Source organism: Molossus molossus, unplaced genomic scaffold (genome assembly GCF_014108415.1).
Source record: "Molossus molossus isolate mMolMol1 unplaced genomic scaffold, mMolMol1.p scaffold_m16_p_10, whole genome shotgun sequence".
NCBI lineage: Eukaryota > Metazoa > Chordata > Mammalia > Chiroptera > Molossidae > Molossus > Molossus molossus.
In genome coordinates, this window is record NW_023425345.1 from 52,361,338 (window position 1) to 52,432,903 (window position 71,566).

General features: G+C 38.5%; 1 protein-coding gene and 1 pseudogene across 1 annotated transcript; one reads left to right on the forward strand and one right to left on the reverse strand.

Moving 5' to 3' along the window:
• Window positions 1–21,621: 21,621 nt before the first annotated feature.
• LOC118623713 lies at window positions 21,622–33,752 on the reverse strand (annotated as a pseudogene).
• An 11,923-nt stretch (window positions 33,753–45,675) lies between these two features.
• Window positions 45,676–54,948, forward strand: LOC118624475 (thyroid transcription factor 1-associated protein 26-like). The gene is made up of 4 exons (XM_036252797.1): window positions 45,676–45,874; window positions 48,297–48,612; window positions 51,022–51,121; window positions 53,922–54,948. The coding sequence occupies exons 1-4, from the start codon at window positions 45,721–45,723 to the stop codon at window positions 54,081–54,083; spliced, it is 732 nt and encodes a 243-aa protein (XP_036108690.1). The 5' UTR covers window positions 45,676–45,720; the 3' UTR covers window positions 54,084–54,948.
• Window positions 54,949–71,566: the final 16,618 nt, after the last annotated feature.

A 71,566-nucleotide genomic window follows, 5' to 3' on the forward strand; every position in this document is an offset into this window, starting at 1 on the left:
AGAGAGAATCAGGAGAGAACACTGAAAACAGAGAAAATCAGGAGAGAAAAGGAAAGAAGTTGAAAAGAATAAGAGCATCGAGAAAATGCAGAAACAGAGCGTATTAGGAGAGAGGAAGTGAAGAACGCACACAATGGAGATAATTAGGAGAGAGAGGAGACAACGCAAAAAACGGAGAATCAGGAGAGTAAAGAGAACACGGAAAATGGAGAGTATCAGCAGAGAGAGAAGACAACTCATAAAACCAAGAGTATTGAGAGATACAGAAGAGAACACAGAAAACTGAAAGAATCAGGAGAGAGAGAGGAGAGAATGCAGAAAAAGGAGAGAAACTAGAGGGGGAAAAGTCTATGCAGAAAACAAAGAGATTCAGGCATTTGGAAGCGAACACAGAAATGGAGAGAATCATGAGAGTGAAAAAAGAATACAGAAAACAGATAGATTCAAGTGAGAAAAGAGAACGATGAAAATGGAGAGATTCTGGAGAGAGATAAGGGGAAGCAGAAAAAAGGAAAACCTGAAAAAAGAAGAGAAAACACAGAAAACAAAGTGAATTATGAGAGAGAGAAGACAACACAGAAAATCATGAGAGAGAGAAGAGAACCCAGAATACAAAGAGAATCAGGAGAGTGTGGAGAACAAAAACAAAAACAAAAACAGAATTAGAAATGAAAATGTAGGAAACAGAGAGAATCAGAAAAGAGTGAATAGAACTCAGAAAATGGTGAGCATCAGGAGAGACTGAAGAGAACTCAGAAAATGAAGAAAATCAGGAGAGAGTAAATAGAATTAAAAAAAATAACAAAATAAAAAGGAGACAATCAGGAGAAAGTGAAGGGAACTCAGAAAACAGAGAACCAGGAGAGAGTCAAGAGAACTCAGGAAATGAAGAGAATCAGAAAGATGGCATTGGGCCATACAGGATGGAGGGTGAGTGTGTGAGAGAGTGAACGAGTGTGAGAGATTGTGTGTGAATGTGAGTGTGGACGACCAACCTTGAGTAGTGCACTGATGCAGGGCCGAAGATTCTTGTCCTGTGGATGGGGAGCCACAGGCTACTGTGGTAAGCATCCCATTAGCCAGCTTCTTGTGCAGACAAGAGGCCCCACCATTTTGGAAGATCTCTTGTGTTTCCTGGCAAGAGGAAGCAAAGAGGGTCTAGGGTCGATCGACACGAGTCCACCAGAGCACCTTGCACCATCTCTCCAATGGACCAGTGCACAGTAGAGGTGCTATTGAGGTTCGTGCTGCAGTAGCCAAAACCAGCCTGGAGCTGAGGACCGTCCCCCACAGCAGAAGCCTGACTGAAGCCCAGCACCTTTCCCTATAGTAACAGTGACTGGGCAGTTGAGCCCTACCACCAACAGGCAGTAGCAGCTCAGATAGGCAGCAGAGACACATCCCCAGTGGCATCAACACAGGCTGATTAGGAGCAGTGCCCCAGCCCAAGCACCAGGCCTCGGGCAGCCAAGACCTGCCCCTGACAACTGAAGCAGCGGATTTGGAGTTGAGTGCCAACCTCTGGCAGCAGCAAAGTCCCAGGAGCAGAGCATCCTCAGCCCTTAACATCAGCAAACAATTGGGACAAGAGAGCACCCCCTGGCAGCAGCAGCAGCGCAAACTGGGAGCAGACACTCACCCCCAGAAGTTACTGATCAGGAACTGAGTCCCACCAGGCAGCACAGTACCCCAGAAGCACCCCAGCAGGACCCATAGACCCCAGCAGTGGACCAGCAGGATCTCACATGCCCTAACAGCATACCAGTGGATCCCACGCTCCCCAGGCCACAGCAGCACAGATTGGCAGCTGAGACCCATCCCCAGTGGCATCAGCAGAGGCTGACCAGGAGCAGTGCCCCAGCCCAAGCAGCAGCAAGACTTGGGGAGCTGAGACCTGCAAACAAACCGATACCAGCTGCCAGTTATCAATCATCCAAGACCTACAGCAGGCAAAGGCACCATACACTAAAACAGTCTGGGAGGCATAGCAGCCTTATTTGATGCACACCGACCTACCTACACACTCCAACCCCCTCACTAGTCCTAAAACTATCAGATTGCTAAAATGATGAGACAAAGGAACAACACCCAAAGGACAAAAAAAAAAAAAAAGAGGAATCACCAGAAAAGGAACTACAGGAAATAGAAGAAAGCAATTTGTCAGATATAAAAAATTCAAAGCAATGATTTTAAGGAAGCTCAAACAATTTGGTAAGAACTACAAGCAACTTAATAAGAATTATGAAGAGCTCATTGGGAACTACTTCAGCTTAAAAAAAGAGATAGAAGCAATGCATAAAATTAAAGAGAAAATACAAAATGACAAAACTGTTATGAAAAATACCTAAGAAGGGTTCAATAGATTAGAAGAAGCTGAAGACCAAATCAGCGACTTAGAAAACAAGGTTAAAACAACAACAACACCCAAATAGAGGAAAAAATGAAAAAAATAATTAAAAAGCAGGAAGAGAGTTTAAGGGAGCTGTGGGACCATACAAAATGTAACAACAAGAATTCCAAAATGGCGATGGAGTGAATAAAAGCTACACAGACCATCTCCCAGGACCAAACTGGAATTACAACAAAAATAAAGACAAATCATCAGGAAAAAGCAACAGAAAAGCAGCTTGGAGGACCATATAAACAGAGACACTGACTCAATCCTGGTAGGATTGCAGAGGCATGAGAGGGGGGCTGGGAGCCCACAGACAGCAGCGGCCTTAGCTGTGAGCAGCGCCCTCAGGTTAAACTCCCAAGCGGCTCCACAGTGCAGAGCCAGGACAGACACTAAAATAGCCACAGCCACTCACCTTGGGCTCTGGGGTGGAGGGTGGAATGGACTGGAACTGTGTGGGAACACTCAGGATTTGGAGGGTACTCAGAGCTTTTGCTGAGTTGCGGCCATGCAAGACGGTGGTCATCTTACTCCTTCCCATGTCTCTGGGGAGAGGCAGAGGCCCCTCACTTGGAGATTTAACCCCACCTGGTGGGCCATTTAAATGCAAATTGAGGCCCGTTAACAACCAGCATCTGCCCCACCCTCGAGAAATATCCTTATGCTGAACACCTGAGAAAGTTTTTCATTCAACTGAGGAAGCCAAGGCTCTTCAAATAATCTCTATTGATAGCCTCCAGGCAAAAAGCTAGAAGATAACTGTACCATTCCTGAGTTAGCAACTCTAACCAGGAAAGTAAGAGTTGACAGTGGTGTTTAACGTTGGTCCTCCCTGGCTCATCCAAACCCAGGAGAGAGAGAGAGCCACAAACAGCAGAACACCAACACCCACAGGGAAAATTTGGCAGGCTCCAAAGCCCACTGTGATAGCCAAAATGGTGAAAAACAGAAACAAAAGCCAAATGAAAGAACACGAGACCTCTACCAAAGATGAGATAAATGAGGTGCAGTTAAGCAAGTTAACAGAACTAGAATTCAGAGCCATGATCTTGAGGAAGCTCAACAGCATGTGTAAGGACATGAGCACCATGAGTAAAGACATAGAAATGTTGAAAATTAACCAGTTGAAAATTAAAAACTACCAAGAAGAAATGAAGAATGACATATCAGAAATAAAGAACACATTGGAAGGTCTAAACAGTAGAGTAGAGGAAGCAAAGGACCGGATCCATGAATTAGAAGACAGGGTAGAAAAAAATCAACCAATCAGAAAAACAAAAGGAAAAAACAATTAAAAAACAGAAAGACAGCTTAAAAGAACTGTGGGACAACTGGAAACGTAATAATATTCACATCATAGGAGTCCCCGAAGAAGAAGAAAATGAGCAAGGGTTAGAGAATATATTCAAAGAAATAGTGACAGAAAACTTCCCTAATTTGGTGAAGGAAGAAGGCATTCAAGTTCAAGAAGCACAGAGAGCCCCAAGTAAGAAGAGCCCAAACAGGCCCACACCAAGACACATAGTAATCAAAATGCCAAAAATTAAAGACAAAGAGAGAATCCTAAAAGCAGCAAGAGATAAGCAACAGGTTTCCTACAAAGGAACCCCCATAAGGCTCTCAGCTGACTTCTCAACAGAAACACTACAGGCCAGGAGGGAATGGCATGAGTAGTCAAGGTCATGAAAAACAAGGATCTGAATTCAAGACTACTCTACCCAGCAAGGCTATCATTCAAAATAGGTCAAATAAAGAGCTTCCCAGACAAAAAAAAAAAAAAAAAAAAAAAAAAAAAAAAAAAAAAAAAAAAAAAAAAGGCTAAGGAAATACATTAGCACCAAACCAGCACTGCAAGAAATGTTAAAAGGACCGCTGTAATTAGCAGGAGAAATAGGAAGAAAAATATAACCACACTAAACAAAAATGGCAATAAATAAGTACATATCAATAATCACCTTAAATGTAAATGGATTGAATGCTCTGATAAAAAGACAGAGTAGCTGATTGGATAAGAAAGCATGACTCATCTATATGTTGTTTACAAGAGACCCACCTCACAACAAAAGACTCACATAGGTTGAAAGTGAAGGGATGGAAAAAAATTTTCCAAGCAAATGGAAAGAAAAAAAAAAAGCTGGGGTAGCAATACTCATATCTGATAAAATAGATTTCAAAATGAAGACCATAGCCCTGGCCGGTTTGGCTCAGCGATTGGAGCATCGGCCTGCGGTCCTGAGAGACCCGGGTTCGTTCCCGCTAAGGGCATGTACTCGGTTGCAGTCTGTCCCCGGCCCTGGTTGGTTGTGCGGGTGGCAGCCACTCGATGTGTCCCTTTCACATCGATGTTTCTCTCTCTCTCTGTTCCTCTCTCCCCCCCCCCCCACTCTACCTGAACAAAAAATGGAAAAATGTCCTCAGGTGAGGAAAAAAAAAAAAAAAAAAAAAAAAAAAAAAAAAAAAAGAAGACAAAATGAAGGCCATAACGAGAGATAAAGGCCACTACATAATACTGAAAGGATCTATCCAACAGGAAGATATAACCTTAATAAACATATATGCAACCAATATAGGAGCACCAAAATATATTTAAAATCTTCTAGAAGACTTCAATGGAGAAATTGATAGCAATACAATCATAGCATGGGACTTCAATACCCCACTGACAGCACTGGATAGATCCTCTAGACAAAAAATTTGAAGGAAACAGAGACTCTAAATGAAGCACTAGACCTAATGGATGTAATAGATATCTACAGAGAATTACACCCCAAAACTACAGAATTCATATTCTACTCAAGTGCACATGGGACATTCTCAAAGGTAGACCACGTGTTAGGACACAAACTAAGTCTCTACAAGTTCAAGAAGATTGAAATCATATCAAGCATCTTCTCAGATCACAATGGCATGAAACTAGAAATCAATTGCAACAAGAACATGTAAAGACATTGGAACACATGGAGGCTAAATAGCAAGTTATTAAACAACAAATGGGTTACCGAGGAGATCAAGGAAGAAATTAAAAACTTCCTGGAAAGCAATGAAAATGAACACAAAACAACACAAAATCTGTGGGATGCAGAAAAAGGAGTTCTGAGAGGGAAGTTCATAGCACTACATGTCTACCTCAAGAAACAAGAAAAATCTCTAATAGACTATTCAACCTCACAATGTAAAGAATTAGAAAGCAAACAAAAAGAAAACCCTAGAGCAAGTTGAAGGAAGGAAACGGTAAACATCAGAGCAGAAATAAATGACATAGAGTCCAAAAAAACAATACAAAGGATCAATGAAACAAAGAGCTGGTATTTTGAAAAGATAAACAAGATTGATGGACCCTTAGCTAGACTCATCTAGAAACAAAAAAAGAGAACCCAAATACACAAAATCAGAAATGAAAAGGAGAAGTAACAACTGACACCACAGAAATACAAAAGATCGTTAACAACTACTATGAACAATTATATGGCAACAAATTCAACAATCTAAGCAAAATGGACAAATTTCTAGAAACACATAGTCTCCCAAAACTGGACTAGGAAGAGATAGAAAACTTGAACAGACCAATAACAACTAAGAAAATTGAAGATGTAATCAAGACTCTCTCAGCAAACAACAGCCCAGGCCCGGATAGCTTCACTGGGGAGTTTTACCGGACATTCAAAAAAGAACTAACACCCATTCTCCTCAAACTATTTCAAAAAATTCAAGAAGAAGGAAGACTTCCAAACTCATTTTATGAGGCCAGCATAATTCTAATTCCAAAACCAGAAAAAGACATTACAAAGAAAGAAAACTTCAGGCCAATATCCCTGATAAACATAGACGCCAAAATCCTGAACAAAATACTAGCAAATCGTATCCAGCAAAACATCAAAAAAATTATTCACTATGACCAAGTGGGATTCATCCCAGGGAAGCAAGGCTGTTACAATATTCTCAAATCAATAAATGTGATACACCACATAAATATATCAATAAATATATCAAAAAACCACATGATCATATCAATAGATGCCGAAAAAGCCTTTGACAAAATCTAGCATCCATTTCTGATAAAAACGCTCAGCAATATGGGAATAGAGGAATCATATCTCAACATAATAAAGGCCATATATGAAAGACCTATAGCCAACATCATACTCAATGGGCAAAAACTAAATGCATTTCCCTTAAGAACAGGAACAAAACAAGGATGCCCACTTTGACCACATTTATTTAACATAGTACTGGAAGTCTTAGCCACAGCAATTAGACAGGAAGAAAAAAATAAAAGGGATCCAAATTGGAAAGGAGGAAATGAAACTGTCATTATTTGCAGATGACATGATACTATACGTAGAAAACCCCAAAGACTCCATCAAAAATTTACTAGACTTAAATAAATTTGGCAAAGTAGGAGGATACAAAATTAACGTCAAGAAATCAATGGCATTCTCATCCAGCAATGATGAACCCACGGAAAGAGAAACTAAGAAAACAATCCCATTTACCATTGCGGCAAAAAAATTAAGATACCTAGAAATAAACTTAACCAAAGAAATAAAGGACCTACTTTCAGAAAACTACAGGACATTGAAAAAAGAAATAGAGGAAGGTATAAAAAAGTGGAAGCACATACCTTGTTCATGGATTGGAAGAATTAACATCATTAAAATGTCCATACTACCCAAAGCAATCTATAGATTCAATGCAATCCCCATCAAAATATCAATGACATACTTCACAGAACTAGAACAAATACTTCAAAAGTTCATATGGAACCAAAAAAAGAACAAACAAACAAACAAAAAAACCTCAAATAGCCACAGCAATCTTGAAAAAGAAGAACAAAGCAGGAGGGATCACATTACCAGATTTCAGGTTATACTACAAAGCCACTGTAATCAAAACAGCCTGATACTGGCACAAGAACAGGCATATCGACCAGTGGAACATAACAGAGAACCCAGAAATGGACTCAAGGCAATATGCTCAATTAATATTTGACAAAGGTGGCAAGAACATACAGTGGAGTAAAGACAGCCTCTTTAATAAATGGTGTTGGGAAAACTGGACAGCTACATGCAAAAAAATGAAACTAGACCATCAACTTACACCACACACAAGAATAAACTCAAAATGAATAAAAGTCTTAAATGTGACTCATGAATCCATAAAAATCCTAGAAGAAAATGTAGGCAACAAAATTTCAGACATCATACACAGCAGAATTTTCACTGATACATCACTGAAGGCAACAGAAACAAAGGAAAAAATGAACACATGAGACTACATCAAACTAAAAAGCTTCTGCACAGCAAAAGATACAATCATCAAAATGGAAAGCAACCCACTGTATGGGAGAGCATAACTGCCAATCATATTTCCGATAAGGGGTTAATTTCCAATATATATAGAGTGCTCATACAGCTCAAAAGGAAGACAAAGAACCCAGTTAAAAAATGGGCAGAGGAACTAAATAGACACCTCTCGAAACAGGACATACAAATGGTTAAGACACATATGAAGATATGCTCAACATCACTAATCATCAGAGATGCAAATTAAAACAACACTGAGGTATCACCTCACACTTGTCAGGATGGCTGCCATCAACAAATCATCAAACAACAGTGTCGGCGAGGGTGTGGAGAAAAGGGGACTCTAGTACACTGCTGGTGGGAATGCAGACTGGGGCAGCCACTATGGAAAACACTACGGTGTTACCTCAAAAAATTAAAAATAGAACTTCCATTTGACCCAGTGATCCCACTTCTAGGAATATACCCTAAGAAGCCTGAAACACCAATCAGAAGGAATATATGTACCCCCGTGTTTGTAGCAGCACTATTTACAATAGCTAAGATCCGGAAACAGCCCAAGTGTCCATCAGTAGACGAATGGATAAAAAAGCAGTGGTACATATACACAATGGAGTACTATGCAGCTGTAAGAAAGAAAGATCTCTTATCCTTTGAGACTACATGGAAGGACCTGGAAAGTATCATCCTAAGCGAAACAAGCCAAACAGAGAAAGACAAGTATCATATGATCTCACTTATTTGTGGAATATAGTGAACATAACAGTCTGTGGAATGGGGTAGTCCCAGAGATGTGGAAGTGGGGTACAGACTGACAATGCCCAGAAGAAGGTGTGGTGGGGGAGAGATAAATCACAGAACTTATATGCATGTGTGCATGAACAATGGACATGGACAACAAAGTTGGGGACAGGGTGGGGAGGGAGGAAGAGGGGGGAATCAGTGGGGGAAAAAGGAGAAACATCTGTTACAAAAATAAATAAATTAAAAAAACAAAAAAATGAAAAATAAAGAACTACATTGAGCCCTGGCTGGTTTGGCTCAGCGGTTAGAGTGTTGGCCTGCGGTCTGGAGAGACCCGGGTTCGGTTCCTGCTAAGGGCATGTACCTCGGTTGCAGTTTGTCCCCGGCCCTGGTTGGGTCATGTGGGTGGCGACCACTCGATGTGTCCCTTTCACATCGACCTCTCTCTCTCTCCCTCCCACTCTATCTGAACAAAATATCGAAAAATGTCCTTGGGTGAGGATAAAAAAAAAAAAAAGAACTACATTGAAACAAACAAAAAAAGGAAATACATGTTCTGGTTAATCAGGATCTAGCTGAACTGCAGTAGGTGCATTCCTCAGAAAAAATCACATCTCCCACTGTGCTGAAGATGGAAGACAAGTACATGCTTCTATGAAAAGAGAAATCATGCTTTTTCCCCTCTATATCCCCCAAACTTCCAGTATTAAAAGACTTAAGAGACAGAAAGATTGAATCATACATATTACATGATGCAAAAAATACTGTCAAGTGTTTCGACAGTAACTGCATTGTTGCAATGGGATTAATTCGCTCCTATCAACTTGAGTAGAAATGAGTCATACTTTCTCTATGATACAAATTGGATTTAATGATGACGTTAACTAGCTAAACTGTCTTGTGACTTTTTTTTAATCCTTACCTGAGGATATTTTTCCATTGCTTTTTATATAGTGGAAGAGAGGGAGAGAGAGAATCATTGATGTGAGAGAGACACATCAATTGGTTGCCTCCTGCACATCCCTCACTGGCCGGGGATCAAACCTGCCACCCATGTATGTGCCCTTGACTAGGATCGAACCTGCGACCCTTTGGTCCAAGGGCTGATGTTCTAACTGCTGAGTAGACAGTCTTTAGGGCTGTCTTATGGCTTTTTAATACCATATTCTGGATTATCTGAAAGATCTCAAAATATCAGATAAGCTTTTTTTAAACAATATGTTAAATATTCAAATAATATTCTCAACATATTTTTCTTCAACCCCCAGAGACTTTTCCAGGGAAAGTGTCTCTAAATTTAAAGCAATAAAACCAACTGTTAATCCTCAAAGACAGCAACTTTATACGTATCCAGCCTCCTCCTGTAAATTCCTACCTGGGATATAGAGACACCATCTATAGTAAGGTAGATATCATATGCTCTTGACAAATTCGTTTAATACAAAAATGGCAGGACAGGATTGAAAGGGGCCATTAAAAGATGATCTGCAGTCCTTCCCTGGTTAAAAAAAAAGGGAAATGGAGGGATCTTTGGGAGAACTGCCCTAATGTGCTGTAACACATTAATGCTGGGAATAAGCATAAAGGTAGGCTAAAGACTTTCAAAGGTTATACCATTTATATTTGAGTCTGATGATCTGTAGTCGTTTGGAGAGCACTAGGAGGCTCCCTGGCATTGGGCTGGGAAGAAGTGGAGAAAGACCAAGCACAAATCTCTTCCATGACAAGAGTTGCTCCTCGAAGGGACTCCCACCTCCATTCGAGGCCAGGGAAGAAGCTCTATGATGCTATCTGATGTGACTCTATAGGGTCCCAGTTCTTCCTTTACAATCCTGCACTCCTAAGCCTCTGAAATGATCTGATAAACTTATAAGAAAAAAAAAACAAACAAACACACACACCTTCCATCCCTCAGACTGGGCCTGCAAGACCCAACACTAACACCAGTTTCTGACAGAATACATATTAGGCTGAACAACCATATACAGATGACCAAGTCTAGAGGCAGAGAAGACAGTGATGTTCTTGTCCTCTGTTCAGATTTGAGAAGAAGACAAAACAAAAACTCCAGGAAACCCCCTCGGAGACATGCTCCTCATGTCTCACTGTTATGAATTGTGTCTCATATCCATTACTATATACATGGGGTTACTGTGACTAATTTAGATTCAGAGTCACCTATTTCTGAAGCTACGGAAGGGCTTAATCTTCCCAATAACTGATGCCTGAACAAAATTGCAGGTCAGTTTAGGAAGAATGGATGTGCAGATCTGGATAGGTAACCAGTAGTGTTTGCTACTTTTCTGGAAAGAAACCACCAAAAGAAATTCTCTCTCCAACTGCTAGGGGGAGAAATAATAAAGTATTGAAAAATTAATTATAATAATCAATATTAAGACAAAACAATAAAACATGTCAAGCTTGGAAAAAATATTCTATAAAGCACTGCAATAAAACTGTTTCTGGTATTTCTTGTTTTCCTAGGAACTACTGGCCCATAATGTATAAATATTTAAAAGCAGTTTTTAAAACATATGTTATAACTTCAGTATTCATAGTGACTAAGAGAGCTTTGAGGTACTTTTGAAAATTGACATTCATGAAATACTACCTCTATGGTCTACCACAGTGTATTGGGTAAACATATTTATGTAAAACACATAATGTTTACATAGTACATATCATCATAAAAAGTTGTAGTGTACATACCAGACTTTTGTAGTATACTATGTTAGATTATTAATAACTCAACATTTACATTCCAAAGGGCAACACTGCCCTGATTCAAATTAAAAAACAGCTGTGCACACAACGTGAGGCTGAGGGGCAGGTGTGTAAGATGTGAAGAGAGAGACACATGACATACTTGCTCATTCAGAGATATAACTCCATGGTACCTAGAGCTGGACATATGACAGGAAATATGCTAACCCTGTACATGCAAACACCTGGCCTTGTAAGTTAGTTAAATATAATGATCAAATGTTATAGTGGTGGATTTCTATTTTAGTAAGGAATACTAGTGCTACATAGTAAATAGGGGTAGGCAAAAGTGGGTTTACAGTTTTGAGTATGTGAAAGTTTATTCTTGTATTACTATTTATTCATTATTGTATTATTTTCCACACAAACAACTGTAAACCTACTTTTGTCCACCTTGTATGTTGTATATAGAAAAGTAGACTACATCCATATTCCATCTATCCAAATAGTCACTGCTACAAAGTCCAGAATTCTGCCATTGCCTTCACACACACACACACACACACACACACACACACACCTGCTCATCAATACAGTTAAGCTATCAAAATTCTAGTGATACACATACTTATCTTGGACATTCCTTGTTTGTTCTAGATTCACCCCTCCCCCGCGAAATTGTGTCTAGTTTCTAAACCTTAAGTTCATTGTACACCGAGGACCTGGTTTCCAGCCCTCTGTTTGATTTCCCCAGGTTTCCACTCAGAGCTCTATACTTCGAGGATTTTTTTTTCTTGGGGGCGGGAGGCGGCTGTTTAGCTCTCTCTGCACTCTGGATTTTGATATACCCTCCTGGGCCCTTTTGGGTTCAGCTTTTGGTTTAGATCTGCAAACTAGTATGTAAGTCAAGTCCACCTAAGTCTCTGCATGGGAGGAGTTGAAATAACTAGAAATAATCTTGAATATATTTCTACAAATCATTCTCCAGAATTCTGTATGTCTTCTCATGGAACCATAATAAATACCTTGTTGTTCATCAGAATTATTTATTGAGCTTCTTAAAAATACTTACATTCCAAAGATTATACTTCAGAAGGTCCTACATACTGGAGGTAATATATCTTATTCTGCTGGGCAACCAGGGTTGAGAAACACTACTTACAAAAATTGCAAGAGATGGCTCATATTTCCTCTCTTTTACCATAGCCAAGTTAAGGCAAAAAGAAAAGGAGATAGACATGTGGGAAAGAGAGAAGTGGGTATGTTACCTTTCCTACTTTCCTATCTGGTTTTTGAGATGAAAAAAAAAAAAAAAGTGGCAATCTAAAGCAAGGCAAAACTGCAGCACAAACCAAGGTTGCTTTTGTTATTCCTATGACTTATTTTTCTACATTTTTTCTCCTATCTTTTGGCTTTCTCTTTTCTCGACCTCCAAATAATTAGAAGGTACTCATGTTTCATATTCTCCACCCAGTTCACCATATCAGCAGTCCTGCTTCCTCTGCGTATGCTTTGCTTTCCTGGCAAGCAAAACTTCCAACTCTTTGTTCATTTCAGGTATGAATGACGAAAGCAAGTAACATTAAGATATTACTAATAACTTTTGCCATTTAAGGCTAGTATTGTTTGCCTGATAATCTCAATGTTTCTCACTGGTTGTTTTTGACAGGAAGGCCTTTCCATGAATTGATTCTGCCTACAAGAATAAAAAATGAGTTTGTAGCTGCCAGTCACTATTGTAACACACCTTTGCAACACTTCTTATCTGAACCCTGGGACCAAAGATGTTCTGTCACCTCAGTGAACAAAGGCAACTTCTACTCTAGAGAAGGTGAAACTGTCTCTACCCAGGCCAGATCAAAACCAATACCTGAAAATCTGTTAACTGAGAGGCTTCCGTTCTGAGTGAAAAAATTTGGAATTATTTTGTTCAACTACTTTTCCCAGAAGACTCAGAGAAACTGACTATGGAAGGCAAAGAGTAGGAAACGATGCTGAACACCTGTCACCCCCTGCCTTTGTTTATTTAGTCTGTAACACCCTTCCCACTTCTTTGTCTAATTAACTTTTACTGATCTTCCAACACTCTATATAAGAATATAGTATGGATGTATGTATGCATTTTCTTTTCTGGAAAGATAAGATACACAAGAAACTAAAAACATGGGTCTGGAAACTTTTTATTTTCATTAAAAAATATTTTTGTATTATTTGACTTTTCTATTCTAAACAATTTTCGAAAATAAATGTTAAATTACTAACAGAAATTATCTGATTCCTGGGATTAAGGGCTATTTTTACATTCCTTGACGGTGAAGATGAGAAAGCATACATTTTTATATCACCCTGCTTAGCACAGTGTGGGACAGAGTTGACATTCAATAAATGTTTGTTCAACTGAACTGAACTTTGCTTTCCATCTATTTGAATTTCTTCTTTCCCAAATTATTGACTTTTTAGGAACCTTTCCCATCTCCCTTTATTAGACATAAAGTGCCAAGCACAGTGCATTATTATATTCTATTAGTATGAAATGCAGCAACAGTGATTTTTTTTTTTTTTTTCCTATTCCTAGTCACTTGTTCAAAAGAGATTATTTGCCCCATGGTGGAAAATACTTAAATTAGGTCCGAGACCGGATGATCCAGTGCAATGGCTGCAAGGGTCCAAAAGGACCAGAGACGAGAGTCATAAGAAGGTACTGCCTAAAGAGGAGAGAGAGGCCTTTGGAAGGGGAAGGCATCTTTGGGAGCATGACAATAAATAGGGAAGAAGGAAGCAGACAGGTGAAGTTAAATATCTTACACTGCAGGACAACACCTCTGAACTGAAAGATGCCAATGGTCTACACCTACTCCCAACAGGGTTGATTATTAAAGAAAATCCATTTCATTGTACCTACAGAAGAGGAAATTCTTTTTTATTTATTTTTAATTTTTTAAAAAATATATTTTTATTGCCCTGGCCTGTTTGGCTCAGCAGTTAGAGCGTCGGCCTGCGGTCCTGAGAGACCCCGGGTTCGGTTCCCGCTAAGGGCGCGTACCTCGGTTGCAGTTTGTCCCCGGCCCTGGTTGGTTGTGCGGGTGGCAGCCACTCGATGTATTCCTTTCACGTCGATGTTTCTCTCTCTCTCTCTGTTCCTCTCTCTCCCTCCCACTCTACCTGAACAAAAAATGGAAAAATGTCCTCTGGTGAGGATAAAAAAAATAAATAAATAAAAAATATGTTTTTATTGATTTTTTAGAGAGAGAGAACAGAGATAGAAACATTGATGTGAGATACACTGATCAGCTGCCTCCTGCACATCCACTACTGGGGATTGAGCCCACAACCCAGGCATGTGCCCTGACTGGGAATCAAACCAGGACCTCTCAGTCCATGGGACAACAGTCAATCCACTGAGCCACATTGGCGAGAAAGAAGAGGAAATTCTTGAACTAAAAACTACACCTTCCTTACATAAAATCTTATGCTATTGTTGGTCCAGGAAAACATTACACATTTAATATTTTAAAAGCTGTAAAACTGTGGTTATATTAAAGAGTTCTTTCTTTTAGAAATAAGGCACAAAAAGACTAAAGTAGCCCAGCCCATGTGGCTCAGTTGGTTGAACATCATCCCATGCACGAAGAAGTCACCGGTTCGATTCCTGGTCAAGGCACATGCCCAGGTTTCGGGATTGATCCCCAATAGGGAGCGTGCAGGAGGCAGCCAATCCATGTTTCTCTCACATCAATGTTTTAATCTCTCTCTCCCTTCCTCACTCTCAAAAATCAATAAAAACATATATATTTTTAAAACAGGGTAATATAGTGTAAATATTTGGGTATATAATTTATTAAAAATACATTTTTTCCTTTTTTAGGTTCACTATTTTCTACAAATTTTTAACTTGATAATTTTTGTACTCTGAATTGACCCATCCCGCAGGTCGAGCAACGAGGACTCTAGAGGGGGAGTGAGGATGAGGAGGGACAAGAGACACGAGAAATGGAGACAAGACAGGGCTCTGATCAAGTCTCATTTATTCTGGGGAGATCCACAGTATATATAGGGCAAGAAGCAGAAAAACAAGAACATTTGTTGCCAAGCGATGTTTGTGGTGACCACCCTGAAGCAATTTCAGGTAAATATCACGTGTGGAACAAAAGATAAACAGAGCATAACTGGCTGAGTAAATGGTTACTTAAAGGAATGCAGAAACATTGTATGCAGAGATGCAGAGATATCCTGCCTTGGGGCAGGAGATGGCAGAGCAGATTTTTGTTTTCTTTTCTTCTCTCAATCTACATATCTTTATATTTGATTTTTTTCTTCTGCACATCTTTTATAAAAGATACTTTATAAAACTATGACATAAAAAATAAAATTCAATTAACTCTTTTTTATAAAAACCTTCGCCAGGCCTGTGGATGACCTCTGTTTCAGGCAGTCAAATTTCAGCAGAATTATATAATCAGAATTTTCACCTCTTACACACAACTAAATAAAAAATAAAAATTTCCTTTCCACCAGGATTTTAAAGAGAAGAAAAGAACAAATACCACCATACATATGCACACAACTTCCTGGCTTAGAAATGCTGTCTCTTGGCCTGTTGGGATTGGTGCAACGCAATGAACTACAAGCACACGCTGGTTGGAGTGAGAGGGAGCTTTGCAAGGGAGCAAATGCTTCAGATCTTTGGACGAAGTCCCATTTATTTGCAGATTGGTTCCCCAAGATTACAAGTGAATTTATGTAAATTATTTCCTTGAGATGGCGTCTCTGCAAACCATACAGCCAAGCCTTGTCTTTTGCCTTTTACCGCAGAAAGACTTTAAAGCTAAAAAATAACAAACCCAGCCATGCCTGGGCCTAAGGCCCATTATCTTCACTGAGTGGTCTTTCAACTCTGTCAGGCAAACCTTACCTTATTCACATGCAAATGAAGCATCCATATGCACCCAAGGCAGTCTTCCTGCCTATCAGTCAAACCTGTCTGTCCACACACACACTTTGATCCTAGGCTGGCCAGGTTGCAAGAATGCATATCACAAGGTTACAAATCGTCCATCCACCAACCCCCATCCCCACATCTCCCCCCTTTTTGTTTTCTTGAAATTGTGAGATCGCTATTGCTGCGGTGGTCAAGAGTGTCATCACTCGTTTTTCGGTCTTCTGCATAGAGGACACCATTCACCAGAGTCCTCGAAGTAGATCAGTGTACAAGGTCAGCTGTGCCATCTGAGGAGTCAGGTTGAAGGGCAGGTCCTTCCTATTCATGGTAAGGTTTTATCCACCAAGCCGCCAGCCACTTGGGACCTGTAGGAGACAAAACACAAGCATACTTCTGCCCCTAAGCCAGTAACTCTGCAGGGCTTTTCCATTCAGGCCCTTGCTGTGGATCTCTGTACCAGACTAAAGGCTTGGGCCCTGTGGCAGAAGATTTCTGTTGAAAATGTCACTCTGCAGCTGTCGTGTCAAGCCAATCTTGATTTAAAAAATTTAAGGTATAGATTGCCAGAGAAAGCTGATTTACAGGGGCTTCACCCATACTCCCCCCTTTTTGTTTTGTAATTAATAATTTTAAAGTAGCATGAGCACGTTCAACAATAGCTTGTCCTGTGGGGTTATAGGGGATGCCAGTTTTATGGCTAATACTCCACTGTTGGAGAAATAATTTAATGCTTTGAGATGTTTAAGCTGGCCTATTATCTGTTTTAATTTCCAGTGGCAAGCCCATATGTGCCAACCTGGACAGCCAGGGACCCTTAACATCTTTGGCTTTTGCCCTTGAAGCAGTGGTTGCATGTAGAAAATTGGAATGGGTACCCTTAGTGACAAGTGCCCACTGAAATTGACCAAATGATGGAATATGTGTTACATCTGTTTGCCATAAGCCAGGCATTAGGGGTTAAACCCTGAGGATTGACTCCTGCTGATATTGGAGACCCTCTGGAAAGTTGGCAATCTGGGCAAGTCTTAATAATATCTTGAACTTGCGAGAGGGTCAAATGAAAGGTTTTCAAACGAGTGTTTGAGCATTTTGGTGAAAAAAAGGCATGTGAACACTGCATTTGCTGAAATGTAAGAATTGTTGCTATGATGGCATCTGTCTGTTGATTTCCTTGTGTTAAAGGTCCGGGGAGCGTTGAATGAGATCGAATATGGATTATAAAAATAGGATGATTCCGTTGGTCTATTAAAGCTTAAAGAGACAAAAATAAGGTTAAAAGATGTTGTCAGTTAAAGGCTTAATAAAGGCTCGTTCTCTTCTTTGTAACCCTTTAACTACATACTGTGAATCACTAACTATATTTAAGGGCTTTTCTGTAAATTGTCGAAGAGCTAATATTGCAGCCGGTAACTCAGCACGCTGAGTTGACCCAGGCTCAAGGCTGCTGATATTTTTCCATTCCTCATTTTTTTTACCAGGCTACTCCTGCTTTGTGAGATTTACCTGATCCATCAATGAACATAGTTCCAGCCCCAGGTAATGGGGTATTACTGATTTTTTGCACCCAGTTAAGGTGTAACTGAGGAATATTTTGCAAGAATTTATTTGCTAGAAGAGAGTAATTAATTTCTCCAATCAAATCTGCTAGAGTTATCTGAAAGTCTATTGCCTGAGAAATCAAAGTGGTAAATTGTTCCTGAGTAAGAGGCAAATGTAGAATATGAGGGTCATACCCTGTTAGTTCTTGTGTTCTTTTTCTACCTGTCCAATAGCCTGGGGACTGGCGCCAGGCAAAGTGCTCGACCATTGTCTCTCTTGCTCAGCCTTGCCTCCCACCCTGAACGGCCTGCCTCGAGCTTGTAGATTAACTCCCATCTTGCTCTTATCGATTCACATTCCAGAGGCTCCATGCATAGCCCCTGCAGGGCCAAACCCTAAGGGACGAATTCCAGCTACAACAGGCAGATATAAAAGACACAAGCCCTTACATTGAGCGCGGCTTCTAGGACTCGACCCCCGGAGTCTGTGAACCCGCCCGGAGTGCACCCAATAAAGCCTGATCCCTGTTTATTCGGCGGATTGGCTCTCCAGTCTCTTCTCTGTTTTATTCGGCGGCGCCCCCGTTCCTTACACTACCTTGGCTATTAGATTTGCTAACTGTTCCACAAATGGAGTTATAGTTTTAGACAGGGTAGCTGGAAGAAAGATCCATTCAAGATATTTTATTTCAGGTGTTAATTGTCCTATTAATGCTGTAGGTGTGGTGCAGTTGGATAAACAAATAGTCTAATAGGGTCTTTTAATGACTGATGATGAGCTTGTCTGGTTTGTATTTGAGTAGTTATTACTTTAAGTTCCTGTTGCGCCTCTGTAGATAGAGTTCTAGGTGAATTTAGTGCTGGATCACCTTTGAGAGTATTAAATAAAAGAGTTAAAAGAGTTAACTGTGGAACAGTGATACCAAGCATAGGTCGAAGCCAATTGATGGCTACCAGTAATTTCTGTAATTTCTTTTAAGTTGTCACTTTGACTGGAACGGTAATTTTCTGGGGTGAATAGTTCTTGCCCCTAATATCCACCCTAAGTATTGCCAAGGTTCTAACTGCTATACCTTGTCAGGAGTAATTTGTAATCCTGCCTCTTTTAAAGTCTCCTGAAGCATTACATAGGCCTGATTTAATTCTTTTGGGGTAGAGGTACCTAATAAAATATCATCCATATAATGGTAAAGATAAATGGCAGGAAATAGTTTCCTTACTGGCTCAATAGCATGATTGACAAAGTATTAACAAATTGTTGGACTATTTATCATTCCTTGGGGTAGTATCTTCCACTGAAACTGTTGCATTGGCTTACTATTGTTAATGGAGGGAACAGAAAAAGAGAATTTCTCTCTACCTGTAAGGACCAAAGGGATAGTGAAAAAAACAATCCTTAAGATCTATAACAATTACATGCCAATTTTCAGAAATTATTGTAGGATTGGGGAGCCCAGGTTGTAACGCTCCCATGGGTTTTATAATAGCATTGATTGCTCTCAAATCATGTAGTAATCTCCATTTACCACCTTTTTTAGGAATTACAAAAATGGGAGTGTTCCAGGGACTGACTGAACATTCTAAATGACCTGCTTCTAATTGCTCTTTCACTAATCTGTTTGCATGTAACAATTTTTCCCCCTTTAAGGGCCTGATCAATCCATACTGGCTCTGTTTTTTCCAGGCCAATGAAAGGAGGGGAATTTTACCAGTGACCCCTAGCCAAAAGGCTGGGTTTGAATAACCATTCCCCATTGAGAGAGAAGATCCCTTCCCCACAAATTTAGGGGAGACTCCATGACATAGGTTGAATCCACCCTTTTTGTCCATCTGGACCTATACAGGAAAGGGAGCAAATACTTTGTTGAGGAGCTTGAATTCCTCCCACGCTTGTTACCAGCAGGGGTACTAGGGCTTTAGGCCATTCCCTTGTTGTTATAATAGAAATGTCTGCCTCTGTATCCATTAATCCTGAAAATAGTTGCCCTTGTATATTAATGGAGAGCAAGGGCTTTCTGGTGTTAATAGCCGCAGACCAGAAAACATCACACTGACCAGTGCTCCCAAACCCTGCATTTCCTCTTACTGTGGAGGTAGCTCCAGAAAGCCAGTAGGGTAACAAAAGGAGTTGAGCTGTTCAGTTCCCATGTTAATACATGAAAGCCCACACAGCCTTAGCATTACTTTAATTTCTCCTTCAAAATCTGAGTCAATTACCCCTGGCATCACTTGTATTCCTTTCATTGTTAAACTAGATCTTCCAATCACTAAACCTACTTTCCCCTCTGGCAAGGGGCCATGCACTCCTGTAGAAACTAAACAAACATCATCAGACCCCTTAAGGGTTAATTCTGTGGTGGTGATGGGAAGATCCAGGCCAGCACTTCCTGCAGCGGAGGCTCAGAGGTCTCCGACCTTCCATTTGATTGACTGAGAAAAGTCAGAGGCTGAGGGATCCAGGGAGCTGTCTGGACGCCAGGTCTCTCACCCTTCTTCTCATTTCACGACAAAGGATTTCCACTTTTGTCAAATTTAGACTTACAGTGATTGGCTCAGTGCAGCCCTTTGCCACATCGAGGACAAGGCTTAGTAGGAAGGCCACTAGTTCCGGCCTTTCCTTTTTTACGGTCCTTTTAAAAATGTCCTGGCTTGCCACAACTAAAACATAATTTGGACCCTTGTTGTTTTTATTGAATTCTCCAATGACTCAAGAGCAGCTACTAAAGCTCTGGACTGATACATTTCTGTCCCTACATTTTGACCTGCTTTTATATATTACCCCATACATAATTCGTTCCAGGAGGACGGTCGAGAACCGAATTGTTCGAGAACCGAAGCAATGAAACCAATAGGAAAGCGTGACTCCACAAAGCGTGACTCTCTCTCTGCACGCACACTGATGACGCAAGCAAGGCGCGCTGGGCCGAATGAACGCCATTCGGCTCAACTCGGCTCATCTCGGAAGTTCGAGTTCCAAATATTTGTTCGGATTCCGAGACAAAAGTTTCTCGAATCTCCATTTGGTCGAAAACCGAGGCGTTCGAGAACCGAGGTATCACTGTACTTGAGGTTTTTCCCTTCAAAGGAGTGAGCACAGCCTGACAATCTACATTAGCATTCTCATAGGCCAATTGTAATAACAATGTATCAGCTGCTTCTGCATTATGTACCTGTTTACTTATGGCCACTTGCAACGGATAGATGAAAGACACATAAGATTCCTGTGCTTCTTGCCTAATGGTAGCAAAAGAGCCTGTCTCTTCTCTAGACTCTGGAATCCTTCACCAAGCTTTAGTAGCTAAATCTGAGGCCCGATAAAACAATCTAGCATCTTGCCTTGCCTGTACTTGGGGATCTAAATAGTTTCCTTGTCCTAGTAACATGTCTGGTCCAATAGGAATCTCTGTTCCAAGATTTTCCAAAGCCTGTTGTGTGGCTCTCTCCTGATATTCTAACTTCCACATGGCAAATTGGGCCGGCGTCAACAGTTTTTACTAGTGCTGTCCTATCCCAGGGAGTCATCAGATAACTACCAGCTATTCCCTCCAACATTCCTATAGTAAAGGAACTTTGCAAACCATTTTCCTTTATGCTTTGCCTGAATTCTTTAAAAATCTGATAGGGCAAACATTCATGCACAGGTTGTTGACCTAGCCATATTATAGCTGGGAAAGCCCCAAATTCGCCGACTTTCCTGGCCTCTTTAAGACAGCCCTCCACTGCTGGGAGTGGTGAGGCTGAGAAATCCTCCACAAAAGGTGGAGGAGGGGGAGGAGAACTTTCCTCCTTTGTCAACCATGTGGGGGCGGTTGGCTTTGGAGTTTCCTCTGAAGGGGAGGTTGGAGCTGCCCCACTGTTGGGACTGATTTCCTTAGTTAGTTGCTACAATGCTGTAAATATTGACCCCATACTGTCTTACTGGAAACCCCTCACGACACTAGATATGCGGGCAGCTGTGTCAGGCCTGGTGCTGCAGACTTGAGAAAACTCAAGTGTAGTTTACTTTTGATCCAGATTGCTAATTCCCTTTCGCATACCGTTACGTTGCTGGTCGCGTCGAATCATGCCACTGCATACTGGAATCACGTTGGGGTCATCACTTGCTATCTCTCTGCCTGCTGGGATTGGTGCAATGCAATGAATTACAAGCACACGCTGGTTGTAGTGAGAGGGAGCTTTGCAAGGGAGCAAATGATCCAGATCTTTGGACACAGTCCCATTTATTTGCAGATTGGTTCTCCCAGGTTACAAAGTGGATTTATGTAAATATTTCCTTGAGATGGTGTCCCTGCAAACCATTCAGCCTAGCTTTGTCTCTCACCTTTTATGGTGGAAAGAGACTTTAAAGCAGTGGTTCTCAACCTTCCTAATGCCGTGACCCTTTAATACAGTTCCTCATGTTGTGGTGACGCCCAACCATAAAATTATTTTTGTTGCTACTTCATAACTGTAATTTTGCTACTGTTATGAATTGCCATAAGAAATATATGTTTTCCCACGGTCTTAGGTGACCCCTGTGAAAGGGTCTTTAGACCCCCAAAGGGGTTGCCACACACAGGCTGAGAACTGCCTTTAAAGCTAAAAGGTAACAAACACAGCCACTCCTGAGCCTACAGCCCATTATCCTCGCTGAGTGGTCTTCCAACTCTTTGTCATGCAAACCTTATCTTATTTACATGCAAACGAAGCATTCATATGCATCCAAGGCATTCCTGCCTATAGTCAAACCTGTCTGTCCACACACACACACTTTGATCCTAGGCTGGCCAGATTTTGAGAATGCGTATCACAAGGTTACAAATCGTCCATCCACCAACCCCCCATCCCCACATAGAAATTTCTAGTAAGGCACACTGGATGTTGATTGAGACTTCATTAAACTAATAGAAAAGAGAACTGCTAATATTAATAGACTAAATAACCATCTACTCTGAACCAGCAATTTTGAAACCATATCTTATTCAGAGACATAGCATATGAAAAGAGCTGCTGGGGATGAAGGTGTATGGGGTGCTTTACATCCTGCTATGTACATAGCTCTCCAGACACCATCTTAGTCCAGGTAGCACCGTTTGAATACCATTATTTTAATGCCATTGCACAGTTTTGTAATTTTAAAAATCATAGTATGTTGCCTCCTCAAAATACAGGAAGAAATTTTTTTGAGAACTATCAATATTCCTCACAAAAAAACAAGTGTTTGGAAAACAAAAGCAAACCTTGCAACTCTATATTCATGACAAAATAACTTAGTTTTACTCTTTTAGTAAATGTGTATCTTACAAGTGTTTTTAAACAGACATTCTCTATATGATATACCACATAAAATTTTCAAATGTTTGCAGTTTTCAGCATGCACTAAGACTGTTTAATGACCAATGAAACTATAATAAAATGCATAAGGTGATAGTGCATCTGATTTCAATTGATACTGATATTAAAATTGCAAGAATATCAGATATTACTTTAAATGTTAATTCAAAATGACAATAATGTTAACAAAAAAGGTAGAGTTAGAAAACAGACATTATGCTGAAATAAATGAAATAATGAAATATGATAACTTTGTACCTTTATGTGGGTCTTCAAATTCTTCCTATATGAGGTGGTAGCAACAACGCACACTGCAAACACCTCTGATCTCAGAATTGGAGGTAAATATTCGCAGAGTATTTGGAGCAAGGTCACCGCAAGTATGTAGACCTACCATCAAGTAATCCTTTCAAAATGAAAAGAAAAATAAATTTTGGCAATTAAAAGGAGGGCTGAAAAGACATTTCAAGTGAAGATTTTAAATGTGCATTAGAATATGTGGGGCTTTTTAACGTTCTACCTAGAAAATATATATATTTTTAAATTTCATAACAAAAAATCATTCCCTTTATGGATATAATGACTGTGATCACTTATTACAACTGACATACTTTTGAGATGATTTTTCTGTGTTTTGGTTACTTGCCCATTTGAATTTTCTCTTTTCTATTTTACAACTAATACTTGCTTGACAACTAGCCAAAGTAAAGACTGGACTAATCAAATGTAGCATGCATTACTGGGACAAACTTGTGATTTGAGACACATTTATATCTTACTAATCAATTTTTAAATTCACTTATTCACAAATTACCCTTCAAAACTTAAAAAAAAATTGTAACAAAAAATAAGAAGTGCCAAATTAACATTTCTATTTCAAAACCAAAATGTTTACTTAGTTTATTCCTTACATCAACTACAGCAATTTTAAATACATTATAAACATTTTTGTTCTACATTTTATAACATCAATTTATGTAAACAATCTCCTACGAACTGTTTTAAAGTCTAAGTTTAATGTATACACATACTGAGTGAATATAGGTGCATGTACTCATGGAATCTTGATCAATATATCAAGTTTGTTTTAATTCTTCAGTGCCTTAAAATCCTCATCTGTAAAATGAGGTTAATAATAGTACAAGCACTTTGAAAACATTGGCAGTTTACCATAAAGTAAAAACATACACTTACTCTCTATGACCTACAAATCCAACTCCCGGGTAATTATCCAAAAGAAATAAAATCATGTCCATACAACTTGAAAATGGGCAGAGGACCTGAACATACACTTCTCCCGAGAAGACATAAAGATGACCAACAGATATATAAAAAGATGCTCAACTCATTAGCCATTAGAAAAACACAAATCAAAACTACAGTCAGATAGCACCTCATACCTGTTAGAATAGCTATTATCAACAACACAAGTAAAACACATGTTGGAGAGGTTGTGGAGAAAAAGGAACCCTCATTCACTGGTGGTGGGAATGTAAACTGGTACAGCCACTAAGGAATACAGCAAGAAGGCTCCTCTAAAAATTAAAAATAGAGTTACCATATAATCCAGTAGCCCCTCTTTTGGGTAGCTACCTGAACAACTTAACATTTATTTGTAAAGATATATTCACCCCTATGTTCATTGCTGCACTATTCACGGTGCAAAGACATGGATACCACCAAAGTGTCCTTTGATAGATGATTAGATAAAAAAGATGTTGTACATATATACAATGGAATACGACTCAGCTGTATGAAAAGATGAGATACTGCCATTGTGACAACATGAATGAACCTTGAGAGTATCAGGCTAAGCAAAATAAGTCAGACAGAAAAAGTCAAGAACCCTATGATTTCACTCATGTGGGATATAAAACTGAAAGCAACAAATGAACAAACAAGAAAAACAAACAAAAACTCGTAGACACAGACAACAGTATAGTGGTTACCAGAGGGAAGTGGGGTAGAAAGGTAGTAAAGTATAAAGGGGGTTAAATATATGGTGACAAAAGAAGATTTGACTTTGGGTGGTACACACATAATGCAATATATAGATGATGTATCATAGAATTGCACACTTGAAACATACATAATCTTATTAACCAATGTCACCCCAATACATTTAATTAAAAACAAGAATTTCTGAAAATTTTAATGAGTAGAATATTACAACTTCAAACGCTATCTTGTTTTTTAAGACGAGTTAGGCCAAATAATTTCTAAAAGCTCCTCTACAATATTGTTTTAATATACAAGATTGCCTTTGTTTAAGATATATTTTCTTTCAGTTACATAATTTGACATATAGTTTAGAAGTTAAAATTCTTTAAAAATACTCAGAAGCCACATTTGCTCAAAAAATTGTATATCTGGTTACCAGGGTTAACATTAAATATAATATTGCCCTAGATATCTCTTTACCTCAAATATAAATTAAAATGTATGAGTTTTCTTGGTTTAGAAATTTAACTATCCCTAAAATGCAAAGTGAGAACTTAGCTTACTAGCTTTTGTGCTAGTACTTCTGTTTATTTAGGAGACTTGAAATGAGCAGAGGGCACTCTATTTTGGCAAACTGTAATGGCCAGTTTTTGTACTCTTATCAGATATTGATAGTTGTGAGAATCATAAAATGACCCGTCCCGCAGGTCAAGCAACGAGGACTCTAGAGGGGGAGTGAGGATGAGGAGGGACAAGAGACACAAGAAATGGAGACAAGACAGGATTCTGATCAAGTCTCGTTTATTCAGGGGTAATTCACACAATATATAGGGCAAGAAGCACCTTTTGCCAAGCACCAAGCTTGCCTGAAGCAATTCCAGGAAATACTACAAAAGGAACAAAAGGTCAGTAAAGACTGGCTTGATGAGTAAATGGTTACTTAAAGAAATGCAAAATGCAGAGATAAAGAAAAGCAGAATGCAGAGATATCCTGCCTTGGGGCAGGCGATGGCAGAGCAGATTTTAACAAAATTGATGCCATGCAAAAAGTCTCCCACAATAAAAGTCTACACATGACTTTATTTTCTTAGTCCTTTAGATTAATGTAACCAAATAAGATATGTAAGTTAGCTAAGCTACCATTAAAATGTAATTATGTATCTTGGAGCAGTTTTATAAATAAAATTAAGGAATTCAAACGTGAAATCACCTCCAGACCTTTAATACTATCATGTAGTTCAGAATCAGCAGTGATAAAAGATGTTACAGGTGAGTATATTTTGATTCACTTGATCCTGATGTTTTTCTTCTTTATTTGCTTCAGACATTTTTCTCTCAGGTATTTGAGTTGATGAAGCAGGTTCTACAGCATTAATAGGCAAAAGGTCTATAAGGAAAAAGGCATTTTTAAAACACAAATTTTCTTCTTGCTATGAATAAACATGTAGGGTTTTCATTTGTTTTCTGATGTTAGAAATTACAGAGCTCAAAAATCTGGCAAAACATTTGATGTAGACATCATTTCTTGATTTGTAGGATTGTTGTTACGTACTCCCTCAATGCTTGCTTTGTTTTTAATGTGATCTTGCATTTTCTTTTCTTTTGCCATTTTTAATGCCAGTTCATTGACATCTAATTTTGACCAAGTATGATAGACTTTCCAATGTTTCTTCAACTTCCTGTTTCTCTCCTGAGCTCCATGAGTACTGGCATTTGAGGAATCTATTCCATAAACTTTTAAGCCATACTTCAAGGACAAACAGGAGCTTAGGTAGCCTTTTCCAAAACCCAGGTCAATTACCTAAAGAAAAACAGAATAAACTGAAGGATTTTAGTCAGATAGTAATAAAAAGCATTCTTGATGTAGTTTTAAAAAGCAAGTAAATACATGGTTGTATAGTTTATACAATCTGTTATGGTTTTTTAATATTTGATTCCTATTAAAAACCAATCACACTCATAATTTTTATTTAACTTTTTAAAAGATGTTCTACACAGTGTAATAAGTCAAGGAAAAGAAGTAAATGTCATAAATATGACTAAAACTCTTTCTTCATAGATAACATGATCATTTCTCAGAAAATCCTGAGGCAAAAAAAAAAAAAGCAAACACAAGAAGTAAATTTACCAATATGTCAGAACACAGGATCATTAGAAATGAATAATGAACCATCAGAACATATACAATACAGTAGCAAAGAACAATTAGAAAATAAAATGTAAAACCAACCGAATTAAAACAAGAATAGAATAGAAAATGTAGGAATAAACATAACAAAGGTTGTGTAAGAGCTCTATACACTGAAAACTATAAAACACTGCAGAGAAAAAATTTAAAAGATCTAAAGATATACCATATTCACAAAACATTAGACTCAATTTTAAGATGGCAACTCTCCCAAATTGACATATTGATCCAATGCAATCATAATAAAAATTTCAGCAGATTTTTAAAAAGACATGACAAGCAGATATTATAATTTATACAAAAAGGCAAAGTTCCTAAAATAAGCATAACACTTTGGACAAAGAATAAGGTTGGAGGATTTATACAATTTGGGAATCAATATAAAACTACAGTAATCAAAAGAGTATAGTGCCAGTATAAAAACAGACACATAAATCAGTGAAAAACTAGAGTTCAGAAATAAACCCACAGTTATAGAGACAATGGATTTTTGAAAAAAACTGCTAAGGTAATTCAATGAAGAAAACAGTCTTTCAACAGTGCTAGTATAATTGGATGTCTGTGTGGAAAAACAAACTCTGCTTGTCACATGCCAAATGCAAAAGTAATTAAAGGTGGATCACAGATCTAAATGTAATAGTAAAAACTATTAAATTCTGAATAAAAAATCTTTGTGACATTGAAAGAGGCAACGATTTCTTATGTAGGATAATAAAGCATGAACTACAAAAAAATAATTGAAAAAATATAGACCATTAAAAGTTAAAACTTTTGCTATTCAAAATACATAGTTAAAAAGTAAAAGAACTACTGAATACTGTATTTGCAAATCATTTACTTGACACATGCTTCATGTCCAGAATATATAAAGAACTCTTATAATCCACTAATAAGACAAATAAGTGCAAAAGGGCAAATTAAAAGGAGGACATCTGGCCCTGGACGATTTGGCTCAGCGGTTAGAGTGTTGGCCCATGGACCAGAGAGTCCCGGGTTCAGTTCCCGCTAAGGGCACATACCTCAGTTGTAGTTTGTTCCTAGCCCTGGTTGGGGTTGTGTGGGTGGCAACCAATGTGTCTCTCTCACATCAATGTTTCTCTCTCTCTCTTTCTTCCTCTGTCCCTCCTGCTCTATCTGAAGATAAATGCAAAAATGTCCTTGGGTGAGGATAAAAAAAATTTTACAAATAAATAAAAATAGGGACATCTGTAATACTTTAAACAATAAAGACAGATTTAAAACAAAAATAAAATGGGCAAATTATTTGAACACACACTTCACAAAATGTTCTATAGATGGCCAATATTAAAAGATGCCCAACATCACTAGCCATCAGGGAAATGCAAACAAAAATCATAATGAGATATGCACAAATGTAAAATGGTACAGGCACTTTGGAAAAACACTGGCAGTTTACCTTAAAGTTGTAACATACACTTACAATATAATCTACAAAGTTCATTCTGGGGTAATTATCCAAGAGAAATAAAAAGATGTCCACATAAAGTCTTGTAAGTGAATAGTAACGGTAGCCAAATAATGGTGACCACTCAAATGGTCAGACTGGGAAATGGAAAACCAAATCGTGGTAATAATCATACCACAGCATACTGCCCAGCAAGAGAGACGAACAAGGAGTAAATACCCACAACAACAATGATGACACTCAAAGCTATGATGTAAAGGAAGGAAGTCAAACATAAAACATCATTTATAGGACATTCTACAATAGTCAAAACTATAAGCAAATGAGCAGTTTCCTGAGAATGGAGGTAAAATAACTTGCAAAAGGGCAAGAGGAAATTTTTATTGTAACAGAAGTATTTTTTATGGTGGTTGTTACACAACTGCATACAATTACCAAATGTATCAAACTGAACACCTAGAATTAGAGAATACGTCAATAAAACTAAGCATGATAAGAGAAATAAAAAATTACCAAGATTATTGTATTGCCATGCCTCTTCATGAGAAATAAATGAACAATTATGTATTGCCATGCCTCTTCACGAGAAATAAATGAACAATTATAGAAATACTATCATAAGAAATTATTTAATATTATATCTATCTTTAATTCCTAAAATCAATTAAACCCTGTCATAAGTATGAGCCATTCAAGAAAACATTCCTTCATTTGAAGTAGTGCATATCATTAATTAAATCCTCAAAAATTTCAAGGGTCTTATAATTTGAGTAGTTCATAGGTAAAATTCTAATAAATAATGTACCCTAAATGTACTAGGTTACAAAATAATTCCCTATACCCTCTTTTTATGTTAATCTCCGGGCTAGGTATTGTGGGAAACACAGAAACATACTATATCTTGATTTTAAGGAAATACAATCTAATTTAAGTTACTGTACCTATACTCATGAATATAAGGAGTATACAGTAGAAACTATTAATGAATTCCCTCATATCTGAATCTCAAGAGAAAGCCAACCCTTCCTTTGCTTCTATAAAACACACTTAGTGATGTCAATGACAAACTTAATGCTAGCAACTACTGGGTTGACGTAAACACCAGCATATTTGTTCCCACCAATTTAGATGTTTTTGTACCAAGAGGAATGAGTTTGTTTACAGATATGTTTATGACAATTCCACTTTAAATCAGGAAAATTCTGTCTGCAAGTAACAGAACATCAAGTTTTGAACAATGATGAAAATTCACTTCACTTAGGAAATCTATCAGTAGAACAGTTGAACCATTCAGAGGTTCAATGGCATACAACCGTAGAATATATGCACCTCTATGTTCATTGAAGCATTGTTTACAATAGCCAAGATATGGAAGCAACCCAAGTACCTATAGACAAGTAGATAAAAAAAGCTATGGCATGTGGTCGGTGTGGCTCACTGGCTGAGCATCGACCCATGCACCAAGAAGTTGCCGGTTCAATTCCCGGTCAGGGAACATTCCCAGGTTGTGGGCATGATCCCCAATGGGAAGCATGCAGGAGGAGGCCAATCGATGTTCTCTCTCATCAATGTTTCTACCTCTCTCTCCCTCTCCCTTCTTCTCTCTCTAAAATTATTTAAAAAAAATATTAAAGAAAAACAAAACTGTGGCACATTTACACAATGAAATATTACTTGGCCATAAAAAAAAGAATAAAATCTTACCATTTGTGACAGCATAAATGAACCTAGAGGGTATTATACTAAGAGATATAAGCCAGAGAAAGACAAATACCATATTATTTCATTTATATGTGGGATCTAAGGAACAAAATAAACTTTTGGGCCATCTTATTTGTAATTCCTTTGGTTGCAAGATGGCTGTAGAAACCCTCAGAATAATGTCTTCACAATATAATATCTAAAAACCTTTTCAGTAATGAGCAACTTTTCCTAGAAAATTTGCCAGCCAATTTACATTTACAACTTACTGACCGAAGTTGACTTTTATCCCTTTCCAAAATGACTTTTAGTAAGATATGCAGTATTAGCAATAGAATGGAAAACTCACAATTGTATTCTCCATCCTGGATCATCTTATAGGTTAGAAGACAGAGGAGTCTCCAGTCCAATGCCTGGTGTGACCGACCTTCCTTGTCTAATTCTGCTTAGGACATTTTCTCACAGAAACATTGTTATACACAGCACTTACATTTCTCAATAGTATGGTACTATAATTCACATAGAAGAGTTCTAGTTTGTTGACTGACCTAGAGATCTAACAACCATTCTAGGTTAATTACTTTCAAATTTCAAATTTTAAATACAAATATAACTCCAATAGGGAATTCTCCCATGAATTTCATATTCATATATCCAACAATCTACCTAACATCTCCACTTAAGTATCTAATAAGCATCTCAAATTTAACATGTTCCAAACTAAATTCTTTATATTCTCTGTAAAACTTGCCCTCCCAAAATATTCTCCACCACAGTTAATAATAGCTCTCCAGGGTCACTAGTGAAGGCAAGTCTTTCAGATTCTGGATTTCCATCTATCATCATGAAATCTGCATTTATTTAATCTGCATTTTAAAACTAAAAGTAGTACATATATAATACATTTTAAACTGAACTACTGTGGAAATCAAATATTGCTATTAAGTGATTTAAGAGAAAGACCTTGTAAAAGTCTTCATTTTAGGTGATTTCATTCACTCAGAACAATCTCTTTTGCTTTGAAAAAGTTCCCTTAAAGCTGGTCTAATATGATACATTAAGCTATTTCAAAATTTCTCTGCTCTTTAGATATACAGTAAATCTGCTTTATTAATTTAAAGTTATTTATTATTATATAATATTTTACATAAATAAAAAAATATAGTTGAAATGTAAAGCTATGAAGCCCAATAAATACCTCTCATCTTAGTTTTTGTGTTACAACAGAGCAGAGTCTACAACAGAGATTTAAATATAAGTGATTTGTTTGGGAGGCGAAAAAAGGGTAGAGAAGTAGAAAAGAGAAAAAAAGGAAGGAAGGCAGCCCAATAAAAGGTGCATTATTAATCAAGATACCACTTTAGGGCAACTTGGGTTTCATTGCGCTAGGAAACTCTGAGAGCTAGGGTAGAAGACATAGCTCAGAACCATCCACCTGAAATGCCAGGGAGCTGATGTATTTGTATATCAACTTGTAGCAATTATTGGTTCAAGGCTTGTCACAGAGAGGAATTAATTCCCAGAACTTGTATGCAGGCAAAGCCTTGTTTCAGCAGCCAGGGAAAACCCACAGGGAAAACAATGCAGATATTGCCAGGTAGAAAGCAGGCTGGCACAGAAATGGTAATAGTAATGCTCAAGAGTACTGGGTTAGGTGTCCAACAGCACCTGCTATACCCATGAACCGACCAGCCATCCAAAAACTAAAACATTAGTATTTCTACTGCATTAATTATGTTTTCTGTCCATAACCCATCTCCCTGCTTCCCCTACTATTCTCAAATTATTATAGTAATAACTATTCTCGCCCTGGCCGGTTTGGCTCAGCGGTTAGAGCGTCGGCCTGCGGTCCTGAGAGACCCGGGTTCAGTTCCCACTAAGGGCACGTACCTCGGTTGCAGTTTGTCCCCGGCCCTGGTCGGTCGTGCGGGTGGCAGCCACTCGATGTGTCCCTTTCACATCGATGTTTCTCTCTCTCTCTGTTCCTCTCTCTCCCTCCCACTCTACCTGAACAAAAAATGGAAAAATGTCCTCGGGTGAGGATAAAAAAAATTTTTTTATTATAGTAATAACTATTGTCAAATTATTATGATTCCATTGCTTCCTTAATAGTTTTCTTCTTATAATTTTTTTGCATTAAGAACGTAACATTATTTTGCTTTGGAGCTTAAAAAAATGGTACCACAAAATATGTAGTCTTTTGTAAATTGCTTATTTTTTCCCCATTCAATTTTATGTTTCTAATATTCATCCATGTGATCTGTATAGCAATAGTCAAAGTTTTACTGTGTACTTGTACCTTCTGGTCCAGCTGAGCATCACTGCCATGGTGAGCCTGTTACTAGTCCTGAAAGTTTATTGCTTAGGTATGATGTACTGGAGAAAAGGTTAAAAACTATCGCCTTAGCTCTTGCCTTCAGCCTGTGCCCTAGAGATCTATGTTGTCACAAGTGGCTCTGCACACCTAGCCCACACTATGATAATTTCCTAATTATCCTCAGACTCTGCAAGTCTGGAATAATCCATGGAAAAGACTGTAACATATAATAAAAATCAAAGGAAGAAAAATCCTCCATTACCCCCATAGATGTTCTCATAGGGATAAGAAAAATAACTTACTATTTTTATAAGCCAGAGAAAAAAATAACTTGCTATTTTTATAGTTCCAGGCAATGTTTGATTTTATTTTAACATCTGTTTTCAAACATCACTACATTACACAAAAGCGATTTTTCACAACAGGAATGCATTGAAATTCTGACAGTGCGAAAGAATCCAAGATCTAAAACATAGTTTCTTTGTGTTACAAGAATGAGGCAGGTCCCCATATCGCAGTTTGCCCGGGTCCTGAGAACACCTAGTGCCAAACAATTTTGAAAAATGTCATCATCGTAATGCTGCATCAAGTTAGAGTTACAACCTGTCAAAGGCAATTATTTTTAACTTCTATCCACTCTGAAGAGTGAAATTTGTGGTAAAACATTAATAGTGATATCTTATTTTTAGTAGAGATTTGTTATAATTAGAGTGTATTTGGGAAATGAGAGCGTATTTTTAAAGGCTCTGACATATCTCACATCAGCTATTTAATGACATTTTATTTATTTATCCTCATCCGAGGACATTTTTCCATTCTTTGTTCAGGCAGAGTGGGAGGGAGAGAGAGGAACAGAGAGAGAGAGAGAAACAACGATGTGAAAGGGACACATTGAGTAGCTGCCACCCACACGACCAACCAGGGCCGGGGACAAACTGCAACCGAGATATGTGCCCTTAGCGGGAACCGAACCTGGGTCTCTCTGGACCACAGGCCGATGCTCTAACCGCTGAGCCAAACCAGCCAGGGCTTTGATATTTTAAAGGCTAGTGATAATAGAAAAGGGAACTTCAATGATACAAAAAAAAAAAAAAAAAAAGAAGCAATAATCACACCACCTGAAAATATAGAAAAATATTCTCACCTGCTTTATTGCACAGTATTCAGCAATACTACTGATCAGCTCTGACACTGCCTGAACTTCATGGGATTTTTTTCAAATTCATAAACTCATCTGGCTTCATATTTTCACATGAGTAAAAATAAAAAACAAAATTTAAATAGTGCTATTAAAGAAACAAAAGTTAATAAGAACCATCAGTTGATATAGGTTTTCTGTAAGTAAATGTAAAAATAATACAGAGATTCTATTGTAGTATCTGTATAATAGATCTCTATTCGTTTAGCTCCTATAAATTAAATTTGAATTAATAAAATAAATAAGACCCACAGAATATTATTAAAATGTTCCCCGATACATACATAAAACAATTAACTATAATGAATAAGACCGATAACTGAACTACCTAGTAGAAAAAAATGTGGAGACCCCTAATGAAGTTGTTCTGTTTAACATGGTACACGAGAAAACCCATTTGGCATAAGCCATTCTAAGTGGGTTCATGACATAAGGTATAACACTAAATTAAGAACATGTTGTAAAGATACACATATATGAACCATATACTGCTTCTAAGTGCCTAAAGACATACACACAACACTGGCCGGTTTGGCTCAGTGGTTAGAGCATTGGTTCTCAGACTCAAGTGTCTCAGGTTCGATTCCAGTCAAGAGCACGTACCTCGGTTTCGGTTCTGTCCTTGGCCCTGGTCAGGGTCATGCAGAAGGCAACCAACTGATGTGTCTCTCTCACATCAATGTTTCTCTCTTTCTCTCTCTCTTTCTCTCTCTCTCCACCTTCCTCCCCCCCTCCCTCCCACTCTATCTGGAGATAAATGAAAAAATATCCAAGTGAGGATTAAAAAAAAAAATCATTCATACTCACGCACAAACACACTTACCAATTTGCTGTGTTTGAGTTCCTCAAAGGGCTACAAGCAATCTTCAAAAGGAGTACATATTCCCAAGTTTTGTACAGAATAATATTTTGCAGCTAGAGCAAAGGCTTCCACACTAACTAACTTCTGGGAAGTTCCACAAAATATTTCGGGAAAATCAGTAATACCTACCAAAAAAAAAAAAAAAAAAAAATCAGGAAATGTTAGCAGTAATTAAATAATACCTAATTACTTGAGATTTAAAAATAAATGAAAAGCACTGGATCTTTACAATAAATTACAGTATTTTCACTTTAGTGTGAATTCTGCCAATAAGTCTAATGGTTCAATTATATTTGTTATTTAAATTGTTAGCTATTTGTAGCATTCATTTTTCTCCTAACACAGTACTTATTAATAAAACTCCAATTAAAATTTGGCCTTTTCTTGTTCCATGAGGGAAAAAAAAAAAAGAAGTTTAAAATCCTACTAAACTGTAATGTGGTCATGAAATTTATGAATAGTCTTGGCTGACCTACAAATGTGAATTTAAAGCAGGTCAGGCCCCGCAACACTGTTATTCCCTGTCCGCAGTGAGTATGGAACAATGCCAACATCCCCAGTGGTATAAACGTTTCTGTAAAATGGTTCCTAAATCATCTGACCATTGTAGAATTGTGTGTGGGGGCTGTGTGTATGTGTTCAGTACACGGACCCCAATATGAGTTCTAAAACTAATGAGATGATCAGGTGAAAACATTCATTTTCTTCCCATGGTCAATTTAAACCAGACATTCTCTAAAGGTTATCGACAGTTTCCAAATGCTCACTCGTAGAAGTGAGCAATTCTGGTGAATTGTACCATCTGCAACACCCAGTGCCATTCTGTGTGAGGATCGTGCAGCTTGCTGAACTCAGGGGTGGCCACACCTCGCCCAGATGAACTATGTCATTTTCGGACAGAAGTTTTAAGCGTATCAGCAAATTCACAGCACACCCTTTCCCCAGAACTAATAGCTGAAGCATGTGTCAAGGTGAAACCTGCCTCAACCCGAGTCCCCGAGTGACTACAACGTCACTGCTGTCAAACTGCAATTGACATGCAGCATATAAGAAAAGTAAACTGCAGTGACATTGTAGTTTATAGTCACTGAGATTTTAGGCTTATTATTGCAACATAATCTTGCTTATTCTAAAGAATATGTGTAAGCACACTGGTGAATATGTGTTTTATTTATTCAGTATAATTTTCCTACGGCCTTTTAAAATACATATTAAGTTATTAACAAAGGTTAAAAAAAGGCATTCTGCCCTGGCTGGTTTGGCTCAGCGGTTGAGTGTTGGCCCATGGACCAGAGTTGTGGGTTCGATTCAGGTTAAGGGCACGTACCTCAGTTGTGGTTTGTCCTCAGCCCTGGCTGGGGTAGTGCAGGAGGCAGCCAGTCAATGTGTCCCTCTCAAGTCGATGTTTCTCTCTCTCTCCCTCGCACTCTAACTGAAGATGAATAGAAACATATCCTCAGGTGAGGATTAAAAAAAAAAGGCATTCCAATTTGTCTATAGTGCTTCAAAGAAACTCTTCGAACGGGGTAGTCCAATGAAGTCCATTCACTGAAAATTATTTTTAATAATTCAAAAATGTCACACATCCAGTGGTTAAATGAGGTGTTAAAAATCTTCACTCTACAAAAACACATGCAATCCGGGAAACAACTTTAGTTCTACCAGAAAAACTATACTACATGTTATGAAGTCTATTCTATTATAGCTGATCCTCTATAGTTACTTATAAAATTATAAAAATCCACTTAAACACAAAGAATAATGATGCTCCTTAGCAAAAATTAAAAGCAAGTAAACTAATGAAAACTTGCAGAATTCTAAATAAAAACTGTGTGTTTAAGATAGCATCTTTTTAAAGCTATTATCTACTAAGTTGCTGGTAGTAACATTTACTATAAAGTTAATTAGTAAGAATAAAATTGGCAGAGATATATAACTTCCATGTCTGAATCAACTAAATAGAAATTTAATCTGTCAAATTACTATAGTGATTTATTTAAGATATATTTTGTATATGATATAAAGTTCTTTGGACATTTTACAAACTGAATTTACTAATGTAGCCAAAAGTAATAAAATCCACATCAAAATATCTAGGCATGATACTGAGTGGAAAACTCAGTCAACTATTAAGTGAGCCTCTCAAGTTTAAGGGCAGTGTCAACATCCCTAAGTTCCAGGGCAGCAATTTCTTAGAGTGTGATAGAATAAGAGTATTACATCTCAAAGTGCAGAGGGACTATTATAGCAGTCAGTTATTGGACAGTGTTGCCAACAGAAAGAAATGTGATGCTTCTGTTGGAAAAGTAAGGGTTCAAATCGACTTAACTATCCTACTCAAAATACTTGAAAAAATTCCAATTCAAGCTTAATTAAATGTTGTTAATTTGCTTTTAATTATAGTGTCCAGTAACTGCAGAATGTTGGAGATCTAAATTACAAATATATTATCTTTTCAATAATGTTTACCTTTATAAAAAGGATAGTATTCTTATTCAGCCCATTCCTTTGACACCAGTTTATTCAGAAAATCTAGAACTTGGTGAAAAAAATATCTTTGAATTATGGAAGTATATGTAACTTCTGTACATTCTTTGTTCTCAAGTCATCCAGCCTGTAACTTCTATAGAGAGAGAGAGGTGTGTCAATGGTCTTGTCTTGACTTCCATTTCTGGAAGGTAACAGCGTACATAGTCCTCCAGTGCTTCCCTAGGTACTTGTATAATAAGTTTGGGTTAGGAAACTAGCAAAACAGAATCCACAGCACCACTGAACTTATATGTAGTTACTTAGATGCTTTCACACAGGGACAGCTTTGTTTTTAAATTTGGTGCCACTGCACCTGCATATTATGTGGCTTGATTATTTTGCCAACATCTCCATCTGCTGGACGTACCTGTTCTGCTTTATGGCATGCTTTCTTTTATTGACTCTTAGACAATTCCTCAATACACCTGCTATTGCAGCATCACCAGCTCCACTGGGAGGAACTCACTCAGGTTCTGCGGTGGCAGTGATCATTGAGGCCACTGGGAGGACCATGGTCGGGCCTGTGAGAGCGGCATAAAACCTCATCTTAGCCCTAATGTGTAGAATTGCAACGTGAAGAAATGAGTGATTCAGAATATTTAGAATCTGATGCAATATAAAATGCAATGATGTATTAATTCTGGGCTTTAACTGTGTTGCAGGGATTAGGACAAAGGTCACCACTGCTACCATAACACAGCCTAGACAGTCCCATGTCCAGAATTTGAAGAAGAAATCAATAGTGCCCTCCTAATAACGATCTTCACAAGGGCATAAAAATGTTCTGTGTTCATTTCTACATAAGTGTCCTACAGATATCTGCAGTTCAAAAAGTTCAAAACTCAACTGACCGTCCTCGTCGCCAAACCTTTCCCTTCTATTTCCTACCTGGTGTACTAGGGTCATCCCTTACCCAGTGCGAAGTGGAATGTCTACAGTACTGTACATGCTCCTTGTGCCCTCAGGGCACACATCCAGCCACCCATCAACCCTAACAGAAAAGTATCTTCCATGTGGGGACCCCCACACCATCACTGTGCTTCTGTCTCCCACCAGGGCCACTGTAATAGCTGCATCGCTGACTTTCCCCCTTATCGATAAAACTCCTCTAGCATAAGTGTCGGCTGAGTTAAATTAGACATGTGTTCTAGAATGGTAATTTACTTCTATTCCATGCAAATTTAATAATACAGCTTAAGGCTCTGGCTCCTGTTGACTCCAGGCTTCAATCCTTTATATGTGCTTAGGAGACTTCAATGCAAAGTTAGAGTCTGGCTTGCTGAACTATGAAAATTATAGATGGGATGTGTTAAGTTTTATGAATGTTTTACTATGTCTATAATCCTATCATTTATATAAGAAAGTAAACAGAATATATACCATTGCTTTTTAGAATAAATCCATTTATATCACCCAGTTATGTGCTAAGAAACTTTATGTCAATGCTACTTTAGTGTAATTTACGATTGCATACAAAATGAAAAAATATGTTATTTTAACATGTAAACTATGCTCTTAGAAAGAATAAGATATAATTAACAAAGAACTGACATGCATGACGTTACTATGCCAATATTAACATCAGATTGAATGTAAAAAGCATGTGTAACTGTTTCAAAAGCATTTTTCACTTTAACTGTTACTTATAAAAATATAATTAAATATAAAAATAGGAAAATCTAACCACAGTATTTTAACTCTAACAGACCCTTTTCACAGTTTAATTTGAAGGAAAATGAAAAATCATACCAAAAGCCCAGCAATTTAGAAACTGATTTGGTAAATGAAAAATAAACTTGATTAAGAAGAAACAATTTAGCCCATTGATCTCTTACTGAGAAAAAATTAAAAAGAACAACAACAGCTATGTATGCTAATCACAAACACATATTCTTTCTATGTTGTCTCTAATTGCTTTCCCTAACAGCGGAGGTTCCGAGTTGAGAGGCGAGAGCAGGTAAGGCCAGAGGTGAAGAACTTCATTTTGTAGGAAATGGAGACCTAGGCTGGCTTTTGAGCAGAGGAATGACAAGACCCGAACTTTGATTTTGAAAGATAACTGGAGATCAGATTGAATGAAAAAGCAACTGAAAAGCAGCATCTGAAGGCAAGAATTAGAGCTCAGAGGTATTGTGAAAATCTGTTGCAAGATTAAAAAAGGAGGGGGCCAACCCATTTGCTGTGGAAACAGGAAGCAGTAGATCCACGAGAAATGGAGGAAGAAGAGTTGGGAGAGTATGAGCCTGAGTAACTGGAAAGATGTTAACATCATTAACGGAGCAGCTCACTGAGGTGATGAGGTGAAAAAATAAAGAAACATAAACCCTACTAGTCATGAAGCAATGTAGGCAAGTTGTTTTCTTTTTTTTTTTTTCTTTGTAAATCAGGGAAGGAATCTAAATTATGATAAACCATGAAGATGGGTTACTATAAGTTTCCAGTGAAAGGTGAATGATTTGACATAATTTGAACAAACAATAACATAAAGGCTATCTAAACAAGTAGAAGGCATTCAAATGTATTCTGATTGGCTAAACAAAAGCATAATTTAAGTAGAATAAGGGGGAAAATGCCATAGATGGGAGTACTCTCCATGAACTTTGTTTTACTGAACTTTTTAATAATCGAAAGGTAGAGGGATGTGGTGGGGTGGAGAGCAGAAATGGGGGGTTTACCATTAAAAACTAGAATATGAGGAAGGGGGCAGGGGTGGGAAGAGAAAAGTCAAAGAACTTACATGCATATAGGCATAACCAGTGGACACAGACATCAATGTGGTAAAGTGGGGAAGAATGCCAATAGTGGGGGGAGGAGGGACATCTGTAATACTTTCAACAATAAAGATATGTCAAGAAAAAGAAAAAAAAGTAGAATATAAACTCAAACTCTAAATGATCTCATATAAAAAAATATGAACACACTTTCTATATAGCAAACAAACGAAGTATGGTGACCAGTTATCCTGGGCTTCTGCAGGTGTGTTTGCATTTTTGCTCACTCTTACTTATAATTACAGTAGCAACCCAGGAGTAGGGCTGGTAACTCGCTGCTATTATGTTGTGGTGTGATTTTATTTCCACACTTGAAGTCTCCTAAAAAGACCCAGAACACCTAAAACAGGGAAAACAGAGTTGAGGATAAAATACATAAGGAAAGTGAATGAATAAAAGTTAAACACAACAGTGCAAAACAGATGACACTAATTCTTTCTCTGTTCTCACTTTCTGTTTCCAACATGCTTTCTGGCTCCATGTGTTCCAGATTACAGGTGAGCACAATTCCAATGCACCATAGTCACCACCATCACCCAACCAACAAAAGCTACATTAGGATGGCCAAAAAGAAATTTAATCTACTAAATGCAATAAAAACAATTTTTTTTCCTAAAAATGTTTTCCTTTATTGATTTTTAGAAAGAGAGGAAGGGAGAGGAAGACAGAGATAGAAACACTGATGAGGGAGAACATCGATTGGCCGCTTCCTGCATGCCCCCCACTGGGGATGAAGCCCAAAACCTGGGCGTGTACTCTGACTGGGAAGTGAACCGGCGACCTCTTGGTGCATGGGTTGATGTTCAACCACTGAGCCACACTGGCTGGGCAATAAAAATAATTTAAGAGAAAGCTCCACAAAATAAAAATCTATCGTGGGCATACACTTTTGGTATTGTTCAGTTGAAATACAGTAAATTAACAATACAGATGCTCACCAAAAGGAACCTGGCCAGTGTTTATCATTGATATCTGCAAGAGAAACTGCCTGACTTCTTTGAGCTCCCATTCCCTGAAGCCTCCCTGGACTGTTTTAATAGCCTCTATCTTGTCTTCCTGCTTCCTGCCTTACCTTCCAATAGCCTCTTCTTCACACACAAGTCAGAGTCATCCCTTTGAAACATAAATCACATATCACACCACCACACAAAATCCTTAAAGAGCTTTCCAGTTCACTCAGAGTATAAGCCAAGCCCTCAGTGTGGCCACAGGCCTTACATGAAGTTGCCCCAGGCCACCTCTCAAACCTCATCTCTTATCAGTCTAACCTCACAGCTCTGCTTCCAACCCAGTGGGCGTCCTCCAGCCTGGGCACCTGCTCTTCACTTGGCCTGACATACTCTTCCCTCAGACAGTTGCATAACTGGCTCTCTCACTTTATTCAAGTCTCTGTTCAAATTTTGTCTTGATAGGTCAGACTTTCTGATCATAATCACTATACCTAAAATGACATTTCTCTCCACCACACCATCATTTTCATGTCCCTTTGCCTGTCATGCTTTTCTTCATGGTATTTAATGCTACTTGATATTATATTCAGAGTTTACTATGTATCTACTCTTACTAAACATCAGCTCTGTGTGGGGAGGGACTTTGTTGTATTCGATACCATAACTGTAGGGCCCAGAACAGGGACTGGTAGGTAGATGGTGCTCAATAAACATTAGTCAAATACATGAATGGATTCAGGGCTGCTATTTGTTAGGCATCTTCTTAACCCTTTCTATGTATTAACTCACTTAACTTTCACAGTACTCCATCAAGTAAGTACTACAATTATCTTCATTTTACAGGTGAGGAACTGAGGCACAAACAATTCAAGCCCAAGTTAACAAAGCTAAGAAGTTGGGGAGACAGGAATTCAATCCAGATAGTCTGTCTGCAAAGCCCATTGTACTCATCTGCTCAGGCTGTCACACCAACATACCACAGACTAGGTAGATTAAACAACACATGTATTTTCTTTCTCACAATTCTGAAACCTGAAAGTCCAAGATCAAGGTGCTGCCAGAGTAGATTTCTGGTGAAGCCTCTCTCCTTGGCTTACAGATGGCTGGCTGCCTTCTCGCTATATCCTCACAGTTTTTCTGGGTGTGCGCTCTCCTGGTGTCTCATCCTCTTCCTATTGGACAAGGGCTCCACCAGAATGACCTCATTAAACATTAATCACCTCCTTTAAGGCCCCATCTCCAAATACAATCACAATGGGGATTAGAGCTTCAATATATAAATTCTGGAGGGACACAATTCAATTTGTAACACTCATAATGTATGCCCTTGAAATATAGTTATTTTTAACATCTTTCCTTTTCATTTTGAAGAATCAAGATTTTTTTTTTTTTTTTTTTTTTAGCTAGGTCATTTTAGTTGAACAGAAGAGAAAAAACTTTCAGGACTCTGACTGGGACAGAAGATCGCCTGGCAAGAGAAATCTACTTAAATGGCTACATTGAGGATTTTCAGAAACAACCTGGTCTCATAAAACACCAAATGATTGTGCCAAACATCTGTTTACTTCCATACACTGCGCAGAAACTCGTTGCTACACTGGGAATTGTGTTTATTTGTAGCTCCGCAGAAAACCACACTCCTTGAGTCCCTAGTGGAAATCTGTTCCAGTCTCCTTGCTTGTCCTTAAACAGACCACGCATGCTCCCATCTCAGGGCCTTTGCGCTCCCTGTTCTCATTATCTGGTATGCCTTTCCTCCAGAGAGCTTCATGACTCATTTTTTCCCATATTTAGATTTTTTCCAGAGTCACCTCCATGAGGTCTTGCTGAAACCCATTTAAAATGGCAAACATATTTTCCTTCTGCACTTGCCCTTACCTACTCTTTCCTTTTCTACTTAATTATGAACTTCTCCAAGGTCACATGGCTTGTAAGTGGTAGAACTGGAGTTTAAACCCTATCAGACTCAAAAGTCTGTAAATTTAACTGCTAAATTAGCCTGTAAATAGCAGCTAACAATTCTTAAATAAAGTACAAATCTGGTCAAAGGATTCTACTGCTCTTCTTCGACACAAACAGACTGCATATAGGAATGGAGAAAATACCCATTTCAAATAATCTCTACATAAACAAAAATTAATTCCTTATAAGTATAAATTATTTTTAAAAAATCACTCTTTTTTAACACTATAGGCAACTGACCATCTGTAAAACTGAATATTTTATTTATTTATTAAATGTTTTTTTCTTTATTGATTCTAGAGAGAGAGGAAGGGAGAGAGCGATAGAAACATTGATGAGAGAAAACATCGATTGGCCGTCTCCTGCATGCCCCCCACTGGGGATGTGGCCCAAACCTGGGCATGTGCCCTCAATGGGAATCACACTGGTGACCTCTTGGTGCATGGGCTGATGGTCAACCACTGAGACATGTCGGCTGGGCAAAAAGGAATATTTTGTATTAAAAAATTTGCAGGGTTAAAGACATTTCAAAGGTGAACAATCAGCCTAGATTCCTTTTTGTTGGATAGATACAAGGTTTTCCCAAAAGATGTTAGAATTGTATCCCTAGCTTAAATAAGTGGTGTCATTCATTCATTTACTTACTTGCCGAATATTTACTAACCATCTACTCTGACCAGGCATTGTTCTAGGTACTAGGTAAACAACAGTGAAAAAACAATTCTTACATCATTGAAGGGGAAACAATAGAAACAAATCAAAACAAAAAATAAGAGATGTATTAGTGTCATAAAAAGTATTGGTTTTGATAATAATGGCCTTTGGAATTCATCGCTAAATATTTCAGACTTTTATCATGGTGGCAAAGAGCTCACTCAGACTCTGGAGTCAGCAGTTTGAAACTCCATGAAGAGCTGTATCTTTACCAAATCAACTTGCAATTTCATAACTCAGGAGGAACAGAACCCATCCCGCAAAGGTGATGTAAAGATTACAAGAGAAAATATGCAAGAAAACAGTCCATTGCAGAAAAAATAGTAAATATCAATTAATCCTATTATTGTCATCAGAATACATAAGGAATCTAATTCTTCTATTGCATGAAGACAAAGTTAAACCCACAGGAAAGTCTTGGGCTTTACATTTAAAGATAGTTTCTTTTCTTTTGGGAGGAAGCTACCATGAGTCATTCATTAATGTATTCATGTATCAAATATGCATTGAGCATTTAATGCCTGCCAGGTACTTTACTAGTTCCTGGGAATACATCTATTTATAGGAAAGACATGGTCTCTACCCTTTTGGAGTTTAAGTCGCCACATTATAAGTAGTGGATATAAGGAGAGCAAACTGAAGACGTGCCTAACCTTTTCAACAACTGTGACTTGAAAGAAACCAATATTTACCAAGTCCTATTATAGGGGGTTCCTCCAGAGGCGCTTTGCGTTCAGAGAATGCTTAATGAATAAGGTTCACGAGCTAGGGCAAGGTTGGGAACAAAGTAGGAGAAAACCCAGGAGCTTGTTAAACATGTCTCATCATTCTGCTGCCAAAATATACTAGTCTTGGTTTAATCTAAGTTTCTTGAGGGCAAGAAACCCCACATCCTACAAAAACTCATGGCACATAGTAGATACTTTATAAACAATTTTCAAAGGAACTAGTCAATATTCCACTTCTTCACTGCTATCAACCTCGTCCACGATATAATTATCTCTTTCTTGTACTACTGAAATAGTCATATAACTGGCCTCTCAGCTTTTGCCCTGCTAGTCTGTTCTTCAAATAACTGCCAGAGTTATCTTTTCAAATGTAAGTTAGGTCACTATATTTACTAAATGGCCCCAAAGTTTCCCCTCACACTTAAGATCCAAAGTCCTGTCAAGGCTAGAGAGCCCTGCGGGGTTCCGACCCTGCTCACCTCCCTGCTCATACCTGGCGCGGCTGCGCACCTGGTTCCAGGCACCACCTGCACCTGCCAGCAGGGCCTCTGCGGTTCCCAGGGCCTGAAATCCCTTCCCGGCTCACTGTAGGCGGGCACCTTCTCATGCTCCCGCCCACCTGAGTTAAAGCAGCCTCCTCTCGTACAACTGCTATCACATCTGCCTGTTTTTATTTCCTTCTTGGCCATTATCATCATTTGAAATGATCTTGATGTATTAAGTGTTGGTTCACCTTCTGCCGTGTTTCCACAAAGAATCTACAGGCGTTGTGAGAACACTGTTCCCCTTGTGCTTCCCGTCGAAAATTATCGCTGAATTACTAAATGAATGAACACCCCTGCCTGTTTCCAGTTCTCTTTGAATTGTGGAAATACACAAGCACCCAGGGCCGAAGTGAGACGGCGGAACAGAGTCCTCGCACCACCCCTCCACCAGCCTGATCCCCGCCTCGGAGCCCCGAAGGCAAGCTTCCAGGGCCGCCCTCGGCTCACCGGATTCCGCCCGGTTCCCACTAGAGGGCACGCTTCCCGGGCGGGGCCTGCTCTCCGCCTCTCCGTCCCTCCCACCGCCATTCATCCGACCCTCCGTCGGCTTCCACCAGGGGGCGCGCCTCCTCGGCCTCCGCCGACGGCCTCTTCAGCATCCCAGCACCGTCTCCGGAGGCAAGTCGACCAGTTGGTCCCACACGGACTCCGTGTAGAAGTCTACTGTATGTGCATTGGAAATGGACAGGGCTTCTCTCAGGAACCGCAGCAGCCCCTGCAACTTAGCTCGCAACGTGGACAGATCCTGGGTCACCGGGAGCGGGCCCAACGCCGCCATGACGCTCACCCTCCCGGGCTGTAGGTGGCGCAAACGTGGTCTTGAGGCTGAAAGTAGCACAGGCCAGATAAGTAGAGCTCTGATCCACACTGGAGTTGGGCGATTGATTGCTTCGGACTGATGACGTATTTTGACCGCGTCCGTTGCTGTTTTCTGGCGACGAGGTTAGTGTGCCATGGCGCCCAGGAGGCCAGCAGCAATGTGGCGGACTGAGAGTGTTGAGACTCGTGGCGAAGGAATTTCTCCGGTCGGATTCAAGAATAAGAGTGTGAAACAGAGGACGTGGCGACCTCACCATTCGCAGGCCTTCGTGGGGAGCGTCCGCGAGGGTATGTAAGAAGGCAGCCCTGCCTTCTGGCCTGTGAAGTCTTAGAAAACGCCACCCACCGAAGCAGGGAGGCAGGATTTAGGAACTTGATCAGGCCCTGCTTGGGAGCAGAGGAAGTCATTCTATTGGGGACGCTGAGACCGCACAAGGTGTTAGATCAGTGGGGTCAGACCCGACCTGGGTTCAGCAACCTCAGTACTTGAGTTCTGGCTAGGAAAGAATTCAGAGCCAAGGTTCAAACTGTAAGAGAACATTTGTTTGGAAAATCACAGAGGTAGAAGAAGTCATTTGTAGAGGAAATGGGCTTAGGAAACAAGATATAGGGGCACCGGAAGGGTCCTTGGAGTTTAGAAGTGAGGAAGGTAAAGATGAGGGGCTTGGGGGTAGGGTGGGGGAGGCTCCAGGGTGCTCCTGGGAGGGAGAGAGTCTTCAGGGTCCTCTGCCCTGACGGTTTTAAGGGTGAAGATTTTGAGGGAGGCTCTAGAACATCTTAATAGATATTTAGTAGTTTTCCAGGTGTGTCTTTTCAAGGTCTGGGTCCCCACTGATTGGTGGGGGCCAGGGCAGGTGGTCATTATTCAGTGAAGCTAGTTTTGAGATAAATCTTGGCATTGTTTATCTGGTTTTGCTGCGTTTCTGGGCCTGGAGCCGAAATATAACAGGCCTACCTGTTATCTCCAGGGAGAAACGCTTAAGAGGGCCAAACTACATGATAAGGGAGAAAAGGTCACCCTAGGGACTAGGTCCCAAACTACAGGTGTTCTTTGCCAGGCAACCAGGGCTTTCCACCTTCCTGACCTTCTGTGCCTGGCCCATCCTCTTTGCTCTGCTCATGTCTGTGTAACTGCCTACCACAATTCCTATGCCAGCTGAGGCTGTGCATGTCTCAGTTCTGGATAGGAAGAGGAGGAAGTGTTGCTGACTTTGTATTTTTAAGCATCTTCCCTGACTTATCCTCGTTCTTGATCAGAACTCTTCCTCTTCATTTCTCCATGAAACCACAAGCAGAGAGCATCTACGAGTCCATTTATGTGTGTATTATTTATATGCATTACAGTATGCATTACAGAAGAGGTCAGAGAGAAGTGTAGGGCCAGAAATCTGCCCCAATACTCTTGCTCATTACAAATAACCCAAAACCCTCCAATCTTTTCTCACTGATCTGCCTTTCCTTTGGTCTGTGTTTGTAATTTTGTCTGTCTGTAAGTTACTCAGATCTCCTTTGGAATGTGTAAATCTTAAATAAGCAGGTAGCTGTTCAGAAAGTCGTACACCATCTCTCTTTCCTGTTAGATTAATTTTAAAAATAAGTTGTGTAGTACTTTCTCTAAGGTAGAATAATAGTTGTGAGGTGTTTTTTTTCTTATTTATTGAAGAACTAGATTAAGTCTTTTAGACTAATTAAGGAATTTATTTTGATTTGTGAATACAATAAACCGTAACTGTGCAATACTCTAGTCATTTTACCTTATTTGAGATTCTTATTTGAAGTGTCTGCATGACTAATGTTTCCCTGGTCTTTTTTTTTTTTTTTTTTATCCTCACCCGAGGACATTTTTCCATTCTTTGTTCAGGTAGAGTGGGAGGGAGAGAGAGGAACAGAGAGAGAGAGAAACATCGACGTGAAAGGGACACATCGAGTGGCTGCCACCCGCACAACCGACCAGGGCCGGGGACAAACTGCAACCGAGATACGTGCCCTTAGCGGGAACCGAACCCGGGTCTCTCAGGACCGCAGGCCGACGCTCTAACCGCTGAACCAAACCAGCCAGGGCTTCCCTGGTCTTTTTGCAGAGAATCAACATACTATTCACTCCATTAGTTTAAATTTGTTTTCTTGAAATAATCTTTCAAAGCAAAACAAAGTAATTCTAGCATCTGACTGTGATGATGGAAATGTCTTTCATTTAAAATTAACAACTACATTTTAAAAAATATGTTTTTATTGATTTTTTTGAGAGAGGGACAGACAGACACCTGTGTGAGAGAAACATCAATTGGCTGCCTCTGCCACATAACCAGAAACCTGGGTATATGTCCTGACCAGGAATAAACCCGCAAGCCTTACTGGCCAGGGCAACAGCTATGTTCTTCATGCCACTTATTTTCTGAGAAAGTAATTAATGATTGCTATTCTTTTTTTTTTTTTTTTTTTATCCTCACCCGAGGACATTTTTCCATTTTTTGTTCAGGTAGAGCAGGAGGGAGAGAGAGGAACAGAGAGAGAGAGAGAGAGAAACATCGATGTGAAAGGAACACATCGAGTGGTTGCCACCCGCACGACTGACCAGAGCCGGGGACAAACCGCAACCGAGTCACATGCCCTTAGCGGGAACCGAACCCGGGTCTCTCAGGACCGCAGGCCGGCGCTCTAACCGCTGAGCCAAACCGGTCAGGGCAATGATTGATATTCTTCAATGTAGGACAAGGCTTTGCATTTCGAAGAAAATTGAAGATTCAGCAAAATTACAAGAAACTGCTATGGCGGAATGAGAAGGCTCGAACTTCACAGGAATCCCAATTCAGAGATCGATACCCTGAACATCTGAAACATCTCTATTTAGCTGAAGAGGAAAGACTCAGGAAGCAACTTAGAAAAGTTGACCAGCCTTTGTCAGAAGAACAAGTTAATCAGGCTTTGCCAGCAGAACAATGTAACATTGACCAGGCTTTGTCTGAAGAACATTATAGTATTGACCAGCCTCAGCCAGAAGAACAATGTAAAGAAGAAAGGGTAAAGTATGTATTGTCTTCTTTTGAAATCCTTTGTTTTAAATGTAAGTACTACTTTAAGAAGGAAATTGTAGGACAGTTTATGTGGAAATTGGAATTGTTATTTGAGGCATTTTAGAAGTCACAGTGTAATTAGGTGATAATTTTTCATGAAGGCTATTTTTTGTGTGTGTATCTTAAATGATTGAATTAGGCTAGGTTAGCTTAATTGAAGATGTAATGGAATGGGAGTTAAAGTATCTGGGTTTTAGATTTCAGCCTCTCAAGTACATTTGGACTGTGGTTAATGCCTGTTATTAATATATCTTTTTAAAAACACTAATGTTTGAGAGGTATAGTTTGCAGGTTAACAGCATGGATAGACTTGAGCCGGACTTAACATTTGGTGCCCAGTGTCCTCTTCTCTGAGATGGAAATGATAATAATAACTATTTAATTCAGAGTTGCCACGTTGTACCTCTCCAGAATGAATTATTCACAGACTCTGGTGTCCCTGACCTATCATGACATTGTGAAGACTAAAAGAGTTCATTCGTTATATGGTACTTTAAAAAGATTATGGCATGGGAGGTGCTACTTGAGTATTAGCTACTACTGCTGCTGCTGCTGTTATTAATCCAGACTTTTTTTCCCAGAGGATATTGACTTAGTATCAATTAAAAAAGAAATGGCATAGCTCCATAATACTTTGGTTTTATAAGTGCTAATAAAACATTCTCTGCACATATCTCAAGTTAAAAAACATGCTAAGAAATCTAAATTTTCAGAGTAACCAGGCATTACTTGGGACCATAACATTTTACTTTACTAAAATTCTGTCCTTTAAAATTGGAGGAGCTATTTGTGCTAAATTTATAGAAACTAGGACTCAGGAAAAAAGTGTAGTCAGGGATAAAGACAGACACTAAATATCAGCTTTTCATTAGGTTTGACCATCATATTATTGAAAATGAGTGTAAAGATCAGACAAAAAACTAGCATTAGAGATGTAGAAATGAATTTCTGGTGATAATTGAAGTGAGAGAGGGTTTAATTGTGACACAAGATTCTTAGGTAAAGATAATATTTTTAAAGATTCCTTATTTTGAAGGGAAAGCAGGGAAAAGTTGTCACTGAAGAAGTTAAATAGAACTGCCTTACTTGGAGAAAGGGGAATACAGTGATGCTGTCAGTACAGGAAAATTGTGCTGAGTAGGGATTGATCAACTCTCAAATGTTGTGAAGTCCAAGAAAAACAAGACAGAACAGATCTTTGGATTTGTGGTCTAGACAATCATTAGTGGCCTTGGAGAGAACATTTTCAATAGATAACCCTGACGAAGTTTTTACCCTTACATGTAGCATCCAAAGTCATGGTTATGGATGTGACTAAGAAGAACATGGAGACCAAAGAGAGAAATACTTGGGGGAAAACCTGGGGTTAGAAAGAGAAAGAGGCTCTAGCATGGCACACTGAGAAGGAGCAGTTAGAAAGGATCAGGAGAAAAGAATGTCACCAAAACTATGGGACTGGACTTTTCAAAAGTAGCGAATGTCTATTTAATGAAACTGAAAAGTGCCCATTGATTTGATCATCACATTTGGCTAGAAGGTCATAGCTGTTTTGGCATGGATAATTTGATTACAGTGTAAGAGCAGAAATCAGATTGCAGAGTTAAGAAGTGAATGTCTTAGTCTTTCTAGATACTTATTCTTTCTAGATACTTGACTATGGAAGGATGGGGAATGCGAGATTGGTAGTTAGAAAAGGATCTAGAGTTTGGAAATGGATAATGTATGCATTAGTTTACTTTAAGAAGGTAGCTACTAAAATATTTTTACTGTGTTTATGGAGTTGGTATAGTGAAAAGTTGAGAGACAGGACAAAGGAAGAGTATTAATGAATTGGCTAGCCTGAGGAAATGAGTGCACTCTGGGCCTAAGTGGTTGAATTATCTGGCAGTGTGGGACACCTTCAGAGAGGAGAGGAGTGCTTCAAGATAGAATGGTTCTAAGCGGAGGTGTGGTCATCTGTGACCAACTAGGTGAAGTGGAGTAGAGATGAAGTGGTCAAAGAGCTTTGGAATTAAAGTTATGTACACCCTGTTTTTCGTTTTTGCCTTAAAATTTTTTTTTTTTTTTTTTAACATTCTAGGATCTTTCAAATCTTTCTGTATTTTTCCTGGTTGAAATTTCTCCAAGAGCCTCTACTTACCCCCTTGTAATCTATCTTGAAAATTCTACCAATAAATTTAACAATGTAATTTGTACGTTTTATTAATTGGATTAATATCATCTTTCCTCTTATCTCTTTCCCTTTTTATTAATTTGCACTAGTGAGATTTTACTATACAAGTACTGTATTTGACATACTTGAAATAATTTTGGTGATACTGATTTTAATCTTTGTGGCTTATTTTTATTTATCTTATAAAGCTTCATTACTATTCCAAAGAAAAATAAAAAGAAAACATCAAATCAAAAAGCACAAGAAGAATATGAACAGGTACAAGCTAAGCGTGCTGCTAAGAAACAAGTAAGAACTTTAAAAATATTCAGACTTATTTTTTGTATTTGTGCTGAAAGTATATATAAGCTGTACTTAGTCCGTGGCACATAGTATGCCCTCTGTAAATATTTGTTGAATAAATGAATAGTATGATCAGAATTGGAGAATTTTAACATATTCAAATTCCTTGATTGTTTATATTATCCTTGAGAGGTGGTCAAGAATAGGGTTTTGAAGATTACTGCTCATAGGTTAACGATATGAACTTCTGGGATAATGTTTACTAAGCGTTTGGTCCAGGAACTTGCACTTTTAACAAGTACCTCAATGTGTATAATACAATTTGAGAATCACAGACCTGAGAAAACAGAAGAAAGCCCTGGCTGGTTTGGTTCAGTGGTTAGAGCATCGACCTAAAGACTGAAGAGTCTCGTGTTCAATTCCCAGTCGAGGGCACGTATCTCGGTTGCAGGTTTGATCCCCAGACCCTGTTGCGGTTGGGCAAGAGGCAACCAATCGATGTGTCTCTCTCACATTGATCCCTTGCCCTTGCCCCTGCCCCTGCCCCCGCCCCTTCCCACTGTATTTAAAAAGCAATGGAAAATATCCTCAGGTGAGAATAAAAAAATATAGATAACTTTCATAATTTTACATTGAAGCAAGTAAAAGCCAGAGGGGAGGTGACTAAAATATTTATTTACTATAAAGAGTTTGTCTTGCCAATGAAAAAGCCTGGTAGAGCCCTGGCCAGGTAGCTCAGTTGGCTAGAGCATCGTCCTGATATACCAAGGTTGCAGGTTCGATCCCTGGTCAGGGCACATGCAACAAACAAACAATGAATGCATAAATAAGTGGAACAACAAATTGATGTTTCTCCCTCTTTCTCCCTCTCTCCTCCCTCCGTTCCTCTCTCTAATAAAATTTTTTTTAAAAGCCTACTAAATTAACTTAGCAAAAAGTTACCACTCACATTCAGAAACAAAATTATTTACAGTTTCAGCAAAATAATTATTTTGTTTAATCTGTGATTAACTACTCTTAGTTTTTGTATTGAACCTTTATTAATCTTTCACTGTAAAAAGGATAGCACTCAAACATACTCCAAAGATGGCACTGACATATAGTTTTTTTGTGTTTTAGCTTTAGAATTTGTGGAATGAAATCTGGGAATTTCTGGAAGTTTCACATCTGAACTTTTTATGGTTTTTAAACGGGTGGCAGACTAGGATGAAGCAGAAACATTACTCCATGGAAATAGTGGACCTTGATTTTATAGCTTGTTACTTTCTGCTTTTTCCTAACCAAGCATCTGATATCTGCCACCTTTGGAAATAGTATTATAGTACAGTAAGACCATTATACTGTAAAACATTTAATGTCCTAAAATTACATAGATAAATGCTAGGACTTTGTAATTATGAAAATTGACAGTCTCTTAGATTTCAGATGTTAATAGCCAGCATCCTTGCCTGTGAGAAATCAAAATTAAAAATATTAATTAAATAACCTATAATTATCAGTAAGACTACTTACACTTTTTAAAACTTTGTTTAGTGAAACTCTATAGAGATAAACTACACTCCATATACCTAAATTCACAAATAAGTTTCAGCCTGGCAGGTTTGGCTCAGTGGTTGAGCGTCGACCCATGCACCAGGAGGTCTCCAGTTTGATTCCAGGTCAGGGTACATGCCCAGATTGTGGGCCAAATCCCTGGTGCGGGGCATGCAGGAGGCGGCTGATCCATATTCTCTTTCATCGATGTTTCTATCTCTCCCTCTCCTTTCCTCTCTCTCTAAAATCAATAAAGAAAAAAAAATTAAAAAACAAAAAAAAAATAAGCTCTAGATCTTTGTGTGCTTTTAAAAGTAAATAAGCTACCATACCATATGAGAACATAAATTTAAGTGACAGTGGTGCAGTGTAATGGAGAATTGCTCAGACTTTGGATTGATAAGATCTGGATATGAGTTGGCTGTACAGTACCAGTTATTTGGGGATCTTGGGCAAATCACTTTCCATATCACTGAGCATCATCATCTCTATAAGATGAAGATAAAAACTAGTATTAAAGTTTAAAGAATAAAATGTACTATGATGTATGTGAAAGTACTCAGTAATATAAGTCACCATACAAATTTAAGGCTGTGTCATTTGGGGACTATATTTGTTTCAGGGGAAATTGAAAAACCGCACATATTACATTAAGAACTTCTGTTTAATTTTTATATTGGATTTAGTAAAAATATAGTGCATTTCAAGAAGTGCTTCTCAGATGTATACACTATATAATTGAATTATTTGTCTTTAGACTCAAACGAACGAGTCTCTCTCTTAGCAAATGAAATGAGCATGATAATTCTTAAATGGTTAAAAATCACAATGCCTCAAACAGTGTTTTGTACATACATGGCATATAGCCAAATTTTTTCTAGAATTAAATCTGTCAAGTAACAAATTAAAAAGAATACCAGATATTCTGGTAATGAAGATATTAGTGTTATATGGACCAGATAAACTCTAAAGTACCTTTTAATTCTTCAATGGGGCTAGTTAAATGATGAAATCATTTCATAAATATGTCTTCTCTCTCCTGTACTCTGATTTTATTTGCATGCAAATAATTAACACTTTAATAACTTTGTTTTATAGCGTGTGTTATAGTGCAGAGGCAAAGAGTACACTATTTAAGTAATGGGTAACAACATTTTGAAAATCAAAGACACAAACCTAAAGTGTTAGGATGGTGATTGATACCCATTTCAACACAATTTCTGAACTATTTCTATTGTTTGTTACTAATAAAAATTACATATGTTAATTTCAGGAATTTGAGAGGAGAAAGCAAGAAAGAGAAGAAGCTCAAAGACTCTACAAAAAGAAGAAAATGGAAGTATTTAAAATATTGAGCAAAAAGACTAAAAAGGGCCAACCAAACTTAAATTTACAGATGGAGTATCTTCTTAAAAAAATACAAGAAAACAATTAAATCAGACATTTTGTTCACAATCAAGGGTTAAAATACCTGTTGTCTATTGAATTCTGTGTATGTATTATACTTCCTAATAATTCACTAAATTTATTAATATAAACTGGATTGCTAAGCTATACTAAATATATCATGCCCAAATACTTTTGTTCTTATAAAGGGAAATTTTCTGTATATGCTGTGTAGAATATGATTTGTTTCTTATTATTTGCCTCTGAAGGAAGGGTGGCCTGAAAAACTGAAAACCTTCTATTTGGATGACAGGTTCAAGCATTCATTACTTTTGTACCACATAAAATTCAGATGGAATAAAATGTTTTGAAAATAAGGGAGCAGAGCTTTCAATGGAGCATTTCAATGAAAATTTTAAATTTAGTAATCAACTTTACAGTTTTAAAATTTATTTTTATAATTGAGGCAAAGACTCTTCTTGGACTTTTTAAATTAAGCACATGTTACAGGGGAATGGATTTTCCAGAAACCCGAGGGCATGATTGAAACTACCTTCTGTCCCCCACATTTAACTGTGGGGTCTTCATAAAGCAGAGTTTGGGGTGAAAACTTAACAAGTTTGATATTTATAAAAACATTCCAAAAGTACATAGCTTGTTAGTGTAAGATCTTGGAAACTCGGCAGTAGCGTGGCAAGAATTAAACATTCCTGATCCTGTTATTGTGTAAGACATTGTCACTGGAACATTATTGGTATTGTCTCTGTTGGTAAACTTGTAAGCTGAGATAAAGTACTGAAATACTGCTCTTCCCACTTGCTTGCAATTTCTGCAAAATGAGAAAGGCTTGATTATCATCTTTTTAAACAAATGATATTTGTGAAGCATTGAATAATAAAGTTTTTGAAACTGCATTAAGGTTTCAGGAACTCTTGCATTCTACTGATCACTGCATTAAAAGTGAAATAGGAATTGCCAGGGAAGCAACTTCTTAAAGAAAGGCAATCCTTTACTGCAGTGAAAAACTGCTTAGAAATTTGCTATACGTACGTAATATTGCATTTAAAAGATCTCAGAAAACCTACATTTGGCTACATCGGTTAAGACAGTACATTTTGAAGCAGAGTAAAATGTTTCAATTGATTCCTTTATAATGATTTCACCTGTGTTTTATTTTACTTGTAGACACTTTTTAAGGGAGGGACAAAACGAGATCTAGTCCTTTTGAGAGAATAAAAATTAGTTAAGTTTATTTTAACAACTTTGTAGTTGAGCAGTTGCTATACATGGAAGGTCCAGGTTAAGGAGTTGTTATTTTTTTAAAGATTCCTTTCAAGAATCTTACAGGGCAGTAAATACCAAATAATATCACGGACAAAAAATAATCAGTGGTGATGAGGTACAAAATGAAAGGTTCAGACTTGAGTGCACCAGAGAATCACCTGGAGAGTTCTCAGTGCACATTTGAGGGCCCTACCTCAATATTTGCATAGCATTGATGGGCTCAGTAATACATGTTTTGACAACTATTAAGACATTCTGTTGTGGTTGATTCTCAGACTAAGGCCTCAGAAGAGAGGTTTCTTTTTTTAAAATATTTTTTAAATTGATTTTAGAGAGAGAGGAAAGGAGTGAGAGAGAAACCTTGATTAAAGAGAACATTGCTTGGTCGCGCCTCCTGCATGCGCGCTCCCCCCCCCCCCCCCCCGCGTGTATTTGGCCCACAACCTGGGCATATGCCCTGACTGGGAATCGAACCAGCAACTCTTGGTGCATAGATCAATGCTCATCCAGTGAGCCACACCGGCTGGGCTTTTTCAATATGTTCATTTATTTATTTATTTATTTAATCCTCACCCGAGGACATTTTTCCTTTTTTTTTTTTTTTTTTTTGTTCAGGTAGAGTGGGAGGGAGAGAGGACCAGAGAGAGAGAGAGAAACATCGACGTGAAAGGGACACATTAAGTGGCTGTCACCCGCACGACTGACCAGAGCCGGGGACAAACTGCAACCGAGGTACATGCCCTTAGCGGGAACCGAACCCGGGTCCCTCAGAACCGCAGGCCGACGCTTTAACCGTTGAGCCAAACCGGCCAGGGCTTCAATATGTTTTTAATGATATTTTTGAGAGAGAGGAAGTGAGAGAGAGAGAAACATCGATCAGCTGCCTCCTGCATGCCCTCTGTGGGGATTGAGCCTACAACCCAGGCATGTGCTCTGACCAGGAATCTATCCAGGACCTCTCAGTCCATGGGACGATGCTCAGTGCACTGAACCACCTCTGCTGGGCTAGGCAAAACGAGAGGTTTGATCTGGTTGAAGATACCAGGGAAAGTTTCATGGATAAAATAACATGTGAGAAAAGCCTTCAAGGATGAGAAGAGAATTAGAGGTGAAGACAGGATGAAGGAAATTACAAAGGTAAAAAGATGGTGGTGTATTTAAAAGTTGAAAGAGTAGTAATAAGTTGCATGTAAATTATCACTGATTGGGGAATCACTCCTTTCCATTCCTGATGTTTCCTTCCATATGGAGAGGGCATCCTTAGCCTAACATGGTGTCTACTCTTTCCACTTTTTCTCTCCAGGGAGGTAGTACCTTAAAAATGATCAAGTTTGGGAGGAGAACCTGGCCTGCCTGTACAGTGCATGTACTGTTGGTTCCTATTATACTGAAAATTGTAAAGAACATTCTGTACTGATGGATAGGGAGGGAGGGAGATGGAGGCAGAGCAGGGCAGAGACCTTGTGTTTTGCAGAATGAAACATCTGAAACTCCCTATTTGTGCTGAATAAGTCAGTACACTGAGAAATAAAACAGGAATGAAATTTGAGGTAACACAGCATATAAGTGGAGAAGCATTGGGTGGCCAGAATTTGTTTCAGACTTCAGACTTTAATGTCTATGCAGGGTGTTTGGATGTTGGCAGTTTGTTGAGGCTTACACTGGGCCGTTAATTTGATTTTTACTACTTCTGTAGTTTTTAATTGCTGCTGTTTTGGCAAAAAGCTTTAAGCCTTAAGGCACATGGGATTTTGTGTAAGGTAGCTCTGTCCACAGAAAATTGGTTATTTCTGGAGACGGTGAAATATTGGACCTTAAGCAGAAGTGTGCAGGCCTCCAAAAAGAAGCAGAGTTGGGGCGTGGGAGCAGTGGAGATACAGGCTTCAGCCAAGTCACAGAATGTGACAGCAGAGCTCACATATACTCTGGCTTCCTGGATGGCCGCAGCCAGTGCCAGCCAGCGTGAGACAGTGAGCTACCCTGGCATTGACAAAGGCATTGGCGTGTGCAGGCAGCTTCAGGGTGTGGGCTTGACCTTGACCCACATTTTAATTTATGTATAAGCCTCACGGGCCTAATCAGAGGCTGCAGAAACACCGGATAGTTTGAGGAAAAGATTTAATGTTAGAAAAAAAAAATACTATAGAGATGCTAAACATTAGTGACACAGTATGTGCTGCTTTAAACTTCAAGGCAGAAGACCCAGCCGTTGTGGCTCAGTGCTTGAGCATCCACCCATACACCAAGAGGTCACCAGTTCAATTCCTAGTCAGGGCACGTGCCCGGGTTGTAGGTCCTATTCCCAGTGTGGGGCATGCAGGAGGTGGCCAATCGATGTTCTCTTCGGTCGATGTTTCTATTTCTCTTTCCTTCTTCCTTCCTCTCTCTAAAATCAATAAAGAAAAACAAAAACAAAAACTAAAAAATAAACTTCAAGGCAGAAGACTTGTATGCAATACAGATTTCTAAAGAAGATTAGGTTTAAATTTCTCATGCCAGTCTAAAATGAAATGTAAAACAGCAAATTTGGATTACAAAGAGATTTTGAATATACTAGAGATGTGGTGATTGGGACTGCACCACTGCAAATCTGTACTTTGCAAGATGGCATGAGTGTCTCAAATGCCCTTCTGAGAAGATAGTGTACCATGCTAAATTCATGGTGATAAATTTACCTTCTTGATAAATTTCTTCCAATTTAGTTTTAGTGTGCAGGTTGTGGATCCTGGGATTTACTGATTGGCATTCTGGTGAGGAGAAAGCCATCCCCAGCTATCCTTCCTACAAAATACATCAGTTTCTACTATCGAGTTCTGCTATGTATTGTCTTTGGAAATAACAACTACTGGGTTCTGGGAATATAATTTTGTCCAGGATAACTGCTCTTTAAATTTTATGGACGCTAGGCAAGTATTATGGTGATCTTGGGTGTTCTATTTCTTTGGACCTTTTAAAAATTGAGACACTCCACAGACTTGATGTGGAGTTCATTTTTCTTTAGAAAAGCTGAGTGAGTCACATCTATTCCCAAGAAAGACACACAGGCTGCAGCTGCTTTAAAAATCCCTCTAGGCCACTAAGAACATTTCTGGCTGTGAGGAACAAAATAAACTGGGAAGGACTTTCATTTTGTTGGACAAGAGAATTATTCTGGGTTTTGATTTTTTGGCCTTTGAATATTAACTTGAAAGGTAACTTAGATTAGAGAGTTTATTTATTTATTTATTTATTATTATTATTTTTTATCCTCACCCGAGGATATATTTTTCCATTTTTTGTACAGATAGAGTGGGAGGGAGGGAGAGGAAGGGAGAGAGAGAGAAACATCGATGTGAAGGGACACGTCGAGTGGCTGCCACCCACACGACCAACCAGGGCCGGGGACAAACTGCAACCGAAGTACGTGCCCTTAGCGGGAACCGAACCCGGGTCTCTCCGGACCTCAGGCCGACGCTCTAACCGCTGAGCCAAACTGGCCAGGGCTAGAGAGTTTATTTTTTCCCTTAGGAGTTTGATAAGGGAAAATATTTATACTAAAATGTGGGACATCAACTTTTTTTTATCTTTTTTTTTTTTCCTCACCTGAGGACATTTTTGATTTATCTTCAGATAGAGCAGGAGAGAGAGGAAGAGGAAGAGAGAGAGAGAAACATCGATGTGAGAGTCTCACATCGAGTGATTTCCACCCACATGACCCCAACTGGGGCCGGGTACAAACTGCAACTGAGGTATGTGCCCTTAGCGAGAACTGAACCCAGGACTCTCCAGTCTGTGGGCCGATGCTCTAACCACAGAACCAAACCGTCCAGGGTAACATTTTGTTGATACCTTAACATTGAGCTCTCTGTATTTGGGCAATTCCCATTGAGAACACCTGACTGAATCATCCATGGAGCTGATAGAGAGCCCTGCATCAGATGCACACCTCATGGGCCTAGTGACTCTGAGTTTTACAACTGTATTTATTGAGGTATAACAAATTGAACATATTTAAAATGTATAATTTGGTGAGTTTGGGCAATGTATACAATGATGAAACGTCGCTATAATCACAAATTTATCACCATCACCTCCAAAAGTTTCCACGGCCTTTGTAATCAAACTTCCCAGTGGTTCACCCAACTGGTCCCAGGCAGCTACCAATCTGCCTTCTGTTACCATAGATAATTTATGTTTTCAAAAATTTAATATAATTGGAATAATATACCATGCACTTTTTTCGGGGGCGGGGGGCTCTGGCTTCTTTCAGTCAGCATAATTATTTTGAGATTCATCCACATTGTTGCATTTATGAATAGTTTGTTCCTTTTTATTGCAGAGTATTCCATTATGTGGCTATACCCTCATTTGTTTATCCATTCACCTGTTGATTGACATTTAGGTTTCCAGTTTTGGGCTCTTACAAATAAAGCTACTATGGACATTTGTGTATAGCTCTTTGTATGGGATATGCTTTTAATTGTCTTGGGTAAATACTTAGGAATGGAATGGTTCCATCATATGGGAGCATATATTTAACTTTTTAGGAACTGTAACATCTGTAAAGAGATTGGGTACTGAAAAAATAACTACCAGCTAAAACTGAGAAAGGAGCCCATGAAGTCAAATTGTGTCTATTTGTAGGGCATGTGTGTGCAGATAAATCTTACCACTTTATCTCCACCTGTTCCCTGGAGCACTAGTAAAATAATTGGGAAGGTTGTCTCCAAAAGGCATATGATCTTATTAGTCTTGTAACTTTTACCAATTTCAATTGTGTGCCTTTACTCCAGCTAACTTGAGACTTGCTCTGTAATAACATTATGAAATTAAATGTTTCCCAGAAGGCACCACATCAGAACAACCCAAATTATAAGAGTTCCCTTGCAAGTACTGTCCTCTGCTGATGCACTATGAGACCAGATTCCTTCTCATCGGGTTCAAGATTCTAATGACATGAGTAGAATGTTTGGAACTGACCTACTGAGATTCAAATGAAGCCTTGTAAATCCCCACCAAGGTTATCCCAATATCTCCTCTAACCTGAAGAATCTTAGGAATAAAACCCATTATAGAGTCTTTATTGGAGTAAAGATGACTGCATATCATTCCTTGGAATACTTCCACATAGCAAGTTCAGAAGTTTATCAGAAAAGTGTACCCCTATTTGTTCAAGATCTTAAGGTGAGCAATATAGTTGTGATCCCTAGATTCCTGGTTGTTCTAAACACAAATTTGTTCTGTCCATTACCACGAAAAAAGTAAATGTTTCACAGTGGTCAATTTATATGAAGTTTTCCTTTGTAGACGCATGGATAAAAGTAGTTAATATTTGTTTGATATTTTTGTGGGAAATCTAACAGCATATGTTAGATTCATCCCCTTGTCCAGCATCTCCACCCTGCGTCTGCTCCAGCCCATTTGTCTCCTAGTAGCTTCCTCAGTTATCAAATTGACTGTCTGATATAGCAGTGTTGGTGTTCAAGTAACCTTCGTTTTACTTAATACTTCAAGGATTTACAAAATACACCTCATATTTCCATCTAAAAAATGACTTGATTTTTCTTTGCAGTATAACCTCATACAATACATAGATAATGTATTGCTTTGCCCCTTTATTACTATATTGTATAAATAGTTCACCAAGAGACTATATACCATAGTTTCCCCTTATCTGCAGTTTTGCTTTCCATAGTTTGTTACCTGTAGTCAACCGCAGTCCAAAAAAAAAAACCACACAAAAAACATTAACTGGAAAATTCCAGAAATAAATAAGATGTTTTAAAGTGCACGCTATTCTGAGTAGCACAATGAAATCTGATGAAATCTCATGAGTCCTGCTCAGTCCCACCACCAGGGACTTGAATCATCCCCTTGTCCAGCATCTCCACCCTGCATCTGCTCCAGCTCATTTGTCTCCTAGTAGCTTCCTCAGTTATCAAATTGACTGTCCTGATATGGCAGTGTTGGTGTTCAAGTAACCTTCATTTTACTTAATAATGGCCCCAACATGCAAGAGTAGTGATGGTGGCTATTCGCATATGCCCAAGAGAAGCCATAAAGTGTGTTCTTTAAGTGAAGGTACAAGTTTTCAACTTAAGAAAAGGAAAGAAACAGTATGTTGAGGTTGCTAGAATCTATGGTAAGAGTGAATCTTCTGTCTGTGAATTTGTGAAGAAGGACAAATAAATGTGTGCTAGTTTTGCTGTTGCATTTCAGACTGCAAAAGTTATGGCCACAGTGCATGGTACACGTTTAGTTAAGATGAAGAGGCATTACATTTGTGGGTGGAAGACAGGAACAGAAAACATATTTCGATTGACTACAACATGATCCACCAGGAAGCATTGGCCTATATGAAGACTTCAGCAAGGGATCCCCGGAAGCTAGTGACACCAAGCTATTTGCTGCAAACAGGGGAGGCTGCACAGACCCAGGAATAGGTTTGGCATTTTATCACCTCATGTCACCACAAGAAGAAGGGTGAGTATACTATGATAAAATGTTTTGAGAGAGACCACATTCACTTTTATTACAGTATATCTGTATAATTGTTCTACTTTATTAGTTATTACTATTAATTTCTTACTGTGATTAATTTATAAATTAAACTTTGTAATTGGTATGTATGTACAGGAAACACACATATTTAAGGTTCAGTACTATTCACTATTTCAGGCATCCACTGGGGTGTCTTGGCATGTATCCACCCCGATAAAAGTGGGCATATTTTATCTTTTTTCCCCCAAGATCAGATGAAAAGTGTTACAAGCCATCTAGAGGAAAGTTATTATTTTGTTAAGAAACTGCAAATAATTTGGGTCACTGTCAGCCAGCACACGGATGTTTTTTCTTCACCAGAATAGAAATGATTTCATTTTACCAAGGCCCTTAAACTAAAAGACAATGAAAATATTTTTAGGGTTAACTGGTTATTGCAAGCAATAAATACCTAAGGTTTTTTTTTTTTTTTTTTTTTTACTTTTAAAAAAAATTAATTTATTTTTGTTACAGATGCTTCTCATTTTCCCCCCATTGACACCTTCCTCCCCTTCCCCCGTCCCATCCCCAGCTTTGTTGTCTATGTTCATTGGTCATGCATACATGCATGTAAGTTCTGTGGTTTATCTCTTCTCCCCCCAGTCCCCCTCCTCTGAGGCTTATCTAAGTTTTTAAAAGCTCAATATTCTCATGAGTTTATTAAGGCAACAATACATTAATAAATTTTATCATAGGTATGTATGTATAGGGAAAAACATAGTATATACATATATATATATTTTCTTTATCGATTTTAGAGAGAGAGGAAGGGAGAGGTAGAGAGAAATGGAAACATTGATTGGCTGCCTCCTGCATGCCCCCTACTGGGGATTTGGCCCACACCTGGGTATGTGCCCTGACTGGGAATTGAATTGGTGACCTCTTGGTGCATGGGCTGATGCTCAACCACTGAGCCACACTAGCCGGGCTAGATATCTTTTTAAAGAGTAGTCTATTTAGGGAGCCTCTTCCATGGAATGCAAACGTGAAAGTAGCTTTCTCTTCTAAATGCTTCTCTTCAACAATCTCCCACTTTGGGTACCTATGTCAACCCTTCTCTCTTTTGTTTATGAAAGACAAGATGATACATTACGAGCATTAATTCACTGGAGCCTGTTAATTGCTTCTATTGGCATATCTCCTGGTTTGGTAACTGAGGCATATTTTATATACTTGCAAGAGGTGGCTGCCAAACTGGCTGCAGCTTCTGCCAATATGGTGTCTGCTTCTCACTATGATTTGTACCTATATCGCAATCCTTGTATGCTTTTCGGCAATGCTCAAGATTTCTCCATCAGCAACTTCCCATTTATGGAATTCTTTTATTATCTCTTTTACATATCACTTAACAGTTCAAACCTTCCTCTTGCAACTTGATTCCCTCTTCAAGATGAATTGGAAACATGGGGTAATAACTTAGGAAAGTGTGCCCAGATCTAATCTGAGAGACACTTTTAGTCAATTTTTATTTAATATGGTTTATAGACGGATTTTACTTATTTATTTATTTATTTTAGTTTTATTAATTTATTTTTGTTACAGATGGTTCTCTTTTTTTCCCTCTAGACCCCTAGACATTCTGCTCCTGACTCCCCACCCCAGCATTTTTGTCTATGTCCATTGGTTACACATACATGGGTATAAGTTCTTTGGTTTATCTCATCCCTCCCTCCCAACCCCCTCCTCTGGCTTTGTCAGTCTGAACCATACTCCTTTCTACATCTCTGAGTCTATATAGTTCATCAGCTTATTTTGTTCGTTGTAGTCCACAAATAAGTGAGATCATGTGATATTTGTCTTTCTCTGATTGGCTTATTTCACTTAAAATAATACTCTCCAGGCCCCTCCACGTCATCTCAAAGGATAAGATACCTTTCTTTCTTACAGCTGCATAGTGTTCCATTATGTACATGTACCACAGCTTTTTTATCCACTTATCTATTGATGGACACTTGGGCTGTTTCCAGATCATAGCAATTGTAATAGTACTGCTATGAGCATAGGGGTACATATGTTCTTTCTGAATGGTGTTTAATGCTGCTTAGGATATATTCCTAGAAGTGGAATTACTGGGTCAAATGGCAGTTTTATTTATTTATTTATTTATTTTTGATATTTTGTTCAGATAGAGTAGGAAGGAGAAAGAGAGAGAGAAACATCAACGTGAAAGGGACACATCGAATGGTTGCCACCCGCATGACCCAACTAGGGCCAGGGACAAACTGCAATGGAGGCACGTGCCCTTAGCGGGAACTGAACCCGGGTCTCTCTGGACCGTAGGCCGATGCTCTAACCGCTGAGCAAAATCGGCCAGGGTTCATTTTTAATTTTCCGAAGAAACATCATATTGTTTTCCATAGTGGCTGCACCAGTCTGCATTCCCACCAGCAGTGTATTAGAGTCCCCTTTTCTCCACACACTCGCCAGCACTTGTTTAATGATTTGTTGATGGCAGCCATAGATTTTGTATTGTTGTGTGTTCATTTTCACTGGTTTCTAGGAAGTTTTTAATTTCTTCCTTGACCTCCTTGCTAGCCCATTCATTGTTTAATAATATGCTATTTAGCCTCCATGTGTTTGAATGTTTTTGCATAATTGTTTTCTATTTCATGCTATTGTGATCTGAGAAGATGCTTGATATGATTTCAATCTTCTTGAATTTGTAGAGACTTAGTTTGTGTCCTAACATGTGGTTTATCTTTGAGAGTGTCCCATGTATACTTGAGAAAATATGAATTCTGAAGTTTTGTGGTATAATTCTCTGTAGATATTAAATCCATTTGATCTAGTGCATCATTTAGTGCATCAGTTCCCTGATATGATTGTATTGCTGTCGATTTTTCCTTTGAAGTCCTCCAGAAGTTTCTAAATATATTTTGGTTCTCCTCTATTGTGTGCATATATGTTTACCAAGGTTATATCTTTCTGTTGGATAGATCCTTTTAATATTACATAGTGGCCTTCTTTCTCTACATAGAGACAAAGTGTGGGAGGACTCACGTTAAACACCACTGTCAAGTCTTACTTTCCTAGTTTGATTTGCAAGCCAGGGAAAGGTTCAGTTATCCTCTAGCTTTTTGCCTGGAGGCTATTAGTCTCAGTTACTTGAGCCTTGATTTGTAGCCCTCAGCTAAATGAAAACATCCCTCAGGAGTTCAGGGTAAAAGGATTTCCAGCAGGTGGGGCAGATGCTTGCTGGCCATTTCTAGCTGATATTCAGCCTCAATTTGCATTTCTCTTGCCTGGCCCAGTGGTGTTAAATTCCTGAGGGAAGGGCTGTTGCTTCTCCCTGGGGCTTTGGGAAGGGGCTCTTTGAGTAAGATGGCTATTGTTCTGGGCGGGAATGATTGAGCACAAAACTCCCTGTGCCCTCCCAGCTCTCCAAGCTTCCAAGTCTCTCCTCGCAATTCTAATCCAGTCTCCCCTCCCTTTGCCGGAGCCCAGGATGAATGGCTGTAGCCAATTTAGTGCTCTATTCTGGCCCTCTGCGCTGTGAAGCCGGCTTGGATTTTACCTTGAGGGAGCTGCTCACAGCTAAAACAGCTGCTGTTCGAGGGCTCCTAGCCCACCCTCCCATGTCTTCACAGTTCCTACCAGGCTCGATTTAGTGTCCTCTTTCGTCCCTGGTCATGTGGGTCCTCTCCAGCTGCTTTTCTGTTGTTGTTGTTGTTGTTGTTGTTTTCCCATCAATTTGTCTTAATTTTAGTTGTAATTCCAGTTTGGTCCTGGGAGATGGTCTGTGTAGCTTTCATTCATTTCCCTGCCATTTTGAAATCCTAGATGGATTTTATTTTTAATATTACAAAGGCATTTTCTTTTATTGTGTATACTGAAAACTCTTTTATTGTGTATACTGAAAACTCAGCCATTAAAGCAGCCCCATTACACAATATTTGATCTCCCCAGAATTCATAGCTCTGATTGAAGCTTGTACTGTAGCAAAAAGACAAAAGACAAAAAGATGATAGATGTTCTTCAGAATTGTTCATGATTTTGAAGTTTTGAAACCTAAAGGTTTTGTGACTTCAGATATTTTGACTAGTAGTGGGAAAGATATCAGTGACTTAATGGAAGCTATTTAAAACTCACAAGGGAACCATGGTTATTAAAGTAGGAGCACATAGGTAGACCAAAAGCCAACAGCAACTCCCTTGTATGCTACATCCTAAATGAGCAGCTTTTACCGTCCCAGTTATAGAAGATGATTCTATGTTGATGTCTCTCCCTACCAAACCTTCAGATGGATAATTGTCTGGATTTAAGCTGGCTATGGTTGACTCATAGCACTCTGATCAACATTCTGAAAAACAGAATTGGCGATCCCAGGGGTGGAGGCCAGAAGTCTAAAGTCAAGGAAGCACCATGCTTCCTGTGAAGGCACTAGGGAAAGACCTGTTCCAGGTCTCTCTTCTAGCTCTGGTAGTTCTTGGTTTGTGAAAGCATAACTCTAATCTTTATAGGCTTGTATAAACACTCCCTGTGTGAGTGTTTCTGTGTCTAAAAGGGAAATTTTATTTCCCTTTTATAAGACAACCAGTTATATTTTATTAGCAATCACCTTAATTACCTCATTTTAACTTGATTATGGCAGTAAAGACCCTCTCTCCAAATAAGTCACATTCTGAGGCCCTGGGTATTATTAGCACTCCAGTAGATATATTTTAGGGGATAAAATTCAACCCATAACACATGTCAACATGGAATTACTTTATAACATTACTGGCACACCGTTTCTATTTCTTTATGAGCTATGTGTCATAGTGTAAACAAACTACCAACCCAAATCAGAGGATTTCCTTTCACATAAGACCTTAAACTGAGGCTTAATCAAAAAGGTCTCTAGACAATTTCAAGAAGCAGTTACTCTTCCTAAGAACTCCAGACCTAGGAGATTACAGTAGATATACAGCCCTTGCATAAGATTGACAAAATAAGGTAGAGCAGATTTTCTTTTTAAAGTATTTTTTGTAATTACTGTTCTGGTATTCTTTGGTGATTTAACCTATATATCATGATTTAACCTATATATCATGAGATTATTGTTTACTGGCAACATACCATAGTTTAGTTTAATCATATTCAGTTCACAGTATATTCGAAATACATGGTTACAATTAGCCTTTGTATTTGCAATAGCATTAAATGCAAAAATGGTTGGGTATATGGAAACTTCTCTTTTTATACAGAGAATATCTCCATGCTGCCAATTCCTTGTAATGCCTGTTGTTGTGCACAGACATCTGTGATTGCCCTGGTCCTCAATGACAATAATCCACATGAGGTTTGTGAACCCCTTCCTGTGATTCTCTGTAGTGGCCCAGTTTACCTGATCAACAATCACATAGGTCATGTGGGGACAGCCTTTGTTATAACTCAATTTTAGGGGCTAAAAAACCCATAGAAAATGGTCATCACAAACACATGGCACTTTCAATAATGTTCTAGCGATAAAAACATGTAAAAATTATAGGGGGAAATAACACAAAGAGTTATTAGTGCAAGTTTCATAAGGGTTGTTTTTTAGTAACTCTTTCCTCCTTATATTGGGTTGTGGAACATGAGCTTATTGGATATTACCTGCTAACTGATTAGGCATAGTAATTTAGCCTAACTTACGTCAACCTTGTACAAGATCCATTGCAGATGACAAGGCAATATTCCATCCATCAAAAAAAGTTCATCACTGGAAGGATTTGTTGCTTCAATTTCTATTTGCAGCTGTTTATAATAATGTCGTACAGTTGTATAGGTTTAAGAAAATTTTTATCTCAGTGAGCTAGCTCTATCACTGAACCTCTGATATACGATGACACTCAAATGATGATTCTTTGCTAGAGTAGACAAATTCCTACGGTCAAACTTCTCCTCTGGGATAGAGCCATAACCATAAGAAGGGACTAACTGATCTCTACAAAGCAGAGGCAGCTGAATTCCATAATCTGAAAATGGTGAAATCACACACAAAGCTGAGGTCTTTAGGTGGTATAATCCTAAAATGACCACTATACAGACACTCCAACCAGCCCGGTGCTAACTTCACCCAGATAGAGTCACGTAGTGCACATCACTGAGAGACCTTGTTTTCCTAATATGGAACCAGAGATGGTTCACAATTTTGTGATTATAGAAATCTACTTCTCCTCTAAACTTATTTTAGGAGAGCCTCCTATATTCAGTCTGTCATTGTATATGTGTATAATTTTATTATCATACGTTATTTTATTATATAGTATTATATATAATATTAATACAATGGAAATAGAGAAACTAATAGAAGGAGCTGGCTTGGGTTGAAAAATGACGAGTTTCTTGGGATTACAGCTGAGTAGCCCTTAAACTATCTGTTCACAGCAGTGAAGAAAGTAAAGTGGATCTGCAGTATCATCCATTCCCTGCTCCCATCCTTAGGAAAAAACTTCTGGAAAGTCTGCTAGAGCAACTTACCATGGCAGTAAATTTTGAAAGTTCCATTTTGTGCTCTTAAATATAGATTAAAATCTGAATTCATTTAGAACATTAGCATATGCTGGCATATTGAAAATAGTTGTTCAGATTATATAAATTGGTGTAGTATCAACGCATCATCTTCCATTGTAAGCATTCACAAACACTGTTTTCTTGAGTAAAAATTGACAAATTATAGCTAAACTTGTTTGTTACATTCTTACCCCCATTTCTAAGCAACTATATTTTTGGAGTATTTTAATTAATTAATTAATTATTTTTAGAGAGAGATGAAGGGAGGGAAAGATAGAAACATCAATGTGAGAGGAAAACATTGGTTGGCTGCTTCCTGCACACCTCCTACTGGGGATCAAGCCTGAAACCTGATCATGTGCCCTGACCAGGAATTGAACTGGGACCTCTCAGTTCATGGGATGAGCTCAATCCAGTAAACTACACCAGCTGAGCTATTTTTGGAGTATTTACTTAATAAGTCAATAAAAAATCAGAGAAGAGGGCTTACAGTATACAGTAATCCATTCCTAGTCCTTTAATATTTTTTTGAGATCTATTTTTCAATATGAATTACCGCAATGTATAATTCTGGACAATTTATATATTCTTTACAGGGTAAATTCTATCATCAACTCTAAAGTCTTATCCACATTTTTTGATTTGATAGAAATGTTTTCACATTAGTGGCCTAATAAGTGAGCCATTGCATGAGTCATGACAGCAAGTCTTTGGGGTACTTAGACGTTTTAGCAATTGTGGAATATGTACTGTTCTAGAAATCAGAGGCCACTGATCTAATGTGAAAGGGGAGAATTGTTCTTTGCTCTTAATTGAACTAGTTTAAGAGCTTGTTTTTTTTCCCCTTCATTTTTGCTGTTGACACTATTACAGATGTCCCCATTTCCCCCCCTTTGCCCGCCTCTACCCTGTGCCCAACCCCTTCCCCCGGGCCATCACCACACCGTTGTCTCTGTCTATGAGTTATTCATGTATGCCTTTTGCCTAACCCCTTCACCTTTCATCCGGTTTGCAGTATTCTGCTGTCCCAGTAATTACTGAAATTGGGAAACATTGACACTTTATGTAGCGTGTTATAGGGACAAATATGCTTGAATTATTAACTTATACATTTACAATTTGACAAAGGATGGAATCTATGTTTAGAGTAATGATTACAAAATTATTATTGTTTTATCATTTGAAAGAAGCTGTTAAAAATTTTGAAAACTAGCTTCAATGTTCTGTCTTGGACCAAGTTTGGCTTCTGCTACTGTGAAAATGGGACAAACTGCTTCCGGATTAGACATAAATACTACTCTTAAGCCTTCCTAAAAAGGCTCAATTAACTGTACTCACGTACATTTATTTCATGAAAACAAAATTGTAAATATAATTTAGAAATGAGACATATGAAATAAAATACTGCCTAATTATTTATTCAAGGTCAACAACAATTTGGTTTCTGAGCTGGAAACAGAAACTCAATTTCTTTTTATTTATTTATTAATTTGTTTTTGTTATAGATGTTTCTCATTTTTCCCCCATTGACACCCTCCTCCCCTTCTCCCCTCAACTCCATCCCCAGCTTTGTTGTCTATGTTCATTGGTCATGCATACATGCATGTAAGTTCGGTGGTTTATCTCTCCCCCCAACCCCCCTCCTCTGAGGCTTGTCAGTCTGTACCCCACCTCTATGTTTTTAGGTTAATTTTATTTATTTATTTATTTGTTTATTTATTTGTTTATCCTTACCCGAGGACATTTTTCCATTTTTTGTTCAGATAGAGTGGGAGGGAGAGAGAGGAAGAGAGAGAGAGAGAAACGTCTAAGTAAAAGGGACACATTGAATGGTTGCCACCCACACGACCCAGCCAGGGCTGGGAACAAACTGCAACTGAGGTACATGCCCTTAGCGGGACCCTAACCCGTGTCTCTTTGGACTACAGGCCGACGCTCTAACCACTGAGCCAAACCGGCCAGGGCTCTCTAGGTTAATTTTGTTCAGCAGTTTGTTTAGTTCAAACTCAATTTCTTAACATTCACCCCAAGCTGCTATATGGATAACTCTAGAAATTCCATCTGTAAAATTTCAATCAAGACAGATGTATTTAAGCACTTTGAAAACTTTGCTTGTTCTGTAATCCACATTTCAGGCTGATTATTAGATAGCAGTTTACATTTTTGACAGTACCTGCTGGCACAGCATCTGGCAGCCTTTTGGAGGAACCATGACATATATACATTCAAATCAATTAATGTTCTAGTCTCAACTGACTCGTCTGAGTTGACCATTATGATCTCCCTAAAATACAAATGACTTTTTAGCTAGCAGTATTGGGAACATTAAGCTTGTCTAGTCTTTTTTTTAATGACACTCTTATCTCTAGGTATCCAGAGATATATTTGAGATTTTGGAGTCAGTGGAAAAAGATGAAGAAATGGGAAACACATTTAAAATCATATTAAATGTTTACATGGAAATTAATCACATTTCTACTACTTCTAAGCTGTGTGACTTTGCAAAATGGCTTATCATCTCTGTGCCCCAGTTTACCTATGAGTAAAATCAGCATAATTATATACGTTTACAACTTATTTTCCAAAACCTTTGGGTCCCAAGATATTTCAAATTCAGAATGGTTTGAATTTTAAATAAGTAGTTTAGTGTAAACATTATATATTTCTATAACAATCACAGCAAAGTTTCAAGAAGTATTATTAAAATATTACAGTTGCTGCAGCAAAATTTAATATTTAAACTAAAAGATAATTCAGGAATATAAATAGCCTCATCTCATTTCAGGTCAGATTTCTGTCTTTATGAGAAAAAAAACGACACTAATTTTTCAAAGATACTTGCTTTCAAATTGCAGGCAAAAGATCGTAGACTTGAAATAATATGTACACCATAGGGTAATTTAAGTAGATAAATATATTCTTTTTTTTTTCATGCAAAACTCTTAGAATGATAACTGGCACATAGTAAGTACTCATAGGTGTTAGCTGTTATTATTTTACTATTACATATCTCATTGTTTTCTTTCAGTTGTTATACATTTAATCTTCTTGTTTGCAATGAAATATGGCCAGTTAACCAAAGTTTCACAGTAAATTAATCTTGAACAGATTTGGTTAATTCATTGACAAAATTTGTGTTGTAAGAAAAAAAATTAAAAGTCAAAAATAATAAAGGCATAAAAAACCCCATATGTTTTTAATAGAAAGGACTTGCAATTACCTGTCATTGGAATTATTTGCCTGTGGTATTTT

Bases quoted from the DNA above. Each gene is read 5' to 3' on its own strand.
- LOC118624475 (XM_036252797.1), top strand. From the start codon at position 45,721: ATGGCGCCCAGGAGGCCAGCAGCAATGTGGCGGACTGAGAGTGTTGAG. The intron at 45,875-48,296 runs GTATGTAAGAAG...TCTTCAATGTAG, and splicing joins CGTGGGGAGCGTCCGCGAGG to GACAAGGCTTTGCATTTCGA. The intron at 48,613-51,021 runs GTATGTATTGTC...TATCTTATAAAG, and splicing joins TGTAAAGAAGAAAGGGTAAA to CTTCATTACTATTCCAAAGA.